At 45.7% G+C, this 72,089-nt stretch overlaps 2 protein-coding genes, 2 long non-coding RNA genes and 1 pseudogene across 8 annotated transcripts; 3 read left to right on the top strand and 2 right to left on the bottom strand.

The window, feature by feature from the left end:
* Positions 1-14,133: 14,133 nt before the first annotated feature.
* Positions 14,134-15,326, top strand: LOC136495650 (cation/H(+) antiporter 15-like). Its single transcript, XM_066491528.1, has 4 exons — positions 14,134-14,146; positions 14,267-14,507; positions 14,693-14,852; positions 14,919-15,326. The coding sequence occupies exons 1-4, from the start codon at positions 14,134-14,136 to the stop codon at positions 15,324-15,326; spliced, it is 822 nt and encodes a 273-aa protein (XP_066347625.1).
* Positions 15,327-17,294: 1,968 nt separating this feature from the next.
* On the top strand, positions 17,295-39,539 carry LOC136498035 (uncharacterized). The gene is made up of 4 exons (XM_066493970.1): positions 17,295-17,637; positions 17,745-17,858; positions 37,498-37,602; positions 39,076-39,539. Exons 1-4 carry the CDS (start codon positions 17,397-17,399, stop codon positions 39,330-39,332), a joined length of 717 nt encoding a protein of 238 aa, XP_066350067.1. The 5' UTR covers positions 17,295-17,396; the 3' UTR covers positions 39,333-39,539.
* Positions 31,478-34,398, bottom strand: LOC136498397 (uncharacterized mitochondrial protein AtMg00810-like; annotated as a pseudogene).
* Positions 39,540-43,683: 4,144 nt separating the features above from the next.
* LOC136495356 (uncharacterized) lies at positions 43,684-60,706 on the top strand. 2 transcript variants are annotated; one of them, XR_010768977.1, is made up of 3 exons: positions 43,684-43,822; positions 44,271-44,352; positions 60,622-60,706. It is a non-coding gene; the product is annotated as an uncharacterized lncRNA (long non-coding RNA). The 2 variants fall into 2 exon arrangements; XR_010768978.1 differs by lacking the exon at positions 60,622-60,706 and adding an exon at positions 45,408-45,423.
* Positions 60,707-63,384: 2,678 nt separating this feature from the next.
* Positions 63,385-66,371, bottom strand: LOC136495184 (uncharacterized). Of its 4 annotated transcripts, none has more exons than XR_010768915.1 (6): positions 65,918-66,371; positions 64,785-64,846; positions 64,653-64,721; positions 63,961-64,068; positions 63,705-63,867; positions 63,385-63,597 (listed from the first exon to the last, which is right to left on the bottom strand). It is a non-coding gene; the product is annotated as an uncharacterized lncRNA (long non-coding RNA). The 4 variants fall into 4 exon arrangements; XR_010768912.1 differs by having other exon boundaries at positions 63,708-63,867; XR_010768913.1 differs by having other exon boundaries at positions 63,708-63,867; positions 64,653-64,712.
* Between the last annotated feature and the right edge of the window lie 5,718 nt (positions 66,372-72,089).

The raw sequence follows: 72,089 nt of genomic DNA, 5'->3' as shown, positions 1-72,089 counted from the left end.
CTTCCCTAGGTGTTGCCACTTCTTGTAGATGTAGCATTTGCAACCAAACACCCTAAAGAAGGAGACGTCCGGCTTCTTCCCATTGAGCAACTCATAAGGTGTCTTGCCAAGGAACTTTTGAAGGAATAGGCGGTTGGATGCATAACATGCGGTGTTGATTGCTTTCGCCCATAGAGCTTTGGGGGTGTTGTATTCATCAAGCATAGTTCTTGCAAGAGTGATCAAAGTCCGATTCTTCCTCTCAACTACACCATTTTGTTGAGGAGTATAAGTTGCGGAGACTTCATGCTTGATCCCAACTTCATCACAATAAGCTTCAATGTTTGTGTTGTCAAATTCTTTTCCATTGTCACTTCTTATCTTCTTGAGCTTCACTTCAAATTCATTTTGAGCTCTCTTGGCAAACTTCTTGAAACAAGATGCAACTTCGGATTTGTCATGAAGGAAGAATACCCATGTATACCTTGAATAGTCATCAACAATCACAAAACAATAAAGATTTCCTCCCAAACTCTTGTATGTTGTTGGTCCAAATAAATCCATGTGAAGGAGTTTTAGCACTCTTGTGGTTGACATGAAAGCTTTGGTTGGATGAGTATTTGCAACTTGCTTGCCGGCTTGACATGCACTACAAAGCTTGTCCTTTTCAAACTTCACATCCTTCAACCCTCTCACCAAATTATTCTTCATAAGCTTCTTGAGTGAGCTCATCCCAACATGAGCAAGTCTTCTATGCCATAGCCACCCAAGTGTTGTTTTGGTGAATAGCCAAGTCTTCAAATTTGCATCTTTAGAGGTAAAGTCCACTAGATATAAGTTGTTGTATCTAAATCCATTGAATATCACTTGATTATCATCTACCTTGGATACAACAACCTCCTTCTCGGTGAACAAGCATTGGAAGCCAAGATCACACAATTGTCCAACGGATAGCAAGTTGAAGCTCAATGAAGCAACATATAACACATTGGAGATGGAATGATCATTTGATATTGCCACTTTGCCCAATCCTTTAACCTTGCCCTTTGAATTATCTCCAAATGTTATTTTCTCTTGTCCATCTACCTCTTCATCTAGTGAGGTGAACATACAAGGATCACTGGTCATATGTTGAGTGCAACCACTATCAATAACCCAATGACTTCCACCGGTCTTGTAGTTCACCTACACACAAGAGATTCAAGCTTTAGGAATCCAAACTTGTTGAGGGCCCTTCACCTTCTCAACAAGTGACTTAGCCACCCAAATCTTCTTAGGCCTATTCTTGTTAGGGGGTCCTAAGAACATGACTTTTATCTTCCCACTAGAGTCCTTTTTAAGCATGTAGTGAGCATTGAAGGCAAAGGGTCTAGCATGCTTGGGCAAGGGTTGTGGCGGTGGAGTTTGGCACTCATGAGCAAAGTGGCCTTCTTGTCCACACTCAAAACATCTCTTTGGCTTTGGCTTTGGCTTTGATTGTTGTTGTTGAACTTGAGCCTTCTTCTTCTCTACACTTGCAACATATCCAATGCCACTTCTATCTATCTTCATGATGGTGTTCATGAGTAGCTCACTTTGGAGGTGCTTGCCTCTAGCAAACTTGCTCAACCCAATCTTGAGATGCTATTTCTCCAACTTGAGCTTATTATTTTCTTCCTTTAGAGCATCATCTTTCTTCTCTTCCTTGAGCTTCTTGTTTTCTTCTCTGAGCTTCTCATTCTCAAGGATCAACTCTTTGTCATGATCAAGAGTTTCTAGCACAATGGTGTTGTGGCTTTTCATTTCTTCAAGATCTTTCATGAGCTTTTCATTTGTGCTCTTGAGCTTGACATATTCATCATAGTCATTGCACTCAACCACTTGCTTGCTGTCGATGAAATATGATCGGTAGTCCACCGAGGGGGGTGCCCGTGGTGGTAGATTATCGGTAGACGGTGCGTGTAATCAGGAACCAGATGGTGACACAAGGCGTAGAGACAGCGATTTAGACAGGTTCGGGCCATCTGGTCGACGTAATACCCTACGTCCTGTGTCTTTGGTGTATTGTATTGAGATGTATACTGTATGATCTGTCCCTGAGGGGGACCCCTGCCTCTCCTTATATACTCTGGAGGAGGAGGGTTACAAGTAAAGTATCATATTTGGTACTATTACAATATCTAGCACAACTTGTAATCTTGCCATGTACGCCTTGATCTCATGGGCTGGGCCACCTCGGATGGTGCGGCCCATGTACCATCTTGTGGTACCTGGGGGTATATCCCCCACAGCTAGTCCCTGAGCGCCATGTATTCTGATGCGACATGCCGTTTCAACCTTCTCCGAATAGTGAGGCTTGAGTTCTTGACATCTCCGACCACCATTGTCACCGGAGAAGTAGGTTGTCCGAAGAATGTATGGTGCTCTTAAGAAGAAAGAAAAAGATTTCCGTCCCAGGAAGTGTGCCCACTTGTATTTCTGAAAAGAAATGTAAGTGCGTCTTGAAGCGTAGCATCTTTGATCATCAGAGGCGTAGTGGTCGAAAAACAAGCACATTCACCGCAAGGTGAAGTGTGCCCACTTAGTCCCCGAGCCTGGTAGTAGGTGACTTAGGCACGTGGTGCTAGGGTCTAAAAAGAATTCCCAGTTAAATTGAGAACCCAATCGTCGTACATGTGATACGAGATGCACCGACAGGTGCATCGTATCGATGTAGTCCCCGAGCTTGCTGGAAGGCGAGGTATGAGCCTTGTAGCAAGGTCCAAGAAAAAATATCCCAACTGTATGCGAGTTGCCAGTCACATGTAGTCGAGACGTAAAGTCTCCGAGCCGTGGTCGGAGAGTGGTCGAGGCAGTCCCCGAGCACAGGTCGAGGAGCGAGCGACGAAGTCCCCGAGCCATGGTCGGAGAGTGGTCGAGGCAGTCCCCGAGCACAGGTCGAGGAGCGAGCGACGAAGTCCCCGAGCCATGGTCGGAGAGTGATCGAGGCAGTCCTCGAGCATAGGTCGAGGAGCGAGCGATGAAGTCCCCAAGCCGTGGTCAGAGAGTGATCGAGGCAGTCCCCGAGCGTAGGTCGAAATTCTTATCTTTGGATAGAAATCTGGTCGATGGCGATGAAGTTGTCCAGTCCTCGAGCTTTTCGGCATGTCGTCATGACTATGGTCGCGATTGTCGTAGCGCCGTTCTTCGTGGCGATCATCATTGCGACGTGGTCTGGTGGTCGATGTGGTCGGAGCTCAGCGGAGCCGCTCGGGACGTGGTCGGCGTGGTCGCGGTCGATGTGGTCGGAGCTCGGTGGAGCTGCTCAGGACGTGGTCGACGTGATCCGTGGTCGACGTGAGCTCGGACGGCTTGCTCAATTGGTGATGGTGTAGGAGCAGTAGGAGCAGCCTTTGCCGCTGCTGGAGTACTCGTCGTCGTCGTTGGCTTGTTTGTTGATCAAGCTTGGCTCTTGGAAATTGACGTAGAGCTACATGGCACGCATATATGCATGCATACTTGGCCTTGCTTGCTTGCGTCGGCTTCATGGTGATGTTGTCGTACATCCTTGCCTGCTTTGCCTCATGTTGATCTGATGCCGTAGTCCACGAGCGCAAGAGGTTGCCGAGCATCGCTACGAGTGAGCAAGAGGCGTGGCCGACTATGCAACGTATATGCATGAACATGAATACGTGTAGCCCCTGATTGCTTGCATGGCCATGACGTTTGCATGCATATATCCATATATGATACATGCATATATCCATATATGCCTTGTCCCTGCTTGCTTCCTGTTTGCTTGCATGGCCATATGACGTTCACATGCATATACCCGTATACGATGCACGTATATATCCCGAGCACGGAGTGGTCTGGCGATATATCCCGAGCACGGAGTGGTCTGGCGAGAAGTCCCAGAGCACGAGTGTGGTCTAGCCAGAGTCCCCGAGCACGAGCATGGTCTGGCCAAAGTCCTCTAGCACCATAGTGGTCTTGGCGAACCCCGAAGCATGAGCTCGCTGACCGAACTGTGTTCCTGAAAAATAAACACAAAGAGCAGTAGTACATGATGATGTACGAAATATATTGACCTCTCTATAGGAGGTGAAGTAAACACTTGGTGTTCGATTGGCGATGAATTATACTTGGTGTAATATTCGAAAAATAACATTAGCTGTTTTTAGCCCTTTTGTTATGTAGTGGTGTAGCGCGATGTATTAACTTGTCCTGAAGAATGCGCCAGCCCTGGGCTGACCAACATCTCGTAGTGCGAGGTACGGAACGCTGCCGCGCGTAGAGTGCCAGTGTTACCAGGGAGCGACTGCCGACTACCCGTAGCACAGAGGGCGGACTCTCATGCACGCGTGGGGTGGAGCCGGAGACAGTGCCGGCTCTAGGATTCTCAAGCAGGAAGGAAAACGTATCGGCGAACCGTTGTAAAAACTTATACATGTTTTGGATTGTATGTATGGAGAAAATTCGACGCGGAGCGCACCCCAAGGGTGGTCGGCGGAGGTGTACGATGATCGAAGAAATTTTCAATTAAAAATAATACTTAGCTTTATTGACGACTGGTGGGTGTAGTCGGCGTGTTGCGATGTTGAGAGATGGCTTGACGCGGCTCGCTTGTGGCTCGGCGCGGCTCGCTCAACAGCTCGACGCGGCTCAACGTGACTTGCTAGACAACTCAGACGGCTTGTTTGTATGATCCATGGTCTTCGTATGCATGGTGCTGTAGATGCACGTACATGCAAGCGTTCATGTATGAATACATACAACTCCTGATTGCTTGCATGCCGGATTGGGTCATGTCGTGTAGACGTCGGACTCTTGTCGTAGCAGATGCAATCAGCGCGGAAGCCGAAGCTCCCGTCGGATCTTGGCGATGTCAATCCATGTGGTGCTATCGTAGAGGTACATAGAGCGTCGCTTGTATATGGACTCTTCACTGCTTTCTTGTTAACCGATGGAAACGTACGCATCCTGGGACGTGTACATCTTGGATTTGGATTGCTCAATAGCTTGCTGCCTGCTGAAGGTAGACTGATGCGGCAGTGCCCGTGCAGAGGCAAGCAAGCCGCCGCATGGCGCCGTACGTGCCTCACATACCCATGAAGTCGACCTCAATGAAGTTGTGCTTTAGATCTTCCAGCGTTTTTACCGCCGTTTGTGGATGGATTCCGTCACCAGGAGTTTCTCAGAACGACGACCGGATCGACATGTCGGTCCGCAACGGAAGTTGCCGAGTTGCCGTCGTAGCAGATTGATTCCATAGCCGGTTGGATCTTGTAGATGCGCATGTGCTCTTGATTGCTAGCTGGTTGATTAATCGTCTTGCCTGTATGGTGCATGCATACGTGCAAATTGGCTTGCATGCATGGTCTTGTACGAAGCATCAGATCGATGCTATGCAAGAAAACGGTGACATATACATGTATACGCACTCCATTGATGCATGGCCCTGTATACCACGTATATGCTTCCTTGGTTGCATGGGCATGGTTCGATCGTTGATGTGGCCTCTGATCCTTCTGGTGATGATGCACGTAATGACCAGCACCGTCCGCGATGTCCGATCAAGGCCTATCACGTGGCAGCGGTTCCGTCGCTAGATTCGTTGAAGTGCAGGCGCCGCTCTTCGTCGCGATGCTGATCGTCAAGGCCACCTGTTGATCCCACGACAAGTTGCCTAGAGACGCCACAGTCCCACGACAGGAAGAGCGCCGCCGTCGGATATCGTCGTGGGACGACGCTCGCAGGTCGTCGATGGTTGTTGCCACGATCTGACGAATTCTCGCGGACTATGTTGATGATCTTGAGGTCCATCTGGTTCGCCACAGATCAGCGCGCACACCCCCTACCTGGCGTGCCACTGTCGACGAAATATGATCGGCAGTCCACCGAGGGGGGTGCTCGTGGTGGTAGATTATTGGTAGACAGTGCGCGTAATCAGGAACCAGATGGTGACACAAGGCGCAGAGACAGCGATTTAGACAGGTTCGGGCCGTCTGGTCGACATAATACCCTACATCTTGTGTCTTTGGTGTATTGTATTGAGATGTATACTATATGATCTGTCCCTGAGGGGGACCCCTGCCTCTCCTTATATACTCTGGAGGAGGAGGGTTACAAGTAAAGTATCATATTTGGTACTATTACAATATCTAGCACAACTTGTAATCTTGCCATGTACGCCTTGATCTCACAGGCCGGGCCACCTCGGATGGTGCGGCCCATGTACCATCTTGTGGTACCTAGGGGTATATCCCCCACACTTGCCTTTGCCACTAGATCCTTGCTCAATGCTCTCATCAATCAAATCATCACATGATGTAGCTATATCAATCTTAACAACATGGTTAGTAGCATCATGTGGCTCATTTGGTAAAAATTCTTGAGCAATAACAAGAGTATCATGATTGATCTTAAGAGTGGTATATTCATCTTTTAGCTTATGGCTAGTGATGAGCTCATTGTGCACCCACTCAAGTTTATCATGTTTATCTTTAAGCTCTTTCTTAGAAGATTTGAGCTCCTTGAGTTTGGATGATATAGCATTATTAGTTTCTCTAAGCTCATCATTAGCCTTTTCCAATGTATCGCACTTTGCTAAGAGTGAATCATTTTTAGCATCAAGCTTTTCATTTTTAGCTCTACTCTTCCTAATTATCTTAGTGTATTTTCTTAGTATTTTAACAAGATCATCATATGAAGGTGAATCATCATCATCACTATCGCTATCACTATCATCATCACTAGCATGTTCATCATCACTACTATCACCATCATTTGATACCTTGCGTTCACCCTTGGCCATAAGGCATAGGTGTGTAGAGGATGATAGCGATGGTGGCAGTGAAGATGAAAGATCAATAGCAATGGCGGCCACCTTCTCATTGTCACTATCATCATCGGATGGTCCACTTGATGAATCAATGTCCGTGAGTCAATCACCGATGATGTAGGCCTTTCCACTCTTCTTCTTCTTGTGGAAGTCTCTCTTTTTGCCATCTCTCTTCTTGTATGGCTTGTTTTTCTTCTTCTTCTCATCTTCATCTTCATTGCTTGAGTCATCTTTCTTGCCCTTGTTCTTGTTCTTGAACTTGTCTTTCTTGGGCTTTGTGCATTGATGAGCGAGATGGCCAAGTTCGCCACAATTATAGCAATCCATCTCGGAGATTGGCTTTCTTCTTGAGCTTGTGAAGAACTTCTTCTTCTTGCCATCAAACTTGATGCCACTCTTGTTGAGCTTCTTTAGCATCTTGGCGGTCTTCTTCACCATGAGAGCAAGGCTTTCATCATCAACTTCATCTTCACTTGAGCTTTTATACTCAAGTCTTGCCTTGCCCTTCTCTTGGCTAGCTTTGAATGCTAAGTCTTTGTCTTTCTTCTTGTTGGAGGATGAGCCATCTTGTGGCGTGATGTGCATGTACATCTCATGAGCATTGATCTTTCCTAAGATTTGTGTCGGTGTAGCGGCGAAAAGATCACCTTGATGTAGCACGGTCATAATATGCCCATATTTGTCAATGGGGAGGACACTCAAGATCTTTCTCACAACGTCAGATGGTGACATTTGAGTAAGTCCAAGCCCATTAACTTCCTCTACAAGAACATTTAAACGTGAATACATCTCATTAGCACATTCTTTGGGAAGCATCTCAAATGAATTTAACTTTTTAATTACAAGATGATAGCATTCCTCACGCTCACTCTTGGTTCCCTCATGGAGCGCACAAACGTCTGACCATAATGCATGGGCGTCTTTGTGGTTCCTTACGCGGTTGAATACATCTTTGCAAAGGCCTCTAAAGATGGTGTTTCGAGCCTTTGTATTCCATTTTTCATAATTAACCTCATCGCCTTGTAAGTTAGTAGCATCCTGAGGTTTTGGGAAGCCTTGTGAGGCGGCTCTAAGAATGCCAACGTCTAAAGCTTCTAAGTACGCCTTCATACGAATTTTTCAATATGGAAAGTCATCTCCCTCAAAGATAGGAGGAGGTCCATCCCCATGAGACATCTTGCTCTAAGCAGTTAAGCTTAAAAACATGAGCACGAGGCTCTGATACCAATTGAAAGGATCAAGATGCCCAAGAGGGGGGTGAATTGGGCTAATTCTAAATTTTCTTGCAATAATCAAATTCTACGGTTAGCCTAATTAACCCCTTGTGCCTAGAAGAGTGTTTCTATTAATCTAACGCACAACGGACTTGCAACCTATGTTCTAAACTTACTCTAGCATGGCAATTCTATGAATGTAAAGACAAATATTGAATTGCTCAAAGTAAATGCTCAAAGTAAATAGAGAGAGAGAGGAACACGGCGATGTTTTGCTGAGGTATCGGAGAGTCGCCACTCCCCACTAGTCCTCGTTGGAGCACCCGCGCAAGGGTGTAGCTCCCCCTTGATCCGCGCAAGGATCAAGTGCTCTCTACGGGTTGATTCTTCAACACTCTGTCACGGCGAATCACCCAAAACCGCTCACAACTTGAGTTGGGTCACCCACAAGCTCCGCCGGGTGATCACCAAGCTCCCAATCACCACCAAGCCGTCTAGGTGATGGTGATCACCAAGAGTAACAAGCACAAACTCTCACTTGACCACGCGAAGCCTAATGAGAACGGTGAATGCACACTTTGCTACTCTTGATTCACTAATGAGGCTACTCTCTTGGATTCATGAATCTCAATTACCTCACTAGGACCTTGCTCTTCTTGGCACTCACAAATGTGTTTCTCAGCTATTGGAATGAGCAAAAGTGACTCCATACACGAGTGGAGCTTCTATTTATAAGGCAGCCTGAAAAACAAACCGTTATGAGCTTCTGCGGGGTGACCGGATGCTCCGGTCATGTTGACCCGACGCTCCAGTCAGTTCAACCCACACACCAGTGTTTAAGTGTTGACCAGATGCTAGCAGGGTCCGATCACCACTGACCGGACGCGTCCGGTCGCATTAAACCCTCACTGGAACCTTACTGTACTCGACCGGATGCTGAACCCCCAGGGTCCGGTCAGCACTGACCGGACGCGTTCGGACGCAGATTCCATTCTTTGGAACCTTACTAGAGTCAACCGGATGCTACCTCTCAGCATCCGGTCACTTGACCACTCCAGTGTCCGGTCACACCGAACGTAGTCTCTTGATCAAATGAACTGACCGGACCCTGCAGCCAGCGTCCGATCGCACCGGAGCCAGCATCCGGTCAGCATTTGACCCTCCATTCACTTCCAACTCTCGAACATATGTGAATGAAGATTGCTCCATAGGATCATAGGGCTGTTGTGGAGCTACCTAGTGCTAGTTTTAACAAGTGTGCACCACACCTAACTCACTAGACTCACCTAGGTCAAGCTACCCGTCCATACCCCCCTTAATAGTACGGCCAAAGAAAAAACAAAGTCCTAAGCTACTCTAAGTGTCTCTCCAACTCCAATCGACACTTAGAACTAGTCATCCTTAACCTTGTCGTCCATCCTTTGAAAACCAAAACGATTTCCATCGTAGGGGCATCACCGCCTCGATTGCCCAATTGATCTCCATTACCATGACCTAACTTAATTGCCTCTACAAAACACACGTTAGTCATAATAATCTTGTATTTTCATTAATCACCGAAACCCAACAAAGGGGCCTAGATGCTTTTAGGCGCATTTCACCGCTCCCCTCAAGGGTTCGGCCAGGATTCGGGTCGCCTGCCGCCGTACGGTGGATGTCATGATCGTGTCGGGCCTGATGCCGGTTGCTAACGAAGCTACGAGCGTCCTAGTGTGGATCGGGCCGCTCGGGTAAAGGCGGTCTATGTGGGGCAGGCGCCAGGCCGGACCATGGCGGGGCTATCGCCCCCCGAGCCGCGCCTAACGGCTATAGCGGTGAGCGAATGGAGCGATCGATCTCATGCGTCCCTGTTCCCCTAGTGGGGAGAGAGGGTACAGGTCGGAGTCGCGACGGCGGCGGCTTCCACTAAAACCCAAAGGTTCCGATGGACTGCGCGCTCTCAAGGGTCGACGGGCTCAGGAACGCCGCGCAGAAGCATTATCGCAGCCGCGATGTTCTGACCTGCCTGAGCGAATTGAGGGAGATCGTTCCCCTCGTTCATAATGTCATGTTGGACCTGACGGGCGCGACCACGAACGCCACCCGCCAGGCCACGCGCAAGGGGTGCAACATGTTGTACCGACTGCGTTGGTGCAGGCGGCGGCTGGCTCTACCGCTGTTGTCGTAATTCCTCGGCGTGTGCTTACGCAGATGCGAGGGCCCTCGCACATGGGTCTGGAGGGGTGTGAGTCTGCGCGGACTCCATAACCACCGACGGCTATCCCGGAGCGTCCACCATAGCACACTCCTAGGACAGATGGTGGTGGGGTGCCACGTCGCCGATGTTGGAACCATCGCTCTCGCCCTCGCCATCTGAGAGTTTGGTAGGAGTGTAGCCTGCCATTCCTACAAATTCAGATGCGAGGGGGGATGACGCCAGCATCCCTCGAAGCCCCCGAGCGTACGCATCCATGGAGGACGCGAGGCCATAGGGGAATCGATCGTATAGTGTTTGTGGTGTGGGTGATACAGTCCCTCTGGGTGATCGGTGGGAGATAGTAAGCTAAGAGTAAATAACAGTACGCATATTGCTTACAGCGGGGTTTGAGCAGAGAGTTTGCTCAGGAAAGAAGTGTAGATGCTATATCGTCGAAGTTGGGCGTCCTGGAGTCGATGGAGGGCACCCCTCCGACGGGTGCCGAGACTGTGAGCCTCCTCACAGAGGTGTAGCACAGCCGAGCCGGTCAGGTGACGAAGTCCAGGCTTCCAAAGAGGAAGGCCTGGGATGGCTCAAAGATGGGTGGAACCCGCATCCCAGCGGGTGAGAGTGCGGAAAACTCTAGTGAGCCAAAGCGAATCGTATCGCCGGAGCCCGCCATGGCGAGGGTGACGGAAAAGTGGGCCATCCGATGACTAAAAAGTGTTGAATGTACAGCGTCTTCCCTACGGACGGCGCCAACTGTCGGTGCAGAAAGTGACCAACTAGTGAATATTTGTAGTTTTGCCGTACGTTATGGTCGGAGGTGGCCTAGCACTCAATGACACAGGATTTATATTGGCTCAGACAACGTACCCTACGTCCAGTTTGGGTCGGTCAGTGACTTTATTCCTGAGCCTAGGTGCTCGAAGTTTGCAGTGGGGTTACAAATGAGAAGGAAGAAGAAGGGGTGTATAGGAGGTCCGGTCGGAAGGGCCAAGAGCGACAGGAGCTAGGCTATGAGCTAAGTGTTCAAGTGTGTGCTTGGAGTCCGAACTCGGTGGTTCTGTGGTCATGAGCTAGTGAACTTGATCGGTGCCTTGTTGTCTTCAAGAAGGGCTCTCCCTTCGTTGGAGGGGGCGTGTCCCCTTTTATAGATAAAGGGGATGGCTTTACAAGTGAGAGGGTGAGGGTACGTATGCTACCAAGCCTTGTTGCCCACGCCTACCGAGCCTTGTTGCCCACGCCGATGGGTACAAGATAATTGTAGGCGCCTACAACACTGTTGATGTCACTGTTGAATGTCAGATGCATACGGGAGGTCGTGCTGCCTTTTTCAGGGATGGTAGGTCGTCGGTACCTGCAAATACTATTTGATGCCTAGAGGCATATGAGGAGTCTCGCTATGTTCACCCGGTACGGTAAATCCTGGCGCCCATACCGCTATCGATGCCTAGAGGCACGTGGGGGGCCTTACCATATAGGAGTTTTAGCGGCCCCTATAATACTAGTAGGGAGAGATATTGGCGCCTATAATACTGTTTGTGTCAGGGTGGCTGCAGAGTACTGTTCCGTGCAGGGTATGGTCCTTGGTATAGTGATTTTGACTTTGTGAGCCTTGCCTTGCTTTTCTCCGCATGTCTTCTGGTTCCCACCAAACGGGCAGTCCCCGGTCAGGATGGCTCCAGTCGGCTCTGAGTGTGCTGGTCGGAGAAGAAGCGATGAGCAGGGTTCCTGCGAACCCGAGTCGGAAGACGCGAGGTCGGAGTCGGGAAGTGGTGTTTTGGGCCAGGCCTTCCGATCGGAGGGGCCATTCGGAGGCGGCTAGAGTTCGAAGCGAACGCTCCGGTCGGAGAGGTGGGCCGAAATAGCCGATGAGCGGGCACTGTTCCTTTTCGGCCAGACCTTCCGGTCGGTGACTGGGCCGCCTTTCCGGCCTGTCGCTTTAGACTCTTGGGTTGAGCCTTAGCGTAGAAGCCAGGTTCTCGAGGGACCCCAGGTTTATGAACCCGACACATTTAGAGACATAAATACTAATAATATTTACTATGAACTTGGCCAACCTTAAGTTAGTTTGACCTGACATAAATTTTATAATTGTATTATTTTATCCACCGACGAAGTATATACATAACCAATCTTTATTACATATTTAACTTTTGACTATAAAAGCATACTCTTAAAAAGCAACACTAACAAGTGAGATGTAGGGATTAGAGAGTTTGACTCTTCAAAAAACTGAGATATGTATTTATTTTATGACTGGAGGGAGTAGACAGTAATTCTATTAGGTGACTAACCATCCATACTTGATGAGTCAAAGCCCGCCGTTTCCAACGATCCATACTTGACGAATCAAGCCGGCATCTCTAAAGTATGGTATTCTTATTTTAAGCTTGATATACACTTTTTTTAGAGTATGGTCCAGAATCGCATCCAATACGTAGCTCTGAAAATAACCTGAAATAAGAATATATTCTTTTTCTTTTTCAAAGACCACATTATTTCTGTTCAACGAGATAGACAAATAATTGCACTTGCTCTTATACAAATCTAAGAACATAGTTTGGTGTCTTCTTGTTGAAGCCAAACTCGTAAGAAATCTGCCATTCTGGTCGGTGAACGTAAACCAAAAGCTACTTCAACGACTCTCCAAATAAATCTTGAGTGATGGCAATCAATAAATAAAGAGTTAAACGTACCTAGAGGTCCATTAATTTATGAGGAAGGTTTCGGTTAGGTCCATCAACTTTTAAAGTGGCTTTTTTGGGTCCATAAACTTTGTATGCCGTATCACTTAGGTCCATATCTCGTCCACGCGGGCTTCTCATGCTAACGTGGCCTACTGATATGTCCTTCTGAAGCAGCTCTTGGCAATGCATTTTATCAAACAGCTTGTGGGCGACGGCGACAGCGTCCCCAGCGAGCCGAGCAGCGAGCCCGACAGTGCGTTGCCGCTCACGTCGAGGTGGACCAGTGAGCGCATTGCGCCTAGCCTCAGCAGGGGTCCGGCGCTGCGTCGGCACAGCCCGTGTCCTCGCTGGGAGGGTTCGACACGTGCTTCAACACCACCGCCGTGGCGTGGCCACCCCTGTGACGCTGCTGTTCGGTGGCATGCAGGTGACGCTGCCGGAGGAGAACGTGGTTATCCATAGCACGTACGGGATCATCAGCTGCCTGGCCATGGCCGCGGCTGTCCTGATGGAGCTCTGGCTGCGGCCCACTGGACGCCATGGATGTCGGGTCGCGGCCTCGACGCCCGCCCTCCCTACGTAGCTGCTCGACGCCATGGAGCTCCGGCTGCGGCCGCTGGACGCCGTGGAGGTCCGGTCGTGGCCTCGACCTGCGTGGTGCTAGGATGCTGTCGATGCTTCTGCTGCTGGTGGTCGCGGGCGGCGCGGCCGCGTCTCACTCGAGCTCGAGCTCGTCGTGCCCTGCGACGCCGCCGAACACCAGGAACACGCTGCAGGTGTCGCACGCGTTCGGTCCCTGCTCGCCACTGGGCCCTGAGACGGCGGCGCCATCGTGGGAGGGGTTCCTGGCGGACCAGGCGACGTGTGGCCATGCCCGCGCGTACGCGCCCATCGCGTCGGAGCGATAGTTGCTGCAGACGCCCATGTACGTGGTGGGCGCCCACCTTGGCACGCCGCCGCGGTAGCTGCTCCTGACCGTCGACACCAGCAACGACGTCGCAGGGGCTGCTGGGGCTCGGCCGTGGCCTGCTGTCGTTCCTATCGTAGACCAGGGACATGTACCAGGCCACCTTCTCGTACTGCCTCCCCAGCGACGCGAGGAAGGGGAGCGAGGACAGAAGGGTTGCGGGGAGCGCGCCAGAGTAACCCGCGGGGTCGAGCGTGATGGCGGTGACGCGGAGGTAGGAGGAGTTGGTGGCGCCGGCGGACCGCGTAGCAGCAGGAGACCGCATGGGAATGCCACGCAGGGGTCGCGGGCGAAGTCCCACGATGCGAGGCAGGAGTAGGGCGGCATCGAGGACGCGGCCACCATAGACCTGAGCGCCTCGTGCTGCTACTAGAGCTTGTCATCCCACCGCCACGTGGCCTTCAACACCGACCTCTGGTCGCATTGCGCTCACAGCGTTGCTCATCACCGACGTCAGCTCGTGGTTCATCCGCGCCTGCACCGCCACGGTCATCCTCATCGGTGATGCTAGGTCGCCAGCCTTCACGGCCAAGATCCTGGCTTCCTTCGTCGCGTTTGTGCTCTTCGCCGGCTTCGTCGCGCGACCCGTCGGCCGGTACATCACGTACAAGCGCAACCCGCCAACGGGGGCGCTCCTCTCCGAGGGCTCCTTCAGTGGTGGTGATCATCGCCGCTGGTGACGGACGCCATCGGGTTCAAGTACATGATCGGGCCCATGATGCTGGGGCTGGTGCTCCCCTAGCGACAGGACCCATCGGCGCCACCATGACAGAGCGCCTCGACTCCTTCTTCATCGCTCTCTTCCTGCCCGTCTACATGGCGCTCTCCGGCTACCGCATCTGACCTCGCCGAGTTCACTAGGTCCGAGGCGTCGGAGAAGTGGTGCGTGCTGGAGCTGTTCGTGGCGCTCTGCATGTCGGGCAAGCTCGTCGGCTACGTCGCCGCGGGGCTCTTCTTCACCATGCCGTTCCGGGACGCCATCGTGCTGGCGCTCATGCTCAACATCCGGGGCATCGTGGAGGTGGCCACCATCAACAACCGGGGTGACACCATGAAGGCGACGGCGGAGCACTAACCGTCGGGGCAGTTCGCGCGGGCGAAGCGGCGGACGCTGGAGCACGCGCGGCTCAGCGCCGACCTCCGCGTGCTCACCTGCCTCTACAGCGAGGACCACGCGGCACCGCTGATCGACCTGCTGGAGGCGTCGGGCTCCTCCCGCGACTCGCCCATGTCGCTCATCGTGCTCCACCTCACGGAGCTTGTCGGCCACGCCGCGTCCGTGCTGAAGCCCCACCGGAAGAGCATGAGGTCGTCCAATAGCAGCGGGAACCCGACGCTGTCGGACCGCATCGTGAACGCATTCCGGTACTTCGAGCAGCAGGCGCGCGGTGACCCCGTGTGCATCCGATGTTCGGCGCCGAGGCAGTGGCGCTCGCCCACAAGCTGTTTGACAAAATGCATTGCCAAGAGCTGCTTCAGAAGAACATGTCAGTAGGCCACGTCAGCATGAGAAGCCCGCGTGACGGGATATGGACCTAAGTGATACGACATACAAAGTTTATGGACCTAAGTGATACGGCATACAAAGTTTATGGACCTAAAAAGTCACTTTGGAAGTTGATGGATCTAACCGAAACCTCCTCACAAGTTAATGGACCTCTGGTGCATTTAACTCATAAATAAATATTGGATAGTCTCTTCGTTGTAGAAAAACAACTCCTACCATCCCTCTTTCAATTTCTCTTTATGAACCAAACAAAAAATCTTAATTTTCATGGATAATTTTAACTTTCAAATAAATTTATTTAGAGGCAGAGCTGTTTGGTTTACTAAATGTATGTACATTGACTGAACCGTGAAAGCGCCTTCATTGGTAAGGGAACCGTTTGATACAGTCATGTTGGTTATCTAATTGCATTGCAATTTTCGCAACCAAATCATCCCACTGAAATAACTTGTCCCCACTAATGTCCTTGGAAAGCTAATGTTGGTTGGTGTATTACCAAATGCATGAGCAACTGAAATGTATTTTTCCTCACAATATTGTATAAGGAAGGGTATCGTCTTTTAAGAGTAAAGTTCCCTAACCACTTGTCCTTCCAAAAGCTAATTTGTTGTCAACTACGAAGATTAAAACTTGAAAGTTCCAGGAAACGATCTATAACCTTCATAAGGCCCGATCAAATGAATCTCCTGGTTTTCGATAGACATCATCAATGATTTTATTTTTTAGGTACTTCTTTATAAGTTCTTGCCATACACTACTCATTCCCTAAAACACTTTTACCACCGGATTTATTAACACCAGTGGTGATGCTTATCACCGACGGTTCGTAAATAGAGTCAACAGTAATGGGGTTATCACCGCCTGTTCATGTTACCAACCGGTGGTGATGATGGACTCCTCATAACTACCGGCTCGACATATGAACACGAGTGGAATGGATATGCCCTTTAGAGCTGGTTTGGAAGAGCTCCACCAGCTCCGGATTTACCAAAACTCGATCTAGATTCACTTTCTTGTTGCCAAACGTTTTTGGATCCAATAGCTACACCATGGATCTAATCCACCAAAATGGTGGATCTACCCCCCAAATTCATCAAATTGGTGGAGCACCTCAAAGGGTGCTACACCAAATCCAAAATTTGAGGAGTTAGAGAAAATTACCCACCATGGCACTGGTTATACGGGAAAAATAGTTCGTTCTTATTTCATCCCTTCTCCACAGGCACGGGAGCTCGGCCGTTCTCTCTTCCTCGCGAGGTCTGGCCCTACCTTGTGTCGTCGCCGCGCAAGAGCGGCCCTGATGCACACCCTACCTCAAGGGCCCGATGCGAGGCCAGCCCCTACCTCGCACGTGACTGCGCGAGCACGGCGGCGGCCACGGGAACCATCACACCCCGCACACGAGATGGAGGACAGCCGTGCCCCACGCTGCCCTGCCTGTACCAGTGCCGTCGAGGCCGCCAGGGCTGCTCCCGCCGTGGCCGTGAGCTCCCGTGCACCAGACGTCGGGAGGAACAAGAAGAGTCTGTCTTCTTTTCTATTCTTTCATAACCCACGTATGGGGACCAAGTGTCGGTGAGATAGAAAGAAACATTGGAGCTGTACCAAACACCTCAGGTCCATGGTTGATCTAGATGAATCTCAGATCCAGATTCACTTTTTATAATGGTGGAGCTCTACCAAATAAGTCGTTAGACTCACATGTGACTTCAGGGTGCAACGGTGAGAGGAGGTACCCGTCGCTTCTCAAGAAATATTTTTTTTCTATTTTTTATCTAATTTTTGGATTTTTGGAATTCTTAATTACCGAAGGTTGGTACCATGAATCATAGGCTGGAGTAATGTCGTCCATCACACTCCTCGTCGTACCCTTCTACAACATCGGTAACCATCCGTGGCAACATTCGTCATTCCTATCTTTCCCCCTTTGAGCTCCGCCCATCTCTCATCCTCTATCCTATTTATTTAATACATCCAAGAGCAGTGTGTGGGCTTGCCTCCACCTTGTCTCTCCATGTGCCTCCTCGCTCGCTCGAGCAAAGCCTCCTTGCCCAGCCAATGAGCCATGGCCCATCGCAGTTCACAGATCAGCGGGCCGAATCACGCAAGTTTGTAGCCCGAATCTCCAACACTCAACCCGTGCTCCGTCACCGCGAGTCAAAAACCGCCGGCGCCGGTGCCGCCGTCACGAGGATGGCTGCTCCCACCGATGAGGCCGCCGGCTCAGGGACGCCGGAAACTACCGATCCGTTCCTCGCCGACTGGAGGGAACGGATCATCATTCCGGCCGTCGCGGCTGGTGAGCCGTCCCCCATTCCCATGCCTCGTTTGCGTTTCTCGGGTCAGGTCCTGCCCTGGGTAGGCGTTCCTGATCCCATGGGTTTTGTCGATTCGGTTGCTGTGCAGGGATGGTTGGAGCCGCGTTCGGGCTGCTGTCGCGGCACCGGGCGCGCCTTGGCGCCGCCCGTGCCGCCGTCACCTACGCCGCGAACCTCGCCATCGTCGCCGGGTGCTACGGAGGTGAGGTCTCTGTTCCATGGACATCCGGTTGATGGATTGCAAACTTTGGCTTTGAGATGGACCGAACCTACTTTGTTGTTTAACTGGTTCTGTTGTTAATAAAGCTAACCATACCATTCTAAGTTAGGTTCTACACTGAGTAGAATTTCTTTGCATAATTTGATGCTTCCTGGCGTGGGAGGGGAGCAATGTTTTCAAGTGGTCCAGTCAAACCTAGTCGCCATGGGACTGACCAGAAGACTAATCGCGATTAGTCGTCGACCAGGACGATTAGTCGAACCTAGTCGACCCCTGGTCATCCTATATATCAAGATATATATACCTACTATATATATACCTATATATACTATATAGTATACACAATAAAGCAAGCATCAAGAGCATCTCTGTCTCCTACTGAGTTTAGGTGGTGACTTACTTGTGGGAGTTGTTTTCTTCTCTTCTCTGCCATGTCCAGAGGTCCATATTCTCGTCCCAAACTCCATTTCTTTGCTGACTTGCTGCTGGAAGCCTAAAATATCAAAGAAGACCATAATTAGCAACACTAATGTAGTCTTGATCTTGACACAGCTCAACAGCAGCACTGCTGCATTAGCAAGCACTGCTACAGTAGCAAATAACTAGCATTTAGGAAACAAGTTCAGTACACATAAGCTAAAGTGTTCAAGTTCAGTACACATAAGCTAAACTGCTAAAGTGTTCAACACAGTCACAAACATTGACATCTAATTTAACAGTCTAACAAAAGTAGGCAACTAGCCATCTAATTAAGCAAATCAACATTAAAAGTGAAGCCTCCATCTCCATCTCTAGTTTCAGTTGGTGCAGATTCTTCATCCTCCTCCATTGCTATTGCTGAATCTACATGCTGATCTTGGTCTTCATCATCAACTTCATCAATATCTTGAGTCAGAGTCACTGTGTTCCTTGGACGCTTCCTGTTCGTAGCATAAGTACGCCTCACAGGGGCAGCAACAGCAGCATGAGTAGCAGCAGCCCTAGGCAAGTTACGTCCCTCTAGACCCTGAGTTGCACCAATAGCCTCATCCACAACAGCCCAAGTCATAACATCGCCACCACCTTCCTGAACTGGTTCTGGTTCACAATTTTCATTGACCCATTCATTTTCCCAATGAAATTCATCAAGCAAGAGTGGATTGCATATCTTTCCTTTGGAACCCAGCTCTCTAATTTTTTAAAATCTGTTTTCCATCTTGCGGTTGTAACTGACATATACCAACTTATTTAACCTTTGATGCTCTAATCGGTTTCTCTTTTTTGTATGGACCTACACAAAATATAATGTAGAATCACATATCAATATTACTAGTTTACTACCATACTTAATTACTCAGCAGTAGTACACTAGCACTTACAGCAGAAAATTCACTCCAACTACGCTCACATCCAGATGCAGCGCAACAAAGGCTAACAATCCTTTTTGCTAAACATTGGAGCTCATATGTGAGGCCACCATACGCACCCCACCAAAGCACTGTAATTTCCATAATTCCATTTCAAACATAGAATTCCATTATTAGTTCATTGCTGATTGCTTTTAGAAAAAGAGAAGGAAATAGTTATTAGAGAACTTACTAGGATTTTTTCTATCTCTGTCTCTTATTGCTCCTGGCTGTGAGAAGGATTCGCTTTCAGCCCTCTCATCGTCTTCTGCCTGCTTGCTTATCTTGTTCTGCTCCTACTCATCAGTCACCATCTTTCACATAACTTGATTAAACATGATTCTTAGCCTTCCTACTTGTCTCCTATCCTTTTCCTTTAGGACAAAGAACTTGCTTGGATTCAAGTATAGGGCTGCTCCATACAGCTGCTGCTCCATTTGGTTTTCCCATCTGTTGTCATAGTATTTTAGTACCTCTTTGAGTAAATCTGGTTTGCGTTGCAAAGAATCCTTGATTGCGGCCTTGCCAACATCCATGGCTGCCATAATCTCAGGAGCTGCTGGTGTCTCATCTCCATCTGCTATCCTTAGAGCTACAAGAAGTGGTTGTGAAGCTCTTAGGCATAATTCCACTTTATTCCAAAATGGCATTGAAAGGATAATGTTCTCAACTTGCCGGCCTTCTTGAGTGGTAGAGAAACTGGTAGCATGTCATTCATCACTAACCACTAAATTCCTCAATCCACTCCTGTTCTTATGCAGGCTTGCCAATGTGAGAAATGAAGTGGCAAAGCGAGTTATAGCTGGCCTCACAAGATCTCCTCCAAATCTTATTTCGCATTAGATCTAGAACCTTCCCATGCTTGTACATGAATCTGGTCACCTTCTATGCCATGTTGATGCAAGTGTGGAATTCCTTGATCTTCCCAATATCCTCCAACAACAAATCCAAGCAATGGGCTGCACATGGTGTCCAAAATAGATGCGGGATCCTCTCCATTAAAAGCCTCCCTACTGCCTTGAAGTTGGCTCCATTGTCAATGACAATCTGCACCACATGTTCCTTCCCAACCTTATCAATTTGCTTCTCCAACAAGTCAGCCAACATATTCGCATTTGCTATCTCACTTGAAGCATCAATAGACCCTAGAAAGAAAGTCCCTGCTGGACTGTTAGCAAGGAAATTGATGAGATGGCGGTGGCTTGTGTCAGTCCACCCATCGGACATTATGGTGCAACCATATTCCTTCCAAGCCTCCTCATGCTTCTTCCTCAACTCCGCTGTTCTGTTCACAACTCTTTCAAGCAGCGGAGTCCTAACATCATGATATGATGGTGAGCGGTACCCAGGACCATATTGTCCAATTGACTCAAGCAAAACTTCCCAACTTCTTGAATTAATGACGTTCAATGGAATGCGATTCTCATAAAAGAAATCGGCAACATGATCATCAACAATTACTTTGGCTTCCTTATTTTTCTTTGTGCACTGCTCAAGTGTAGGTTGACTTTGCTTGGATTTGTGCCTCTCTGCAACTACTTCTTCTGGTGACTTGCAAAGCATGGAACTCACTGACCTGGACTGTTTTTGAGTTGCTGGTTTTGCTGCAGCAGATATAGTGAAAGAAGTGATGGCAGCCTGAGCAATCTTCTTCTTGGCTTGCTTAACTTTTGTTCCAGAACTTGGTACTGGTACAACTGCAGGTTCTTCTGCACCAGCAGCATCTTGTTCATCTTCATCTTTTGCAGGTACCTCCACAAGAACAGTCCTTGAACTCTTTTTCAGGTAAACAACTATCTCCTTCCTAACTATTGCTAGAGTATTAGGACATTTTATTGCATCTCCATACCCCCCCCCAGCAAGGTGCTGCTTGAATCTGCATATTCCGTCTGGGACTACCTTCCTGCAAAATATGCACTGCACAAAGTCCTTCTTGGAAGGATCTGGCCACCACCCATACTTCCATCCTAGGTCTTGAGATCTTGCCTTTCTCTTTTTGTCAACAGCTTGGGCAGCAAGATCTGGAGGTAGTTTTGCTATAGCCCTCTCAATTAGGGAAGGAATATCTTCCAGAGTAGATGAGGAAGCCGTGGCAGCAGGATCTGACCCAACTGATGAATCTAGAACACCTCCTTCAAGGTCAGGCGGGGGCATGTACGCTTCCACATTTGCACATCGTCGGTCCACATCTGCAGAAGAACAACTTCTTAGGATGGACGATGGAGAGCCAGAGAATAGCAGAGGGACAGCAGTACATCACAGCAAGCAACCTAGCAGTTTAGCAGAGAGCCAGAGAGGCTGCAGAGTGAGGGATGGGGGAGGAGGGAAGAAGATGGAGAGGGGAAAGGCACATACCGTCGTCGGAGCAGCTCATCACGAAGATCGGCGACTGGAGGCGCACGGGGAAGACTGGAGGCGCGTGGAGCAGCAGCCGTCACACACAGGAGAGGAGAAGAGAGAAAGAGCAAAGCAGCAGCAGCCGTCATGCACAGGAGAGGAGAAGAGAGAAAGAGCAGAGCAGCAACCTCCTGTATATATATTATAGACCCTAGTGGGCCAAATTGGCAGCCCAACTACTCACCTGGAAGCCCAGTTAGGCAAGCCCAGAGAAGGCAGTGCCCAGCCTGGTCGTGCAGCCCCCCGACTAGTCGGACGACCAGGTTTCTAGTCGAGCTAATCGAGTCGAAGTCTCTAATCGAGGTCATGGTACCGACCAGACCGACTAATCGTGATTAATCGGACGACTTGTAAACATTGGAGGGGAGAACCCTGAAGTGTTTGCTGTTGTACTTCATTTTTTTGTTAGAGAAATCTGTAACGTAACCGCTAACTAGAGCACGAAGGCTCCAAGAGATTGGAATCAGAGGTACAGGATTGGAAGGGTTGGGAACAGCAAGAACAACATTCACGGAGAAGTTCAGACAGAATTGTTGGGGTTTCAGTTACAGATTCTGTTCGATGGATTCCTCATTCAGTTACAGGGTAATATATACCTGCTGTCGGCACACAGGCCCAAGACAAGCTATACGGCCCAGCTATCCAGTCGGTTCGACGGCCCAAGAGCTTAACCTGCCACCTTCTTATTCCTGTTCCACTTCCGGCACATGACAGTACCCACCCCTTCAAGTCCAGCTTGTCCCCAAGCTGGAGCATCTGGGAACCTCCGGCGCAAATCAAAAGCTTCCTCTCAAGATGACAACTGCTTTGGCAATCCTGCCCAGCGAACTAACAGTTAAGTGTGAGTAGCAGAGCCAGTTCTTACCAACCTGGAAGTCCATGATTTGATCAGGCAACAATTTCACCGCAGCAACAGAGTCAGACTCTTCAGAGCCTTCAGATACGTCAATGGCAGGTGGTAGATATTCAGAAACTTCCACAGCTGGTGATACCTGCTTCTTTAGTTGTGAGACATGAATCACTGGTTGAATTTTAGCCGTAGCAGGAAGGTCCAACTTATAGGCTACTGAGCCAACCCTTGCCAACTGAAGTTTGTACATGGGGTTGTAGCTTCAGATAGACCATGTCTCCCACTGCAAACTCCCTCTCCGACCTATGCTTATCTGCTTGATGCTTCATTCTTTGACTTGCTCGAACTAATTGCTGCTGAATAACCTGATTCAGTAGCTGTCTTTCATTGAGCCAGTCCTCTAATTCAGATGGATGGCAGGCATCAGTATTAGAGATCCCAAAATGCCTTGGAGTGTACCCATAAAGTACTTTAAACGGTGTCCTGCCCAAGGCTGTATGATGATTAGTGTTATACCAGAACTCTGCTAATGGCAGCCACTTACTCCATTGCCTTGGACAAGATTGGACAGTACATCGAAGGTAAGCTTCCAAGCACTGATTAAGTCTTTCAGTCTGGCCATCAGACTGTGGGTGATAAGAGGAGCTCATGTGCAATTGTGTGTCTGACAACTTGAACAGATTCTGCCACAATGCACTAGTAAATATCCTATCCCTGTCTGAAATGATCACCTGGGGAAGGCCATGAAGACGATATATATGATCCATATATAACTGAGCTACTTGCAGGGCTGTGAAAGGATGAGCTAATGGTACAAAATGTCCACATTTCGTGAATTTATCAATCACTACCAGAATAGCATTGAAACGGTTGGATTGAGGAAGCCCTTCAACAAAATCCATTGTGATAACCGACCAAGCCTGCTCAGGAACCGGCAGAGGTGTTAACAGCCTAGGTAGCCTTACTCTCTCAGTTTTGGCCTGCTGACACACTTCACAACTCTGAACATAACTTCTGATGGCTTCTTTCATCTTAGGCCAAGCAAACAGTTGTTTGACACGCTGAAGAGTTGCATGGTAGCCTGAATGGCCTCCAACACCACTGCTGTGTAGTGACTGAATAACATGTTGTTGAGCCAAGGCATTGTTGCCAATCCAAATTCTGCCCTGGTAACGAATTACACCATCAGTGAGAGCATAACCTTTGTCATTAGTATTGGAAATAGCCAACTGCTCCAATAGCTTCAGAGCTTCTGGGTCTGAATTATATCCTTCAATGAGATTAGAGAGCCAAGATGGTGTACAGGCTGACAAGGCACAAACACCTTGTTTGTATTGAATGGTGTAATTCAGATCCATTAATTTCAACAGAGCTTTGTGCTGTAATTTTGTATGAACTCTCTGTTCTGTCAAAAATAACAGACTTCTATGATCAGTCTTTATCACAAATTCCTGATGTTGTAAATAAGACCTCCACTTGTCTACTGCCATCACAATTGCCATGCACTCTTTTTCATAAGTAGAGAGCCTTTGGTTTTTAGCACATACAGGTTTACTGAGATATGCAACAGTGTGCCCCTCCTGCATCAGCGTACCCAGCGCAGAGAGCTCCCGCTCTGTGAGGGGTCTGGGGAAGGGTGTTAGTGGCAAGCCTTACCCTCGCCTGTGCAATGCGAGGAGACCGCGACTCGAACCCGGGACCTTCCGGTCACAGGTGGTAAGACTCTACCGCTTGCACCAGGCCCGCCTGCATCAGCACAGCCCCAAAATCAGTGTCACTAGCATCTGTTTCCAGAATGAATGGCTTTGCAAAGTTTGGTATTGCTAGGACAAGTGCCTGAACCAAAGCTAGCTTAAGAACAGCAAAAGCCTCCCGAGTGGAAGGAGTCCAGACAAAGGGTACACCTTTCTTGAGTAGTTCAGTTAATGGTCTGCTCAACATCCCATAATGCCTAATGAACTTCCTGTAATAACCTGTGAGACCTAGAAATCCCCTCAATTCTTTGATATTCTTAGGCACAGGCCATTCTTGTACTGCCTTGATCTTAGTTGGTTCTGTTGCTACCCCCTCAGCAGATATACAATGACCAAGGTACTCTATGTGCTGCTGTGCAAAAGAGCATTTACTGAGCTTGACAAAGAACTGATGTTTTATAATAATATCAAATACTTGCTTCAGCAATGAGTAATGCTCCTCCAATGTTTGAGAGTATATCAAAGTATCATCCATAAAGACAAGTACTCCTTTCCTCAATAATGAAGCAAACAAATTGTTCATGACGCTTTGAAAAGTTGCAGGTGCACCAAATGGCATCACCAAGAATTCATACAAACCACTGTGTGTCTTGAAGGCTGTCTTGTGTGTATCTTGATCAGCAATACAAATCTGATGATAGCCTGATCTAAGATCCAACTTTGAAAACCATCTAGCACCAGTGAGCTCACAATTAATTCATCTACCACTGGTAAAGGGTGTTTATTCTTTACAGTAACAGCATTCAAGTGTCTATAATCCACACAAAACCTCCAACTTCCACCTTTCTTCTTAACTAGAAGTACTGGTGATGCATAGGGGCTAGTGATGATTCCATTTCTTAACATTTCAGACAGCTGCCTTTCTATTTCACTCTTCTGAATGGGTGCATATCTGTAAGGCCTGACATTCACAGGCTGAGCTCCTGGAACCAAAGTAATGTGATGATCACATGGTCTCTTTGGTGGTAGTGTGGTTGGCTCTTGAAAAATATCCTGATACTGTGAAACCAATTGCTGAACATCCTCTAGAGGCACCAGTGCATTGTGGAGTTCTAAGCCAAGCTAATAATGGCCCTGTTTGGATACTCTAGCACAGCTAAAGGTTAGAGTTAGTTTCTAGCTCAGGAGTAGCCCTGAACTAACTCTAGCCTAAGAGATGTTTGGATACAAGGGTTAAAATAATAATAAATGTATTTTCCAAATCATTGGTGCGGGTGAAAGTAGAGAGAAAACAGTGGACCCCATCTCAAATAGCCTCAACTAGCCCAAATAATCACCTCTTTGGGGGATAGTTTTTTAGGGTGGGCTAGTTGCAAATAACCCACTCTAGCCCTCCTGTTTGGCTACTTTAGTGCTAGTTGAGCTCCAACTAGCCTAAAATAGCTCTAACCCATGGATCCAAACAGGGCCAATATGAGAGATAGAGAAGACCGAAATTGACATGGGGGGAGGTAATAAAAAGATATTTGAAAGCTTGGGATATACCTAGAGATCTAGGTTTGAATAGAAGTGCTTGGAAAGCAGCTATTGAAGTGCCTGAACCGTGACTTGGGGCTCTTGGTGGGTTTCAACTCTAATCTACCCCAACTTGCTTGGGACTGAAAGGCTATGTTGTTGTTGTATGTTGGGCTCTTTGGTTTCAGACTGAGATATACTGCACACTTACTGTGAAACCAATTCTGGAACAAGGGATGAGCAACATTAGGCAAGAGCTGTACACAATGGGTAATAGCCTGCCTTCTGATGAGGCCTTTCAACCTGCCAGCACTGATAGCTGAGCATTTGGTAACCTCAGGTTTGATTCCCCTCAGAGTGACTCTGGTACCCTTATGCATGAATCTCATTATCTTCTTGGTCCAATGCACCCACATGGGACTACACTGCTCAAGCCAATCCTCTCCTAATATCATATCATAGCATTTCAATGACAGAATCCCAACATCTGTTTGAAAAGTCTGTCCTTGAGTACTCCAAGCCAATTGTGGTATGTGCTGGGAGCAAGTCATTGGTGTACCATCAGCAGTAATGTACTGAGCAGCAGGGCAGTCCTGTAACTGAGTCTTGAGTTTAGCAGCAACTTCAGGGCTGATGAAGGAACCCACACTACCTGAGTCAACAAGTATCAAGACTTCCATATTGCCAATGAATCCACTCAACCTCAGTCTTTCTTTTGTCCTTGAGCTTTACTGGACTGTCACCAATGGCCATAACAGCTTCAGGTTCCACAGAATCTTCCATAGTACTCATCTCAGTTTCCTCACCATCTTCCAAAGCATCCAATAGTTCCTCCACAACATGAATAGGAACCTGAGTTGGGCATTTATGTCCTGGCCCCCATTTCTCTCCACATCTGAAACACAACCCATGTTGTCTTCTATATGCTTTCAGGGAACCCAACTTATCCTCAGTCACTTTCCCCTTAGCTTTCTTAGGCTCAGCTTGCCTTGCTTTGTCTGCTGCAATATATGGCTTGAATGCAGGTTTACTTGCTTCCTTGGGACTGGATTTCTTCTTTGAATTTTCCAATTCCTCTTCCTGTAACTGAGCCAAGGCGCTCGCTGTGTCCACATCTTTCGGGCGATGCAAGGTGATAGCCACTTGAATCTCTTCCTTCAGTCCCCCCAGAAACTGAGTCACCAGATAAGTATCATCAGAAGAAGGGTTATACAGCAAGATTCCATGAGCCAACTCCTCAAAGCACCGCTGATAATCCAGGACCGAGTCATTCTGCTTCAGCGCATCAAACTGCTTCAACAGCAAGGGATACTGATCTTTATCAAACTTGGCAAAGACCAACTCACAGAGCTTCTCCCAATCACCATTTCACCCTTTGCGCTCAATCGTCTGCAGCCATGTAGTCGCTGGTCCAGTGAAATTGAGTGCAGCGAATCTTGTCTTCAGAGCCGGATGAACCGCATAGACTTCGAAATACATCTCGCACTGATCACGCCACCACCTCGGGTTCTTGCCGGAAAATTTGGGAAACTCAAGTTTAGGATACGGCGCAGAACGCGGCAAGGCAGGCACAGAATCATCATGCATATGGCAAGAAGATTGGGGAGAGTCATGCGACATACCCTGAGGTAACGGTGGTGGGAAGGTTCCAAGGAGGCTCCCGGACCCCCCCCCCCCCCCCCCCCAATCTCGTAGTGCCCGCTGGGCCGCTCCCCGCTCGACACAGATAGGCGCGTCGGCTCTGGAGCAGTGTTCAAATCCGGCACGGTGTGTGCTAGATGAACTCGTTGGGGAAGCGTCACTGCTGGTTGCGGCAGTAGCGATGTCGGTGGCGGTGGCAGAGGTGGCCATGCCTCCAATCGCTCCAATCCGCGCCGCCCCCAATCCCAAGTCGATGGAGGTGGCCGAAGTCCGTTGGAGCAGAGTTCCGAACGACTTGTCGGCATCACCGCGTCATGTCTCGATCCCCCTAAGCTTGTCGAGCATGTCTGCCATCATCGATTGGAAGCTCTCGAGTTGCTTCGTTAGCTTCTCAATCTTGGAATCCACCCCTTCAATGGTAGTCGCCATCTGCTGGTGAAATTTTCAAACCTTCGGCATCAGATCGTCAAGAACACAGCGAAACAAAAATCTGCTCTGCCGCAACCTTGCTCCGAGTACCAATTGTAACGTAACCGATAACTAGAGCACCAAGGCTCCAAGAGATTGAAATTAGAGGTACAGGATTGGAAGGGTTGGGAACAGCAAGAACAACATTCAGGGAGAAGTCCAGACAGAATTGTTGGGGTTTCAGTTCCAGATTCTGTTCGATGGATTCCTTCACTTATAGGGTAATATATACCCGCTGTCGGCACACAGGCCCAAGACAAGCTATACGGCCCAGCTATTGTCGGTTCGACGGCCCAAGAGCTTAACCTGCCACCTTATTCCTGTTCCACTTCCGGCACATGACAAAATCCTGCTGGCTACTAGATGTTATTTGTGGATACTTTGTCAGAGCTAGATTTGTGAAAGTTAAATTGATTGGTGTTCGTTTACTCTGTTAGCCCACAGGATCACCGGCTCAGGTGAGTCGACCACTCACCAGTCTTGCCGACCACGACAAACGTTGTCCGACCACACACTATGGCTAGAGGTAGAAGAATGGAGGGAGAACAGAGTATACACACACAGCAGAGACACCTGCGTTGGCCGGAGCTCTGTATAGGAGATGACAAATCTGAACTCTCTTTACTGAGTTACAGTGACAAACTATATATACAACTCTACTCATCTAATTCTAATACAGCTGCCATCAGGATAATGGCCTCATCGTCATCATCAGCTTGCGCTAGATGAGTCTCAGCTTTCTTCTCCTGCTTACAATTTGCGCACTCCCTTACACAATGGCCCGTCTTCCCGCAGCGCCGGCAGGCGTTGGGGTCGACCTGCTTCTTCTCCGAAGAAGCCTTGCCGCGGTGCTTGCCATCGCCACCGCGGCTGGAGGAGGCTACCCTGGAGTTCCTCCGAGCAGCCCACTCCTCTGTTAGCAGCAGTTTGCTGCTGTTCTTCGTTGTTGTCGCATGCTCCAAGCGCTCGTCCACCGCCCGCAGACGGCCTGTCACATCTTCAATGGTGGACAAGTCCAGCATCGTCTCTATGGAGAGAGCAATCTGGATGTACTTTGTCGGCACGGAGTGGAGGTACTTGGAGACCGTCTCCTCTTCGTCGATGGTGACGTCGTGGCTCTTCAGCTTGCTGATGAGCATCTGTAGGCGGAGGGAGAAATCCTCCACTGATTCACCATCCTTGAACTTGAGGTTAGCGTACTCCTGCTTCAGAAGCTGGGCCGTTATCTTCTTTGCGCGGTCGGAACCGACGTGCATCGCCGCAATAGCCTCCCATGCCTCCTTAGCAGAGCTTTTCACCCCTAACGGCTGCCTGTACTCCGCCGGTACAGCAGCGAGGATAGCCTCCAACGCTGACATGTCATCTTCTTCATTGTCGGTGCCCTTGTCAACAGCATTCTAGAGCTGTTGGGCTCTGAGCTTGACTTACATGGTCACCGACCACTCTCCATAGTTAGTGCGAGTCAGCGTCGGCCAACTGGTGCCGCTGACCTCCCGTACCGTGCGAACAACGACCTCCTGTCGTGGCTGGGCAACCACAGTAGTGCCACTACTGTCGCCCATCTCCGAACCATGCGTCATCGCCAGCGGTTAGTCCGGTGACGGCGTTTGTACGGCTCTGATACCACATGTTAACCCACAGGATCATCGGCTTATGTGAGTCGACCACTCACCAGTCTTGCCGACTACGACAAACGTTGTCCGACCACACACTATAACTAGAGGTAGAAGAAGGGAGGGAGAACAGAGCATACACACACAGCAGAGACACCAACGTTGGCCGGAGCTCTGTATAGGAGATGACAAGTCTGAACTCTCTTTACTGAGTTGCAGTAACCAATGTTTTCAAGGCGTCGCTTTGTCGTCGCTTAATCGCCAAGGCGCTCCACGCGGGACGCCACAACAGACAACTCGCCTTAGATTCGTATGGCGTCCGCCTTACAACCGTGACGTCCAGAAATCGTTGCTTTGGCGTCCGATTCACACCAAATCGTGCGTGGCGGGCGCCATACACAGGTCTAATTCTAGGCGGCAAACAGGAGTGCGCAAAGAGAGCTGGCACGCAGGAGAAATTGGCACGCGCGCAGAGAGAGACGCGCGGAGAAATACACTGCAGAGAGAGGAGCACGCGGGAGATCTTGAAGGGGAGACAGCGGCGGCTGTCGATCTGAGAGCACTGACCAGAGAGGAAGGGGAAGCAGAGGAGAGAGAGGAAGGGGAAGCAAAGGGGCAGAGGGAAGAGCAGAGCAGCGCATCAGGAGGAGAGGGAAGCAGAGCAGGGCATCCGGAGAGGGGCGGAGGGAAGCAGAGCAGCCACTCGTGCGGTCGTGCCGTCGTGTGGAGGCGGAATAGCAGTGGGGAGTGGCGGCGCTGATGGGGGTCGGGAACTCGGGATAGGGACTTCGATGAAGCCACACGCCAGGAGGGGAAGGAGCACATGGTCTGTCTAGTGGGCTGGGCGAGCCCACTTCTTACTCGGCTCCTTTCTTTTTCTTTTTTTTCTTTCCTTTTTTCTTCATCTACTGCTCTAAGCTGCTGTTTTCATTTTTTAATTAATTTTTTAAGGCGTCGCCTCGCCTCACGCTTTAGTCGCTTTAGTCTAAGGCGGTAGTTGGTCGCCTCGCCTCGCTTTACCGCCTTAAAAACCATGGCAGTGACAAACTATATATATAACTCTATCCATCTAGTCCTATTAGAGCTGTCATGCTGCCACAGTTAATAGATATGACAACAGGGCTGACTTTGGCGCCTGCCCCTGCTGTGGCTACAGTGCGACAGATGCAAGGAGCCCTTTTCGGCGCCACCTTCACCTGCTGCGCATTCACACAAGGGATGCAGAAGATTATCTAACATACTCAAATGACCAAAGAAGCCCTGAAATTGCTGGTGACTTGTTAAATCTATGAGGTAGCTATTGTTTTTCGGGATTGCTAAATGCTATTTAAGTATTTCTCTGCCCATACGACACCTGAATTTTTCCCTTTTGCATTTCTCGCGAGATCATCCCTTGCAAGATCTTCGGGCAGGCTAGGGTTTCGAATTTGGAGATTTTGGAGGTTAAGGGTGGTGGATATCAGGATTTAGAAGGTGATCCGTGGAATCCACTTGGGTGGTGGAGTATGGCTAGTGAGAAGCATTGAGATGTTGGAAACTCACTTCGACGGGTTACCGTGTCGATGGGGAGCAGCAGGAGCTACCAGAGATGACAGGGAGGAGTCTGTGGCGGGGCCGACCACGTGTTGTTCAGGAGGTGGTGGTGTGGAAGACGGGCTGAGCTGCTGCAGGAAGAAGACGATCAGAATTCAGAGGAACTAGAACGGAGAGCCGCCAGATCAAATCTTGATGAAGATTCATCAACAGTCCAAAATTTGGGTGTGTTGTTTGGGGGTTGGGGGGGGAGCATACCTAGGTGCAATAGCTAGGCCCTAGTTTTATATTTATTATTTAACTAGCAAGCATGTCCTTGTGTTGCAACTGAATATACAACTTGTTGCACTGTCACTTGGACGACTTGCGACTTGGGGATTTATGCAACGATCGCGTCATCCGTTCCAATACATCTTGGAAATCGTACTACTCTGTAACGTGGCTAGACGCGTGTTGTTCCAACTCGTACGAGCATGGATCACGAGTCTGCCTCATGGACGGGAAAGAGAGGTGCGCGAGGGCATTGTGGGAAATAACATATGACAAACGGAGGAATCCACTTTGACTTTAATATTAGCAATAGATAGTCAATGGTTTGTGAGAGCGAATAGGTCTCGAAAAATTGTAATAGATTGATATGGGTACAGGGAGTACATCATATTGACAAGGATCAAGAAGGGTTTATAGAAACACCCAATCAATGGTGATCCTTACCTAATCAATAATCATCTACCATATTCCCTAGAGGCAGCCCAGCCGATAGGCTTAGGCGCCAGGCCCATGGCCAACCCATAGGCGCCTATTCTAACACGCCCCCGCAGTCGAATCGTCAGTCACTCTGCACGTTTAGACCGGACCTGAACTCCGTGAACACTGAAGAAGGCAGCCTTTTGGTGAAGATATCCACATATTGTGAAGAAGTGGGAACATGCAGAACACGAAGATCACCAATGGCGACTCGCTCCCGGACGAAGTGAAGATCAATCTCAATGTGCTTAGTTCGCTGATGCTATATCGGGTTGGAGGTCATGTAGACGGCACTGATGTTGTCGCAATACACCAGTGTGGCGCGCCGAAGAGGGGCATGCAACTCTAGAAGAAGCTGGCGCAGCTAGGTGGCCTCAGCAACTCCATTGGCCACCGCGCGGTACTCGGCTTCAGCACTGGATCTTGACACCGTCTTCTGGCGCTTGGAGGACCAGGAGACAAGGTTGTCGTCAAGAAACACAGCGTAGCCCGAGGTGGATTTGCGGGTGTCTGGACAACTAGCCCAATCAGCGTCGGTGTAGATGACAAGATCAGCCGAAGTAGACGGTCGCAGCAGGAGACCAAGGTGGAGGGTGCCTCGAACATAGCGCAGAATCCGCTTCAGAGCTGCAAGGTGAGGCTCACGAGGGTCGTGCATATGAAGACAGATTTGCTGCACAGCATATGCAATATCTGTCCGGGTGAACGTTAGGTACTATAAGGCTCCAGCGAGGCTGCAAAAGTCTGAAGGGTCAGAGACAGGGGTGCCATCTGCTGCAACAATCTTCGGATTGGTGTCAACTGGAGTGGAACACGGCTTACACTCTGCCATCCCGGCACGATCAAGAATGTCCAGCATATATTGTCGCTGAGAAAGAAGAAGGCCATCACCACTGCGCTGAACATGCATATCGAGGAAGTAATGCAGTTCACCAAGGTCCTTCATAGCGAACTCCCGCTGAAGGGCTGAGATGATCCGCCAAAGAAGGCCGGTTGAGGAGGCTGTGAGGACGATGTCATCAACATAGAGCAACAGGTATGCTGTGTCTGATCCGCGCCGGTAAACGAAGAGCGAGGTGTCTGACTTGGCTTCAGCAAACCCAAGGGACAACAAGTGTGTGGCCATGCGACTGTACCAAGCACGAGGGGTCTGCTTGAGGCCATATAGTGACTTCTTCAGGTGACAAACATAGTCCGGATGAGCTGGATCTTCGAACCAGACGACTGCTGACAATAAACTGTCTCTGTCAGGTTGCCATGAAGAAAGGCGTTCTTCACATCAAGCTGGTGGATGGGCCAGCGGTGAGAGAGAGCCAGGGAGAGCACCGTGCGAACAGTAGCAGGCTTCACCATGGGACTGAATGTCTCATCAAAGTCCACACCAGGCCGCTGGGTAAAGCCACGGAGAACCCAGCGCGCCTTGTGCCTTTCGAAGGTGCCATCAGACTGAAACTTGTGCTTGAAGATCCACTTGCCGGTGACGACGTTGGCCCGAGGGGGGCAAGGCACGAGATCCCAAGTGTGATTCTTCAGCAGAGCACTGTGTTCCTCTTCCATTGCAGCTCGCCACATGGGGTTGGCAAGAGCGCTACGGAAGGTCTTCGGTATCGGTGACATAGACGTAGCGTGGTACGCAGCAGGTATCCGAAAACCGCTCTTCGAACGTGTGCCCATGGTGTGCTGGTTGGTCACAGGAGGGACAACAACAGCCCCTTTGGGCAGTGGGAGCGGCGCGGCTGGTGCAGGTGCAGCCGGGGCGGCGGTGACAGGAGCAGTTGGAGCAGGTTGTGGTCGAGGCCGACACGTGTAGTGGTAGACGAAGGCATGGTCTGGATGAAGAGGCGGGAACCCGGGCGGGGGCCCGCGGGGTGCCTGAGGAGGTGACACCGGCGCTGTGGAGCCCGCAGTCGGTGCTGGAGACTGCGAGCTCGCGCGAAGCGTTGGCGGGATGTACAGCTGGCGAGGTGGAGCGCCTCCAGTCGTACTGGACGCGTCCTAAGCCGCGCGTGGCGCGGGAGGGGTCCCTGTCGTCCGCAGCGCTGGCGGGATGTAGAGCGCGGGCGTCGAGGGATCAGCAGTGTCCGCTGGGGGATCAGTAGCAGCCATCGGAGGCGTCGAGGGCACCCCAGGCACAGTCTCAGAGGGACCGGTAGGGGCGCTGGTGTCGTCAGAGGTGCTGGATTGTGTTCTTGCAGACAAAAACTTGTACAACGGTCCAATAGGAGCGGGCACAACATCAGTAGCATCAAGAAACTCAAAGTTCGCCGGAATACTAGGACCATTGCGCTCAGCAAAGGGGAAGGACGTTTCATCGAAGATGACATGCCGGGAAATGATGACTCTATTGGTGGAGAGGTCAAGGCAGCGGTATCCTTTGTGGTGAGCGGAATAGCCTAGGAAGACGCACAAGGCAGACCTAGGAGCGAGTTTATGAGGAGCGGTGGCGGACATGTTTGGATAACACTTGCAGCTAAAGACTCGTAGGTGATCATACGCCGGCGGCGTGCCGTACAAGGCAAGGTGGGGCGTGGAGAACTATAGAGTCTTGGTGGGCAGTATGTTAAGCAGAAGGGTCGTTGTGGAGAGGGCCTCCGCCCAGTAGGAGGGAGGCATAGACGCCTGAAAGAGCAGTGAGCGAACGACATTATTGATGGAGCGAATAATGCGTTCGGCTTTACCAATTTGAGGCGAGGTGTAGGGGCGGGACATACGAAGATGGATGCCCTGGGTGAGGAAAAAGTGACGGGTGCTAGAGTTGTCAAACTCTTTCCCGTTGTCGCACTGGATAGCCTTGACGTGGGCACCAAATTGGGTGGAGGCGTGGGCGATGAAGTGGGCAAGCGTACTGTAAGTGTCAGATTTGAGTCGCAAAGGAAAAGTCCACAAGTAGTGAGTGCAATCATCAAGTATGACCAAATAGTATTTGTAACCAGAAACACTGACAACTGGAGATGTCCACAAGTCACAATGAATAAGATCAAACTTGCTAGACGCACGAGAGGTGGACGAATGAAAGGACAGACGAACATGACGCCCTAACTGATAAGCATGACATAGATCTGAACAGTCCTGAATGTGACAGGAAACACTAGACGCAAGCTTCGACAATGCCTCATGACTGGGGTGACCGAGACGCCGATGCCACAGTGGGGAGGGAGCCTGAGCGACAAAGGAGTGTACTGGAGGTAGGCGCGGTGGATATAGCGGCCCGGAGCTATTGCACCTGACGATCTCGGTCCGAGATGGAAGAACCTTCACAGAACAACCAGCGGGGTCAAACTCAACAAAACAGTTGTTGTCGATAGTGAATTGGCGCACAGAGATGAGATTCTTAATAAGTTGTGGCGACACAAGAACATTATTAAGACGTAAAGTAGGGGACAACTCTGTGGAGTCAGTGGTAGTAACAGGAAGCATGGAACCATTACCGACAACAATAGATGAAGGAGTAGGATACCGCGGGAATAGAACATGTGAAAGGGAGGAAGACTGAGATGTCATGTGTGAAGTAGCACCTGTGTTGAAGTACCACTAGTTGGACGAACGAGGAGTCAGCGAAGTCGTGCTGAAGGCGGAGGCGAGGGCCGTCTGGTCCCAAGAAGGGAGGCCGGCCACAGGATTGTAGTACCCCGAGGCGACCCACTGTCCTGAGCCATCAGGGGCAGCGATGACAGCAGGCTGCTGCTAGGCGAGGAGAGCCTGCTGTTGTGCCTGCAGATGAAGAGGTACCGGGATGGGTGCCAGCGGAGGACGAGGACCCCCTGGCCACATCTGAATGGAACCCATCCATGGGTTGTAGACACTGGGCCAAGGACGACCACCGGTGGTAGGCTGCTGGGCGCCAGAGGGAGGGCGGTGGCCTCCAGTGCTTTTGTTGCCACCAGGGCCCCCCTTTCCACCGCCGCCGCGCCTGTTGCGGCGATTGCCGTTGGAGGACTTAGGGCCGCCAGCGCCCTCGGAGCCCGTGTTGGACGTGGGTGAGGCAGCACTGGAGGAGCCTGTTGCTGCGGTGCAGGCAACGAGAGCAGTGGCAGGGGACTCTTTGTTTTCCAATGTGAATTCCTCGAGGATGAGGTCATCATGAGCCTCCAGGAAGATGGGGAAGGGCCGGCTGCGGCGTAGGAGGCCCCCGACGTGGCTGAAACGCTCGTTGAGGACACGGATCATGTTAAGGACGAGGGTGCGGTCGGTGATCACTTCGCCAAGAGCCGTGAGGTCGTCAGCCATCTTCTTCAGCCGACGGCAGTAGTCGGTGATGGAGAGGTCGCCCTGGACAAAGTTGCGAAACCGCGTCTCAAGGTGGATGGAGCGAGCCTCCCGGTTGCCGAGGAACTGGGACTCGACGGCGAGCAGGCATGCCGGGCAGTGGAGCCCTGGGCGGAGATGATCTCAGCAAGGTTCTTGGTGAGTGTGGCGACGATCCAGGACTTGACGATGTAGTCCATCCGAGCCCAGTCAGGGGAGATCGGGGCCGTAGGTTCCTCGTGGACGTGGTCCTGAAGAGAGAACTTGCCGAGGATGAGCAAGAACTGATCGCGCCAGCGGTTGAAGTTGCCGGAGTTGACGGTGGTGACGTGGTTCCGGATGTTGTTGGCGGCGACGTCTTGGGCGTGCAGTTGCAGCAGGGCCATGGCCTCATGGAGGAGCATGGCTGAGGCGAGGTCGGGATGAGACGTTGAAGATGTGCTGGAGGAGGCGCCGCCAGGTGCACTGGGGGCGGCGGCGGCGGCAGCGGCCGCGCGCTCCTTGGCTGCGCGCGCCAGGGCTTCACTGGCGCGGGCAGCAGCAGCGACGTCGCGATCTCTAACGGCGGCTGCAGCCTCCTCCTCGGCCTGGGCAGCGCGAGCTAGGGCCGCTTGGCACTCCTTGTCGAGAAGTTGGGCGGCGGCGGCGGCGTCGTTCGCCTTCTCCTTGGCCTGTCATGCCGCGATCTCGTCAGCGGTAACATCCCCAGACCTGGGAGAGGGCGGGGGAGTGGGAGGCATGGCGCTGCACGGCAGAGGCCGACGCGCAGGGGTGTGCAGTGGAAGGGAAGACCTAAACCTAGACGGCTGATACCATGAGAGCGAATAGGTCTTGGGAAATTGTGATAGATTGATATGGGTACATGGAGTACATTATATAGGCAAGGATCAGGAAGGGTTTATAGAAACACCCAATCAACGGTGATCCTTGCCTAATCAATATCATCTACCATATTCCCTAGAGGCAGCCCAGCTGATAGGCTTGGGCGCTAGGCCCATGGCCAGCCCATAGGCACCTATTCTAACAGTTTGCATTCACAGGCTTATCTCAATCTATGTTTTTTGTATGTCATGGTTAAAATTGGAATGTTTAAGCTATCATTTATATTGCATTTGTCAACTGTAATTTGATAATGTGATAAGGAAATTTCATTGAGATTTTGTCACTGTCAAGATGGTTCCAGTGAAGAACAACCTTTCATCTATCATCGTGTTTTGTTACAATGGCATGGAAAATGCAGTTAAGCCCTCATAACCAAACTTTTCCTTTATCTTGTTGAAGAAGAGAATGAAAGCCCCTGGTAGAAAAAAAAGAACAAGATATTTAAGGCCTAGACACATTTATATTGTGGGTTCACTATCAGGAAATGGATGTGGACATGTAGTTAACAGTCAACTCACTTTCAGAACTTGCATAAAAAAACAGTCAACTCACTTTTGGAATGTTTGTTGTCTAATTCAAAGTGATCAAGATAACTGAGCATTGTGCAGTTGTATTTTTATGTCTAGATGTGACATTAGTTCTGCTATACAGGTGCACGTGAACTTGCAAGAGATGCTCGAGCCACAACACCTAGTGATCCCATGAATTCTGTTGTTGGTGGGCTAGCGAGTGGAGCTGTACTTGGTCGAATACAAGGTTGGTTACTAGATTGATCACCATCCTTCATACTTGAAAGTTTGGTAGGCCAATTTATACAGTGAGTAGTATTTATAGCATTGCTCGGTTCATGTTCAAAATGTGGTCTCAACCCATTGTTATTGTTGTGTAGTTTGTTTGTGTACTAGAAGAAACTGTACAGTCTAAACCACTTATCGTTGTCATGAAGATTGTGGTCAGGTTTGTTCATCTGGGTGTAACTAAACAATATTCAAAGCTTGATTGTGCATACTTCAGAAATATCCGAAACAAACTTCTGGCAATGATTTCTCTAGTCTAAGTGAGATTGTAGAAATACGATGTATGCTCATATCAATCATCGTGGTCAATAACATAGACCGGTTTCATTAGACTTAAAGGGTGAGGTGTGTTGCAGCTATTACCAAATTTAAGTGCCCTCTGCACACACAAATAACTAATTTAGTAGTTGGACACTGCATGTAGATTATAGTTGATTTCCAGATTTTATGTTTATTTCTCATGTTTAAACTTTCAGATTGATTAGAATGTTGCTGCTTTCTAATGTGATTCAAATACTAGTGTAGGCATGGTTTTGTATGGGATGGGCTTTGAGATCAATCAGTATTTGTTTTGCTAGATTGAGCCAGTGTGAATTCGCTAGTTTTAGTTAAATGTTAATTTATGACAATAATGCTACTATAGTGGATCACCTTTATTAGTAAGAGTGAATCTTTTTACTTTAAATTAGTAATTGTTACTCCCTCCATTCCAAATTGTAAGTTGTTCTGACTTTTCTAGGTACATAGCTTTTGCTAGGCACCTAAATATATATTATTTTTAGATACATAGTAAAAGCTTGTATCTAGAAAAGGCATGACAACTTACAATTTCGAATAGGAGTACTTGTTAGTGTCCTGGTTCTGAACTTGCCAAAATTTAGGGCTTGTTTGGAGGGGCTGCTTGTGGATACGGCTCTGGTACTGTAGCAGTGATGTATCACTATATTGGAGCTGCCGGAGCCCAAAAAAACACTGGCTCTACTCTAGCGGCTTCTCCACGTTTGTATATTTTGCTGGAGACGGAGTTGTTTTGATGCGGAGCCGGAGCCAGAGCCGCTCGGAGTGGAACCAAACCAAACGAGACCTTAATCTGCTGACTTTTTAAAAATCAGCTGAACTTTAATGTTCTTGCCTGTTTTCATCTGTGTACTGGATGTAGCTATGCAACTGAATGCGCTCTTGTGTGTTGGTATTTAGTCAATGCTAATCGTCTTCAGTGTCAGATGATTGGATCTCTATGGAGCTTGCTGTGAATGTGCTTAGAACTGCGGTCATTTTTGGAATCTGTGTGTTCTGAGTGTTAGATTTTCAAATGTTCCACCAGAGGCAAAAAAAGAAACTGTGCTATCTTGAATTGCTGATGGAGAAATACACTGGCTCATTTGAATTCAATTTTCTAAATGTGACCCCTCGCCATTACTTGATGTTATAGGTGGACACTTCGGAGCAGTGAAATATGCAGCCACCTTTGCAGCAGCCGGTACCGCATTGGACTACGCTGCACTGAAGTTGGCCCCAGAATGGCATGCCCTAAAAGAACATTTGTCTGGAAAGAAAGACTGGTTTACGCTACCCGAGTGGTCACCTATCCAAGTGTTGGATGAGGAAGCTTTGGCTAAGAAAAAAGCTCGAGAGGAGAAGTTGTTTGCCCAACGAGCACTAGGTAAACTTGACAAGGAGGATTCCTAGCTATACGGCCTTTTGGAGGACTGCACAGGTGCTCATAGGGATAGGGTTTGCTTACGTGTGTTCATCGGGGTGAGTGTGTGTGCGTGCTATGAGCATCTATGTTGTACTGTATAATTCTAAAAAAAAAGGATAAGATGATTTTATCAAGGTGCTATATCCGTGCGTCTCTGAAACCATAGTGATAGAAAACATCGAGATGTTGCATTCTTTTTTTTTTCTGTACTTCGGGGAATTCCCATGAAGAGGGAACCTAGCTGATTGCACTTCAAGTTTTGATGGCCAAAAATGTTTCCACTTTTTGTATTGAACTTGCACTTCGGGTAGTTGTAGTAAAATGTTTGTATCTCGGATTAGAATATGTATTATGCCAATTTTTAGTGGACTTGTGCTTCGTTGTGAAAGTCTTTTTTTGGTCAGTACACTGTCACTATCATCTTTTAATCCTTGGTCCGTGGAATTTATGGATCGTCATCTTTAGACAATTACGGGTAGATAACTTCATAAGCTCGTAATTTAAATATGATAACTTAGATAACATGTAAAAGGTTGGTTAATCTATGTTGATTAACCCTATCAAAAGATACCCTCTTAATAACTGACTACCCATTTTTATTTGCTACCGTGCCACTGTCCAAAACTACATGAACAAACAAAAGGAAAAGAATACCTGTTTTCCTGATTTTCCTCGCTGAACTAAAAAACCGGATATCTTACCTCCTGACATCTTCGAATCATTTACATTATCTCCAACCTTGTTAGAAGTGGTTTTTGTTGTGAAACAGGTGGCTCTTCGAGTTGACATCTTATCATGATTAGAGTACGTGTTAGTAACTATATTAGACAATTAACATGGCCATTCAAAGGGGTATATCCTTTGGCACAGAGAGTAGGAATTGTTGTCTTGTCCTTCGATGATAAGACACTCTTTCACCGCACTACTTCACCTTGTATATATATTCGGTCCTTGGATCAATGCAAAACACAAGTTCTTCCTTTCTATTATTCCATTTACATTTCATAATTTAACATGTTATCAGCACTGCTTCGCTCTATCTGCATTCACTTGAAAGGGAGAGGCAGAGGCATTCCATAGAAGAAGATGAAGTCCACAAGACGACGGAAGGACTCTAATGAAGTCAACTTCACCAACAATGGAATAGGCAATCGTTCATCGCTGCCATTAATTAAATTTCATGGTGTAAGTATCAATGGTTCGCACTCTATAGCGGATCCATAACATGTAAATCCATCAACTATATCACGAGGTACGCAATTTGGCTTCTTAATTCATTAATTAATTGATGCCAATTTGATCTCTGTGATGTGTCACCATTGCATTTCCTACCATTGACGTTTGTGGCATGAGTCTTCATGCGCTCACTGGTCGCACCTCCACTAGCGTTTTCATGTCCCGAACAACGACACCCATGTCATGGTGCAGACCTCTACTAATCAAACCCACATGTTCCCTAACATCGCGAGCTCCATTGGCATGCCAAAATGCCCATGATATCGACCTTTTGGAGGTGTAGCGTTACTAACTGGACACCGACTGTGACCTCCATGGTCAACATCCAAGATCAAGGGCGAGCGATGTATTTCCCCCTAGGTGAAATAATCCCGCAGTGTAAGGTTATGAAATAGTCCAAACATTGGTACCATATTTTAGTCCTTTATGTTTTTAGTCCCAAATATCCTATAAATTTATTGCAAAAAATGCAAAATATATAACAGAGATCATCCTTGGGCTAAAAACAACCTATAAATTGTACTAGATACATCCAGATCACAAAATATGTGTATCTCAATGGATATAAATTGATGCACTATATGGCTAGCTCTCAGAGAGTGATATGAACAACATATGGCAATAATTTTGTCCAAATACCAACCAGGATTGGCCACAAAATTATCTCTAGAACTTTATGTCCACTTGAAAATAGAATTATGTTGTTCCTCAAATATCCTCCATATTGTGTTTTTAATTGCTCCCAACTTACCATATGTATTCTGGATTAATTCCCACAATACTTTAGGTCCAAGTGTATGATACTCTTGTTGAGGAATCATCATTAGCGTCATAGAGATGCTTTATTACCTAAAGTATAGTTGAAATTTTAGAATCATAACAAGTTCGATGCCATGTAATAATATCATCCATAGAACTTTAATGGTAAGATTCGACGCAACAAGAAGAAGTAGCCCCATGAATTACATAGGATCAAGGCATTTCCCAAACATGACAAAATCATATTTTGTCCAAGTTATAGATGTTACAGCCACACAACTTAAAAATAACATGCATTGTGACATTTAGTTGATCAGTATTAGAAATCCATTGGAAATAAATATCCGGCTCAATAATAAAGATATGAAAATACTTCAATCTTCAATCTGACACCACCAAGAAGGCTAACAAGTTTCATGAAGGAACCAAGTAGCAATCAAACACTTAGTTAACTAGACGATACCCCGCGCGTTGCTGCGGGAATTTTCTAACATTTTCCATGGAAACTATAAGTAGAATAGCCCCTGCAAGATTTTGTGTTAGAAAATGAAGTTATAATATGGATGTATAATGCTGCTAAACTGGTAGAGAAGATTAATAGTTTAAAGGATGTTTGAGCACATAAATTAATTGGAAATCATGGTTGTATTTATACCTCAAAACTACTAATTAATACTAATTTACATCAAGATGTTAAACAAAGTAGTTTTGTGCTGCCACAACAACAATATGAATGAAAATCAGAAATAAAAATATTAGGAGCGCACGGGGATATATGTGCATTGTCCTCCTTCACATATGCGCATAGAAACCTGCTGACCCTGCGCGTCGGCAGGCATGCATGGCTGCCCAAACCAACCTGCTGGTGCAGATAGAGCCGCCACTTGCCTGCATGCCATTTTTCATAGTCCATGACCCACAGCACGAAGCCTCGTAGAAGTAGAGAGCCTCCGTTCATGAATCTAGGCACCAGCGACTTCTCTGGCCCGTAGTATGACCTCAACTTCTGCACTGTATGTAGCTGCGGTTTGGCCAGACACCAGCACGACCCCGGTGGCCGGTGCCCAGCCGCCATGGCACTGCCGCACCATCACCTTCAAGCAGCCACACCAAGCACAGATGCAGTCACCAATTTCAGGTCGACGATGCCCACCTGTGCACATGTCACAACCACAATGCGACGAATCCCACCAGCGTGCACGCGGCCACGCTAATATAATCGCCCCCTCCGGTCCTGTTTGTTCGCACATGTCGCCGGCGCTGCACCGCCGTTCCCACCCTGACCATCGCATGGCTGCAGCCTGCACTAATGTTGAACCGCTTTCACGATCGCCGTGCGTGGGCCATGGCCATAAACTTCGATGCCGCATCCCCGTCTCGTCCGATGGGGCAGCACTATCGCCGCCTTGATGTGCCCACGGCCGGAGACATGGGGAGGGGAGACGGCTCGGGCCACGTAAAGCCTTGTTTGACGTGAATATATTCGTTTCAATCCATATATGTTGAGGTCTTGTTTGTATGCGTATATATTCATCTCAATCCATATGTGTTGGAGTCGATTTGAGTGGAATTAAAACTAAGTTTCATTCCATTCCACTCCAACATATGTGGATTGAAGTGAATACACATGCATCCAAACAAGGTCTGAACTGGATTGAAGTGAAATTAAACTAAGTTCCATTTCATTCCACTCCAACATATATGAATTGAAGTGGATACACATACATCCAAATAAAGCCTAAATTGCGAGTTTGTGACCAACAGATGCCTAGAGGAAGTCAATATATACTATCATCAGTCGACCATTCATTTGCCTAACAGTTTCCTGATGCATGCATCAATTGCCCGGAGTGGGAGCCTATTGGTGTCTCTTGATCTTCTCCGTGATATTTGGTGGGACTTTAGTAACCGACTCGACAGAGGAGGATGCTAGCAGACTTGGATGACGTGGCTGTAGGAAATTATAGGAAAATATGTAGTAGGGTTCTCCTATCTCCTACAACTAAAAAGAAAGAAAGTAAGACCATCGTTTCCTACGACAATCGTCGCTCCGTCGGTCCGCCTCCCTCCTTGCGATACCGCACGTCTCCCTTGCAAGGAAAGAAACCTCGCTTCGCGCCATCGCCGTCAAAACCAAAAACACATCGCCTCGCTGCTTCCACCTGCGACTGCCCCACGTTGCCTCCGCCTGCGCCCCTCGCTTCCTCGCTTCTCTCCTCTCTCCTTGGCCAGCGACGCTTCCTCTCCCCAGGGGCCAATGCGGTGCCTGCCCCTGCATGTGACTGCGTGGACAAATCGCGTCGTCTCCTCTTCCTTCCCCTGACGGATACGGGAGTAGGTGCGGTGGCCGGACCTGCCGGCGCCGGCGGCTGCGTAGAATGATGGGCCTCGCCGGCGGCTGTCCGCACAGATCAGGACCCACACCCGTAGTCGAGTACCTCACCGCTGTCATCCAGTGCCTCCACGACCTCCTAACGGTGTTGTGCGTATAGCCTCTATCACCTCCCTAAAATCGATTCGGTTCTTATGTTCCCACATCAATTTTGTTCTCCATGTAGGGTTCCACAGTGATTTGGTTCTTTTCTTATGTGCCCATATCGATTGCATTCTTCATGTAGGGTTCCAGATCGATTTGGTTCTTCATTTATAGTTCTGGCTACTATGGCTCCAAACTTTAATTCTTGCCTCCGGTTAGTTTGTTTGGAGGTGACACAAGCAGAGGTTCCATATTTGTAATTTTGTGTTGTTTCAGATAGATTTTATAGTTGCCGCCTCTCAATACAGCTTCACTTTTTGGTGGAATTCATGTGATAAGGTTACCTGTAATTCTGCAGAAATGTTGCCAAATCTGTACGACCAAGTTTAATTGTATAGATTTCATTTGTATGCGAGCGCGGTGATACATGTTTCTGTTTGTTCGTACCCTGTAGGGCTGTAGGTGAGGCACTTATGCATTTGACAGTCCATAGCCTTTACAGACATGAGGGAAGTATTTCTCTACGAGCTCGTCAGGTTTGTAGCTTTTGCATCAATCTAAAAATGCTACTTTAGTGACGAAGAAATCTATTTTGTTTGGCTTCCTTTCATCCTTGAACCTAACATATCTAGATGAAGTAATTGGTGTGACAGGAAAATAGTTTCTTCTCTTGCCTTGTCGTCAATGTCAAATCTTTAGTTAGTCTTCTAATTAATGTGAACATAGGATTATAGTATACAAATCTTTAGTTAGTCTTCTAATTAATGTGAACATAGGATTACAATATCAGGTTCATATATCAAGCACATGTGATGTGGGGTTTTGCAGATATGAGCCCATGTCTTCATCTAAAAAAAGATCCTGATGCCACTTATCTTCTTGCAGTTATGAGGCAGATGGCATGCAGCTAAATAGATTTAGTGGTCACTGTGTTTATTGTTTGAATGAGTCGCAAGTTTGTTTGATCCGTCCACCTTTATCCCAGTTTTACTTTTGTGGAGAACGCAAGCACATCCCGTGAACACAAAAGTGTGCTTCAATATGTGAATACTGAAAGCTAGTTGTGCCACATCATTTACCTTGCAGTTGTAGCCTACTTATTGCATATCCTATTATCCTACACTATATCATATAAGATCTTTAGTTTTTGAGCCCTGGTTACTAAGTCTTTGAGAAAAATTAGATATGCTAATTTGGGCTGCAACTAAGTGCTATTATTATAATGCATGCATCTATCTCCGAATTCACATTGCTATATGCTACCTCAGTGCTCGGTGCATGTAAAAACTGTTTTTGCTCATGCACCATCTATTGATGTTCCACTGTCAGCTGACAGCGGTGCAAATGATGAAAATATTTGCTTTTCTATAGCCTGTGATGAAAATGGCATGATGTTACTTGAGAATATAGACTGATGATATTGCTCAGCGATTAGCATAGTTAACATTAGGATTTGTTCCTCAGACTTTGTGTTTATATGTTTCTTGATTTTTTTGATTTGCAGGTTCTAATTTCTATGATTGCTATTGTTATATAATATATTATCACTACAGATGAAAGACCTTACCTGTTTCTATGATATTTTGAATAGGGACTCGCAATCTATCTGGTTGTACATGATTATCAGGACCACACCATCCAACAAGAGGTCAGGTAACTATTTTTCAGCATGCCTTGCGAATGTTGAAACACTTCTCAGCTTTCAGGCATAGGGATGTTATAAAGCCTGAAACCACATCATCACAGTTCTGAAACACAAGTTTTTGCTAACTAAAACCTAGGCTGGACCTGCACTTGATCTGTTCTAATAGGTGTGGCACATATCCTACTGAGAACTCCTACCATCTTTTTTCCTGCACGTTAGTCCTGCCTATATAGCACATAGTTATCGCTGAACCAAGTGAACAATGGTGTGCTCTGGTCTCCTATTTTGTGGCAATTATCGCCTCTACAGATGCTACATATCTTACCCTGACGCATATGTACTTATGTGTCTGATTATCATCCTTCTACTTCCTAATTTTTTATTTTTATGTTATTGCCATCCTTTTAGGTGGCTTGCAATAGAAATAGTAAGTTCTTTTTTATTCGTCACACATTTGTTTCATAGCTGATTCATTAGTAATGATTTTACCTGTGCAGTTTTTTTATTCATCACACTATGTCGGTGCGGGACCCACGGGATACCCCGCAAGGAAGGGAGAAGATCTAGTCTAACTAGGATTCTTCCCCTGCAATCTTAGTAGTAGTATTATTCTGTAATCCTACTAGGAACTCTCATTGTAAACCGACTAGGATTCTGACCTCTTGACTATATAAAGGAGGGCAGGGTTCCTAGAGAACAGATAACGCAACACAACACTTTACAATCAAGCCAACGCAAAGGCTAAGGCCGACTGGACGTAGGGCTATTACTCGATCACGGTCGAGGGCCCGAACCAGGATAAATCGACTGTCTCTTGCGTTTACCATCGAGTTCTGCATACGCTAAAGCCCGAACAAACTACCCCGGGTACCCCCATGGCAGGCTATCGGTGGTGAAACATCGACAGCTGGTGCGCCAGGTAGGGGCTTTCGGCGACTTTGCATCCGAGAGCTCGATGGACCTCGACAACATGATCTTCTCGACGGGATCAACCTTCATCTTCGGCTCATGGATCTGCGAGGTGGACGACAATGGCAAGCTCCAAAGCCATCTCCTTGAAGATTCGAATCACCATGAAGTCCATCCTATTTCGATGACTACGACAGGTCAACTCACTAGAAGATTCATGCAACTCGCGATGTCCGATTTGATCCAGATCTCGTGACTTTGCGCATCCAACTCAAACTCAGGTTCCACATCCAAAATGGAGTCTTATCCGAGTTCTTCTGAGAAACCGAGTTCTTTTCCGATGGGGCTTAAGAACGCGGCCTTGGTCTATCAAGGCTACAACTTGGGGCGCACTCAAAGTCTTTTCAAGAAGTCAGGTCCTCTTCCGTTCGGACTCCATAACATGGCAACGTCTTATCAAACACGGCCCAAAGGATTCCTCGATCCGGTGCTTAGAATGCCACTGAAAGGAGCCCAAGATGGTCTCATGTTAACTATAACATCTCAAGACTGCATCGTCCACTAGCTAGGTTCCGTTCCTGAGGATAGCGGCACCCAACTAGTCAACAATACGACAACAACAATTCTACCCTACCAAGAAGGAGACTCAATCTGCGACCTTGAAGCCTCTACTAAAGTTATCAACTACTCCAACAGTGTGGAAACCAACGTCGATAGCGGAGCAATTCATGCACGAGAAGTATTCATGATTCACCGCCCTCGATCACCATTGGTCCCCCCAGAAGCGCCCGACGTCAGGTCATCGGATGAATCTGAGTCCAACATATCACCCTTTACCCAAGGGCACGATGGTGAGACCGAGAGTCAGAGGCAAGCCAGAGAGAGAAAGAACAAATTGAAACAAGGACGTCAACATCGTGCTAGGCAGCGCAAGGAAGCTTGGATCAGATATGAGTCAGATCTAGCCGAGTACAATAGAAGAAAATCAGAGCAAGAGGTCGAAGAAGGACGAGCGGCGAATACACCCTACGATAAGATCCGAGAAGCACTAGAAGAACTCAGGGCGACTTCACATCCCAGTGAAAAACAAGAACAGCTCCGGGACTTTCTCCGATCAACAGTCCTAAGGACGCACGATGGAAGGGCCCACTCAAGACTACCTGATAGGTCAATGTCTCATGAACAGGAAGATCAAAATCAAAGGAAGTCCACTTTCGAGAGACTTGGACCAAGTGGAAGTCACAATAGAGAAAATGGAAGAAACCATAGTCAAAACAACCGAGTCGAACAACCAAGAAAAGCCAGAAGCAAAGCACCTACTCAGACAGCCACACAAAACTACTCTCACCAAGACAACAGTTGGCAAGAAGGGGGCGCTGAATCAGAATACACAGAAGCCAGAACGCACAATAGATTCCCCTGTTTTGCAAACAGACTTGCTTCAATACGACTGCCTCACAAGTTCAAGCCATCCAACCACTCCAAGTATGATGGCAAGACCGAACCAAGACAGTGGCTTAGGATTTACTTGCAATAGGTCAATGTCTCATGAACAGGAAGATCAAAATCAAAGGAAGTCCACTTTCGAGAGACTTGGACCAAGTGGAAGTCACAATAGAGAAAATGGAAGAAACCATAGTCAAAACAACCGAGTCGAACAACCAAGAAAAGCCAGAAGCAAAGCACCTACTCGGACAGCCACACAAAACTACTCTCACCAAGACAACAGTGGCAAGAAGGGGGCGCTGAATCAGAATACACAGAAGCCAGAACGCACAATAGATTCCCCTGTTTTGCAAACAGACTTGCTTCAATACGACTGCCTCACAAGTTCAAGCCGTCCAACCACTCCAAGTATGATGGCAAGACCGAACCAAGACAGTGGCTTAGGATTTACTTGCAATTGATTGAATTGGCTGGAGGAGACGATGACATCAAGACCTTGTTCTTTCCCATGGCCCTAGAAACCATGCCCCTTCAAAAGTTTGACAAATTGAATCCAGGATCAATCATAAATTGGGAGGACTTACAAAGAGCTTTCTGTGAAAATTTCACGGGTATCATTATACACCCAATCACCCACGTAGAGTTAAAAGGACTTAAGTAGAAAGGAGGTGAAAGTCTCAAAAATTACTATCGACGATTTGGCAAACTATGAGCTCAAGTACATGACATCACCCAACGAGAAGTAATCGAAGCTTTCTCTCATGAAATCATGGCTAGGTGGCAATTTCAAGACTTCTGCAAAGAAAACCCAAGAAACAATGAAGAATTCAGGCGAACAGTGGAAAAGATGATTACTGCAGAGGAAAAAACACGAGAAAGGTTCCCAGATAGAAACAACCGAGACAACCCGAACAAGCAAAATCATCGAAACAACAGACATCAGGAAAGAAAACGTGGACCAGACAACATCGTAGCAGTGACTGATAAATTAAGGAAGTTTTCCAAGCCCAGAAGGTATGACGACATTGAAAACATGTGTTGCATCTTGCACCCCAATGGAAATCACACCATCGGAGATTGCTACACCTTCAAAGATCGATACACAAGAAAAGATAGTAAGGAGAATACCAAAGAAGGCAATCAGAAAAAAGAAGAAGACAACCACGAAGACAAGGGATTCCAAAAATCCAGGGGGACAGTAGCAGTAATCTTTGCTAGGGTTCTAGATTCCAGAAGCAAACATCAAGAAAAGCTAGCGTTACGAACCATCATGGCAGCAGAACCGGCTACACCAAGATATCTCAATTGGTCACAGTATCCAATCCAATTTTTAAGAGAAGACCAATGGACTAGCGTAGGAAACGCAGGCCATGACCCATTGGTTCTAGATCCAACTATTGCCGGTATGACGGTCACAAAAGTACTAATCGATGGGGGAGCCAGACTCAACATCATTTTTTCAGAAACTCTAAGGAAGATGGGACTACAACTCGCTGGGATGATTACACCAACAAGCACGCCTTTTTATGGCATAGTACCCGGCAAGGTAGCAATGTCACTTGGACAAATCACTCTACCGGTTACTTTTGGGACTCCCTCGAACTACCATACAGAGTTCATCAAGTTCGAAGTTGCAGACTTCGATTCATCATATCACGCAATCCTCGGGCGCCCAGCACTAGCAAAATTCATGGCGATACCGCATTATCTGTACCTGTTGCTTAAGATGCTAGGGCCTAACGGTGTCCTTTCTCTTCGGAGTGATTTGAAGCACGCTTTTGACTATGATGTTCAGGCAATCCAAATTGTAGCAAAAGCACAGGCCGCCGATGGAAGAAAAGAAATAGCCACTGTTGCAGCAGAAATAAGCCCAGAAGAGCTAGAGATACTGGCTAAAAAACCCAGCATCCTAGCACCACCAAAAGGAGCCGACATCAAGCAAATCGACCTGGGAACCAGTGATCCCTCCAAAACGGCAACCATCAGCGCACACCTCTCGGCAAAATAGGAACTCGCGCTCACCAACTTTCTTCGAGACAACAAAGATATCTTCGCTTGGAAGCCGGCCGATATGCCAGGTGTCCCAAGAGAGTTGGCTGAGCACAGAATTGATATCAATGAAGGCTCCAAGCCTGTGAAGCAACAACTACGATGATTCTCACCTGACAAGAAGGCTGTAATTAAAAAAATCACAAAGCTAATGGCAGCCGGATTCATCAGAGAAATCCTCCATCGAGATTGGCTAGCAAACCTAGTTCTAGTATAGAAAAAGAATATGGACGAGTGGCGCATGTGCGTCGACTACACTGATCTCAACAAACACTGCCCGAAAGATCCGTTTGGGCTACCATGCATTGATCAGATAGTTGATTCAACAGCAGGATCTGCCCTATTATCCTTCCTTGATTGCTATTCAGGATATCACTAGATCACATTAAAGGAACAAGACCAGAGCAAGACATCTTTCATTACTCCATTCGTTGCCTACTGCTACAAAACCATGTCATTTGGACTCAAGAATGCAGGTGCCACTTACCAAAGAGCTATCCAAATGTGCCTTGGTGATCAGATCGGTGAAAATGTAGAGGCATACGTGGATGACGTAGTAGTAAAGACAAAGAGCCTGGATACACTAATTAAAGACTTAAAGCAAACCTTCGAAAACCTGAAAAGATGGAGGTGGAAATTGAACCCAAACAAGTGTGTATTCGGAGTTCCTTCAGGACAACTACTCGGATTCTTGGTCAGTCATCGCGGAATCGAAGCACGCGCCAAGCAAATTCGAGCCATAACAGAGATGGGCCCTCCTCAAAATGTCAAAGATGTGCAGAAGCTAACAGGCAGCATGGCGGCCCTAAATCGTTTCATATCAAGACTCAGCGAAAAAGGGTTACCTTTCTTTAAACTGCTAAAGAAGACAGACAAGTTCGAGTGGATAGAAGAAGCGAATGAAGCTTTCAAGAAGCTCAAGGCATACCTCACTTCCTTGCCTGTTCTCACACCTCCAAAGAAATATGAAGACATGATGCTGTACATTGCGACAACTTCTACTATGATCAGCACAGCGATTGTCGTAGAAAGAGAAGAAGGGCGTGTATATAAAGTACAACGCCCCATATACTACATCAGCGAAGTACTGTCAGAATAAAAAATCCGGTACCCGCATGTGCAAAAACTACTCTACGCCCTCCTGATCACTTCACGCAAGCTTCGCCACTATTTTGAAAGCCACAAGATTACCATGGTGATAGATTTCCCACTCGGAGACATCCTACACAACAGAGACGCAACAGGGCGCATACCTAAGTGGGTAGTTGAACTTGGTGCCCTCAATATCGATTTCACCCCACGAAAGGCAATTAAATCTCAAGCCCGGGCCGATTTTGTTACCGAGTGGATAGAAATTCAACAACCTATGTCAAATACCATCCTTGATCATTGGAAGATGTACTTTGATGGATCACTCAAGCTAGGCAAAGCCGGTGCAGGCGTTCTCCTCATTTCTCGAGACAGAAAATAACTCAAGTACGTCCTTCAGATATTATGGCAAGCTACAAACAATGAAGCAGAATACGAAGCCCTCATCCACGGGCTACGAGTGGCAATTACCCTCGGAATCAAGCGTTTACTCATATACGGCAATTCGGCAGTAGTCATCAATCAAGTCAACAAAGATTAGGACTGCACCAAAGAAAACATGGGCACTTACTGTGCAGAAATACGAAAGCTCGAAAAATATTTTCAAGGATTAGAAATTCTACATGTCCTACGTGATTCTAATATTGCGGTAGACATCCTCACCAAGCTCGGATCGGACAGGGCAAAGGTCCCACCTGGTGTTTTCATAGAGGAGTTATCAGCTCCCTCTATTAGAGAACCCGGTGAGATAACCCCTGAAATCTCAGCTGAAGGCACCTAGATTTTGGTAATCACCACTTCATGGACCCAGGTTTTTATTGATTACATCAAAGAGAATAAGTTGCCAGCGGAAAAAGAGGATGCTACCCGAGTTGTTCGCAGAAGCAAGAACTACGTCCTAGTGGGAGACAAGATCTACAGAAGAGCCGCATCATCAGGAGTACTCCTAAAATGTGTCTCATTTGAAGAGGGCAAAGAGATCTTAGACGAAATACACTCAGGTTGCTGTGGAAATCATGCCACCTCAAGAACACTGGTCGGCAAGGCATTCCGCACCGGGTTCTACTGGCCAACCACTTTGAAAGACGCAGAAAAACTTGTCAGAAAATGCAAAGGTTGTCAAATGTTCGTAAGACAAGCTCATGTGCCAGCACACAATCTCATCTGCATCCCACTCGCTTGGCCCTTCTCTTGCTGGGGGTTGGATCAAGTAGGACCTCTCAAGAAAGCAAAAGGCGGTTTCGAGTATATCTTTGTAGCAATTGACAAGTTCACCAAGTGGATTGAATACAAACCACTCGCAAAATACAGCGCAGCCAAAGTAGTCGAGTTCATACAAGATATTATGCACCGTTTCGACATGCCCAATCGAATCATCACATATTTGGGTTCTCCCTTTATAGCCACAGAATTCCAAAGTTGGGCACAGGACTGTGGCTTCAGCATAGATTACGCATCAGTTGCACATCCAAAGGCCAATGGACAGGTAGAAAGGGCTAATGGACTCATACTAGCCAGATTAAAACCAAGATTGTATGAAGAACTAGTGGACTATGGATCAAAATGGATTGAAGAATTACCCAAGGTCGTATGGGGGCTACGAACTCAAATAAGCAAAGCCATCGGATACTCACCTTTCTTCCTAGTTTATGGATCAGAAGTCGTACTACCTACCGACTTGATCTGGATGTCACCAAGGATACAACAATATGACGAAGGAGAAGCAGAACACACCCGAAGATTAGAACTCGATAGTACAAAAGAAGTCAGAGTGAACGCTACCCTTCAATCAGCAAGATACCTCCAAGGATTAAGACGCCACTACAACAAGAATGCCTAGCCTCGATCACTACAAGTCGGAGACCTAGTACTAAGAAGAATACAAAAAACTGATGGACGCCATAAACTACTCAGTCCATAGGAAGGTCCTTTTATCGTCACAAAAGTCACTGGACCAGGCACATACAAGTTGATAACTAAAGACAGAAAAGAAGTCAACAATACATGGCATATCAGCCAGCTAAGAAGATTCTACGCATGAAAACAACTCAAGGAAGAATATATATACAAGCCACTGAGAGATCAATGTTCTTGATCAATAAAGATGGTTCTTTCTCAACAACATATGTCTTATTATGGACTTTTCCCCGAGTTGTTTCCAATGAGCGTACGGGCCGAGAGCAAAAGAGCTAAAAAGATGCTTGAGCCCGCTGATGAGGGTAGCTAACAAGCTAACACCTAAACCAAAAAGCAAAATGGCTGAAAATACGCCTAAGCATACCGACCGAGAGCAAAAGAGCTGAAAAGATGCTTGAGCCCGCCGATGAGGGTAGCTAACAAGCTAACACCCAAACCAAAATGCAAAATGGCTGAAAATACGCCTGAGCATATCGGCCGAGAGCAAAAGAGCTGAAAAGATGCTTGAGCCCACCGATGAGGGTAGCTAACAAGCTAACACCTTAACCAAAAAGAAAAATGGCTGAAAATACGCCTGAGCATACCAGCCGAGAGCAAAAGAGATGAAAAGATGCTTGAGCCCGTCGTTGAGGGTAGCTAACAAGCTAACACCCGAACCAAAAAGTAAAATGGCTGAAAATACGCCTGAGCATACCGGCCAAGAGCAAAAGAGCTGAAAAGATGCTTGAGCCCGCCGATGAGGGTAGCTAACAAGCTAACACCCAAACCAAAAAGTAAGACGACTGAAGCTAAGCCTGAGCATAAATCAGAGCAATTTCAAGACAAGACTCTCCAGCTCCTTGTTCCAAATAGCAAGAGGCTCGGGGGCTACACTACCTACTCGGTAGGACCTGAAGGAACAAGACGAGGCTTCCAGAACTCAACCATGAAGTGCTCGGGAGCTTGTCGATCCTAGGATGTTTTTGCAACCAGGGAAAGGACAGGATGCTGACCACATCCCGAGTTAAGCCAAAAAGAAGAAGCTAAAGATACTTGAGATCGCCAGGTCCTAAGTCTTTTCAACACTAACAAGAACACAAAGTTTGTCAAGACAATGATCTACATATACCGAGTTGTTTACACGACACAAATGAAAGCCAGAAAAGCACTCATCAAGTCAAGAAAGTCTGTCAAGACAACGATCTATACCGAGTTGCTTACAAGTCATAGACGAAAGCCAGACAAGCACTCGTCAAGTCAAGAAAGTCTATCAAGACAACAATCTACATATACCGAGTTGTTTACATGGCACAAACAAAAGCTAGAAAAGCACTCGACATATCAAGAAAGTTTGTCAAGACAACGATCTACCTAAACCAGGTTGTTTACAAGACATAGAAATACAGGCAAAGAAGACATCAACAAAAAGTATCATTCAATCTTCATTCAAAAAGGAGTTTAGTGTTCTATTACAGAAGCTAGAGTACAAAGGTCAATTGCATCAAGCATTGTCATCAGGAGAAGAAATATCAGTGTTAAGATTATCAATAATCCTCCTAGCTAAATCTTCGACCTCAGGCTCCACCTTCTCAACAACATCCAGATATTCTTGACTCTCGGCTTCATCAACAACCTTGGACAAAGGAAACTCTAGAGAAAGAACTCGGACCTGGGCAAGAACATTTCTGGTACAAAGTTGGGCACACCTCTTCACGAACTCCTGGAAATGGGCTGACACTTGGGGAATAAACTGAGCCCAAGATTAACCATCATCTGTTGAAGTGCGGAAAAGACCGGCTACTGACCGAAAGGATTTCCACAAAGCATTCCAATTCTCAATAGCTATCGCCAACTTGCCAGTCAAGTCTTCGATAGTTTTTTGGGCCTACACAAGATCCCTAGTCAGCTCCACGCCTAATCAACTTAGCAAGCATGAGTTCTTCTTCAGCTCGAGTAATTACCTCCTCAGCCCTATTGTGGTTAGTACGAACAAGTGTCTTCATCTCCTCGATACCCTCCGAAAGCTTCTGCTTTTCAACTCGGAGAGCTAGACCTAGGCAACAAAAAACAAGTCAGCAGAAAGGCAAGTTTGAATACAAAAGGAAATGAAAAAGAACTTCGCAATACCAGTGCACTCTTTCTTCATGGCCTCCACATTTTTCAAGGCCTCCTAGGCAGCTGCATCCCTCTGCTTTTCTGCCTCAACCACCCAGGGCGCGGAGAGCCTGCTCCTCCTTCTGAATGCGTCTGACGCTCGATCTCCAACTCGGCCCGATAGAGGTCAAGCTCTGCCTTTAGGGTACTCACCTTAGAAGATAACTTTTTCTCGGTTTCAGACGAGAAAAAGAAGCCGGTATGATCACGAGAGAAAGACTAAGCAAAGAGAGAGAGAGAAAAACAAGACATAAGGATAGAAGAAAAACGAACATCCAAAGAAAGAACTTCAGAAAAACTTACCTGGAGCTTTTCTCCAAAAGAAGTCGCAAAGGTCGACAAGTTTCCCTAGGCGGCGGTCAGCTCTAACAACCGATGAGTAGTATCAAATTGATGCAACACATCATCGTCCAAACGCGGAAGCACCGGTACCAAGAGAGGCAGGAAGGAGAAGCTGGCGCAAGCAAAGAAGGCAAGACTAGGGCCATATCCTAGGAAGCCCCGGGCTACCTCCTCTGATGGATCCATCCCCACAGGCCTACGGTCACCCCTAGGGTTAATAGATCCTGAAGCAGCATGATCACTAGGGGGGCCCCATCTCCCTCACTAGCCACCTCACCTGATTGTACTTTCCTGAGTCCTTTGACTCAGTACTGTGGGGGCTGCACCAGAGGACTGACAAGAGGGTGGCTGAGGAGCAAGAGAAGACGAGGGTCTGCAAGATGATAAGAAAACTCAACTGATAAGAATATGAGTCAGGAAAAAGAAAACAGAAGCAAAGAAGCAAAACAAGGAATCACTCACTCAGCTACCCTCTTCTTCAGAAAACCAACAGAGGACCTAAGAGGGGGAACTATAGCAGGCAAAAACATCACCGCCACCTTGTGACAGGAGCGGCGCATGGCCAGGTACTAGAGCCCCTAGAAGAACTCGAACCCGATGACCGCTTACTACAAGAGAACAAGACCAAAGTCAAAACAAAAGGAGGGGTTCAGCAATAGGAAAACAAGAAAACAACTCACCGACGAGTAACAAGGGCGGCATCATCATCCTCTTCTTCCTCACTCTCGACCAAGGCCACCATGGCACCAGCTGAAAAAGGACAAAGGTACTCGGCCAAAGATAAAAACAAACAACAAAAGAACAGAGTGTATTAATATACTCACCTAAGAGCATGCTAGCTACAACTAGAGTACCTAGGACGAGTACTCGACTAGCGAGACTTCTTGGTAGCAGATGGAGCAGAAGAAGAACTATCCACTCGCCCCCTCTTTCTGAAAGTACAAGGAGCTCAAGGAACTAGACAAGGAACATACTTCTACATATACATCAAGGTTTGTGGAAGAAACGCCAGGAAATATTGTGGTGGTATGAAACTTACTAGTCAAGGATGCCCCAGCAAGACTACCCCCAAGCCTCCACATTTGTAGGGAAATCATCAAGGGGAATTGGATCAGCGAAATTACGCCCCAATTCCTATAAAAGAGTAAAACAACAAGACAAGGAAGATTAAGCAAAAAGTGGATACAACAAAAGACACACAAAAGTACCCGCATAAGAAAAGAACAACTCACAGCAGGGGGCGGGTTGTTAGCACTGTACTCAAGGACAGTAAGCGGGACAATGCTTACTCCTTTTAGCATCTTCTGAAGACGCTCGAGCACCTCCTCATCAATCAACTCAAGGGCAAGGACCATACGAGAAGGGTCCTCCGCCCCATAGTACTCAAAGCCATAATTTTCTCGCTCCTTCAGAGGTTGAACTCGGCGGCGAAGAAAACTAGAAATAATCCTAAGCCGGTCAAGCCTTGCTGTTTCAGAGTACAAATCCTCTTAAGAAACGGCTTGATTGCCTAGACTTCAGCCATCGTCACAGGATTCTTTTCCCATCGGTCATTAACCAAGGGACCAGATCCAAAATGAACGGAAAGAGGAGGAATCAAATTGGCGGCATAAAACCAGTCGGCACGCTAATCCCTCATAGAATCAACTAGGTCATAGTCAAAGAATTTACTCTTAAGACCTTGGCGAAACTAAATCCCGCAGCCACCAAGAACATTGGTGTCATCACGGCGGGGTTGTGGCTTCAGATGAAAGAAGTAACAGAAGAGAGAAAGAGAAGGAGGAATTTCAAGAAAAGTTTCATAAAGAAGAACGAAAATAGAAAGATGAAGGATAGCATTGGGAGCAAGATGGTTAAGGCTAATCCCAAAATAGCTGAGAAATCAGTGAAGAAAAGCAGAAGCAGGAAGGCAGAGTCCTGGCACAGGATAAAGGAGACGAAAAGAATAATCTCACCAGGACCTGGAGTAGGGACCCGATGCTCGCCTGGAGCTCTCCAATCAGCAATATCCTTGCTCTAAATCAGACCATCGCTAACAAGCTCACGAAAGCTGATCTTCAGTCATTGTTGGAGCCGGCCAAATCTTCTGAGCAGCCCTCATGGCCATAAACTCTTGATTCTCAATCACAGGAAAGTGATGCCTCCTTGTCTACAAAGTCCGCTTGTGACTTGCTCGTTGATTTCTTCCTACCCATATACTAGTGGGAGCAATAAGGAACTAGGAGGCAATGATGATTTGGACGGCGGCACTCAGATGACGGCAACAATGGCGGTGGTGGAAGTTTGAAGACTAGGGTTTCAAGGGAAAATTAGAGCAGTAAAGAAAAAGAAGAGGAAAGGCCCTTAAATAGATTTTACACTAGTAAAAATGCGGCCCACCAGGCTCGTTTTAACATGGCATGAGGATGCAACAGTCCATTTACTGACACAGCTAAAATGATGGATGGCACAAATCCACACAACGGTACAGTTCAATGGGTAGATTTTAGACTTATCCATCCAGCACCACGGTGGAGTTATCATATTACTACAAAAAGAACTCATCAACAATGAAGCAAAGAAGGGTTACCTCACAAGGAACGCAACAACCCGGTCCTTACAGAAAGAACTTAGGAATCTCATCAACAACCAGGACATCAGGAGAATAAAGAATGACAACTCAGAAGACAAGATTCTTTCCATTATAAATGGTTTGAAAAAATAGAAGATTACACATCTTACAAGACCCAACGAATTCGGTATTATGACAAGCAAGGTAGCAAAGAGGAACTCGGACACGGCTAGGCTCTAGAACGACTACATGTTCCAAATTGCTACTCGATAGAACAAACCGCCCTCGGCTACACTGTTTTCTTCAAAGGACAGATGCAGTGCATCCAAGGCAGAAATCAGTAGCACGGTGGGACAACATGGAGCAGAGAAGGCCTGGTAGGCATCTGTCTACCCAAGTCCAATGTGATGCTAGATATGGTGTTGATCTGCACCTGACAGTCTTAGGGCAGGCGACGAGGATCAAGCCCTAGAACTACCAGATGAAGGAACTGCATCCCACATCACAAGACTCCCTCTGACTACCACCACTGTACTTCCAAGTACAATGCTGCTATGGGATTAGCCTATCTCTAATCCCTATCACAAGACTCCCTCCAGCTACGGCAACATACACAAGAAATGCAAAATACGCCCGGAGGCTGCTCTACTTCACAAACTACCATATTCATGACTACGGAGACTTTAGACCACACAACAAAATACTCGATGAATCAAAATAGCACACAAGGAGGATATTTATAGGCCAAAGAAGCGGTGCACCTAGACCAGGAGCACCAATGGAACAAACCTAACAAAGGACACAGTGAAAAGACATAATTCAATGAAAGATGACTCAGGCGTGAAGGAGCAGTACTCAAGAACGAGTATATTCGGAAGAATATAACAACACTATACAACTTGTGAACAAACAGCATTTACTATCACCCACCACCATACAACTACATCTGACAATAGCAGACTACCAGAGAACATGCCAAGAACCTGTATCCAAGTTCTTTTTGGATAAAAGAACCCAGCAAGAGGCTCAGGGGCTACACTCAGAGAGTGCATTTTTTCCTTAAAAAAACGCACATCACACAGAAGACTTCCTCAAGACAATAGTTTTTCAAACAACATAAGATTCAAGACCCTCCAACTTTTTGTTCCAAATAGCAAGAGGCTCGGGGGCTACACTCAGTGAGTGCACTTTTTTCTTTAAAAAAGCGCACATCACTCAGAAGACTTCTTCCAGACAGACCACTCCAAGGCCACATGACAAAAAGAACCCAGACATAGCTATATCTGAGCTCTTTTTGACAAAGAACCCGGGTATATGCTCAGGAGCCCTTCGACGAAGAATCAGAGCAATTTCAAGAGAAGACCCTCCAGCTCCTTGTGCCAAACAGCAAGAGGTTCGGGGGCTACACCCAAATGGGAGTATTTTTTTTTCAAAAAGGTACACACCACGCGAAGATCTCACGAAGCGCTACACGGTTTCGCTCAAGAAAGCACTCGGACGACGCTTGTTCCTGCTCGACAAGACCTGAAGGAACAAGACAAGGCTTCCAGAGCTCAACCATGAAGTGCTCGGGGGCTTGTCAGTGCGGGACCCACGGGATACCTCGCAAGGAAGGGAGAAGATCTAGTCTAACTAGGATTCTTCCCCTGCAATCTTAGTAGTAGTATTATTCTGTAATCCTACTAGGAACTCTCATTGTAAACCGACTAGGATTCTGACATCCTGACTATATAAAGGAGGGCATGGTTCCTTAGAGAACAGATAACGCAACACAACACTTTACAATCAATCTAACGCAAAGGCTAAGGCCGACTGGACGTAGGGCTATTACTCGATCACGGTCGAGGGCCCGAACCAGGATAAATCGACTATCTCTTGCGTTTACTGTCGAGTTCTGCATACGCTGAAGCCCGAACAAACTGCCCCGGGTACCCCTATGGCAGGCTATCGGTGGTGAAACATCGACACACTGTAGATGAGATCAGGGAGGTATTTGCGATACTGCCTCATGATTTTATTTTATTGATTTGATTGATCATGTTGTTAGGAGAATGTTTTAGAGTACAGCCAAAATAAATTTTGTAGACAAAAGATTTTGATTTCCAGTAAATCGAGTAAGCAATTGTGAACTTAAAAAAGGTTTAATTATGCATGCTTTCAGTTCATATCATTTGGATCAACCGTATCAAGGTTTTTGTACTAAAGTAACTGTTCTGATAATTGATGTTACCTGAATGAGAGACTAGGGCAAAAACTCTGAAACATAGTGAAATTTTTAGTAGTCACTTGATAGGTCCTGATGATTTTTTAGTAGCTTGGCCCTACAGTTGCAGGCACTTTACTATTCTTCTTGAGTGCTTAGCATATATTGTAAATAAATTGGTGGATGCATAGGCTGATAGTATGCTTTTCTTAGCAATGTGCCATTCCACATTTTCTGAATTTATACATGACGTGTACTATGAAAATGTGAACATGCTATCTTGCAAGGATAATTGTGAATGCAGTTTGAAATCAAGATTCATTTTTCATATGTGCACTTTGAATACAGTGATGGCAATCTATGTGGCCTATTGGTCTTGGTGATCCATTCATGACCATCTTTTTCATTGTGCATACTCCAGCTTTATTCATAGTGTTATTCAATTCATTCAGGTTGCATATTATCGACCTATTTAACTTTTTTTGGCAATAATGAGATTTATTGGACATATTATTTCACAGGCACAACATTGCTAAAAGTGACAGGTAGTGTTATAGACATGCCAAGGCCAACCGGTGATCGGGTACCTTTGGGGGACCTTACAAATGCAACACATGGAGGTAAAATACAACATATGATGGCCATTCTGTTTCATGTGACATTTTTACATTATTACTGGACTTTAAGGATTGCAAATAAAATATGATTGAAGCCTGTTTTGCTGATTCATATGATTATTTGCAGAACATGTGATTAATGAAATGTTTGGACAAGAGCAAATGACCATTAACCAAAGATGTATGTATAATTTCTTAGTTTTATTGTAGAAAACTTGTGGCCATCATATACTCATGGTTGTAATTTGGAAGCTATGTCTTAGCGAAAGGCAAAGCATTGATACTTCTTCGTTTGGTTGTTTCCTACTTAGATCTTCATCAATTGGTTGAAGATTTAGGAGTTCTAAGAACTATTTGATGGAGTGTCATAACAAGATTTACTTATATTTTTTTTGACACTGCTGTATAGGCGGGCATGCTATGTGGGGCTGCGCTTAAGACACTAAGTTTGCTCATGGTCATTTGGAAAAGCTGATTGGGAGGCTGAAGTAAGTGGACCACTCTAGAATGAACACTTATAGGAAACTTCATAGGAAGCTGAGTTGAGTCGATATTGATTGTTTCCAAGTAAAATCGTCTGTAGAATGAGCTTGTGAGGGACATCTACAATCACCCAACTATATTATTTTCTTGCTTATCCGCCAGTTCACAGGATGACATCCGGTTATTCCACATGCTAAAGTTAATAGTGGTGTTCATGACTTATTTTATGTATACGAACGGATGCCCTAAAATATACGGAGAGGAATCGTCAACACGGCGGTTTCACATGCTCGTTCATGCATCGCTCGGCCGGCGTTTCCCTCACTCGCACGTGCGTGCGGTGGACCTGGCCCGCGCGACAATCACTGTGCGCCCTCCACCGTGCCAGAATGCATACAAGAGCAAGGAAACTGCTCTATCAATCAATTAAATATTATAAAAAGCGAAATTGTTTTCATCAAGCGGTTGTGATTGTCCTTGCAGGTAAAAGAACTGAACATGATTATCTACCACATTGGTTGAGATTTTCTTTTTTTCCCTTCTATTTTATGCAAAAGAAGTGAACAGTGATTATGTACCTTGCATGCGTGTGAGCCAATCTTGCATGCAAGAGCAAGAAGGAAACTACGTATCCATGATTAGTTGATTACCCCTTCATTGCTGTTGTTATTAGAAGGCAGTGCCTGTGTAGTGCGTCAGTTGTGGCCGGCTTGCCACAGATCACGTCCGCAGTCCACAAATAAGGGCAGTAACGAGGAATCAGGTCTTCCGTGTGGTGCCGCGCTGCCGTGCCCATTCGTCATCTCGCACGTGCGATCGGAACTTGGACGACGCCGCGACGGCAGGAGCGCTGCGGCGGCGGGCACGGCCACCGGCGTCTGCGACTTGTGAGCTGCCACCAGCGACCAGTGTTTGCTACCTGCGAGTGGCCGAGCACTAAGCCGCCGAGCAGCAGCGGAATAGGCTAGCGGGCAGGTACGTTTATTTCATCGTCTCCAACTGCAGTTAGTAAAATAATAAGCTAATCAAAATCAAGCAATCACTCAATCAACCTGCTGCCCTTAATCACTGGTTCCTTTCTTCAGCTTCTTCACTGTGATCTTAATCTGTTTCTCATTAAGCAAATTAGATTCAAGCATAGGCAATAGATTAGACGCTGCTAGCGGCCTGGTGATCGCCAATAGAAACATACAGCAAAAGTGCACAAGTCACAGGGATATGTAAATTGAACTGATTTAGGTTCTAGACATCTAGAACAACATTGGGTTATTGGAAAAAAATTGTGTGCAACGCTGGATTATTTTATTTTAAGTGTACTATTTTTTTGCAGCATTGTATTATTGGTATGGTATATTATCTTTTAATTTTACATTAAACAAGCTAGGCTTGTCTATTTTATATTATGATGTTTGCATGTCCTATTTACCTTAATCTATTCGTGCATGGAGTTGTGTACCAACGTATTTTATTTATAGAGGTTTAAAAAATTAAACAATGAACCACCCTACTTATAAATCCTGTTACAGTAATCTGTGACCTAAGGCACTGTAGGCTAGATGGCAGAGATGCTTGAGCTTCACCTTCAGGTTCGATAACTTTCACTACTACAACACGGGGATATAGTAACACCAACTTGTGTTACTATAGGCTGAAAAAAGTGTTACTAGCCCTCTTAGTAACATATTTTTTTATGTGTTCCAATTGGCCATGTTACTATAGACTGATCTATTGTAACATGGAATATGTGCTCTTTTATATATAGAAAAGTGTTACTACTTTGTAACACATTTATATATCTATTGGAACATTTGTCTAGTGTTACAGTGATTCTCTGTTGTAACACTTTTTTAAGCTATAATAACACTTCCATAATGTGATGGAGTACATAGTTTGTAACACATATCTACTGTAACATTGTCTAGTGTTACAATGATTTTCTTTTGTAACAATTTTTAGTGTTCTAGTAACACTTCCACATTGTAGTAGAGTATATAGTGTGGAATGGAGTAACACATGGTTTACAACACATGTTTTACCTATTGTAACACATTCAACTTTTTAAATAAAATATTTATATTACCCTTATATATGGGCTACACATTGCAGAATCACACAAATATGACACATTATAGAATCTCATGAGCCGTAAATTTCAATAACCATAGCAAGATCCACAAATTATTTGAAGATTTCAACGTAATACTTGTTCAAATCAAGTGACAGTGCAGGTACATAATGATGTGGCTCTAGCTTGAGAGCAACTACATATAGTATTGAAGAGTACAAGCCCATACTACTAGAAATGAAAGTGTGATATCTAGTGTTCTTAAATTTCATTGCTTCTTCATCCATTTTTGCACACATCAATATAAGAATTCAGCCATTAATCATTTCAACCTGCAAAGAGAAAGTTATAACATTAAATATTATTCTATCTATGTTAGTTGATGTAAACTTAAAAGCTAGTACGAACATACAAATGTCAAAGTCCGAACAATTGTTACCACCTTTGGCAAGGGCATCACCAATGTTATTGTACCCAGGATGATTGATATCCACTTTGTAGAATTGATTTTGTCTCAACTCCACCAAAACATGTTTTTGGATTAGTGCTCAAAAGACCTTATTTGGATATTTTGTAGTCATGAGTACCACTGTGGACCGAACCTATATTAATTTGACATATCACTTAGCGACCAACAAACATCATTTGTTTATCAAGATAATGTTGTTAAGATAAGTGATATTTTGTTCACCTACCATCATTGGAGGAGGTTGCTCATATTTCGGACTCTTGTGGCATGTAGCCTTGTCATGAGCTACCTCTTATTGTGCAATGGTAGTCTCTCCAAGCACTCCATGATGATCCTTACATATGAAACAATATAAAACAAACATTTTACTATAATAAATATAAAAATATGGTTCTTAAATTTTGTACCTTTATTATTCTACCTCTATAGAATTCCTTGGGCAAGAATTAAACTGAAAGGAAGAGAATGGTAATTGCAATTATACAGTGTTATAATGTTATTTATCTTTAATAAATTGATATTATAAGTCTAATATATCATATTCAATGGTTCAATGAAAAGATGTACCACTATTTGTCTAGAGTCATTAGCAGAGCATTATTTGGACATTGTTTCTACTTCTAGAATTAGTAATTCCTTGTCATTAGTGTCACCTTAGCATTAGTTCCAATACAAATTATTGTAAATCATAATCACTAGGCAAAAATATTGACATATAAACAAACTAAGAGTATATTATTCTTAAATACAACAAACCAGTTGATAACTTTTTTATTAGAAAAATAGATTATCATCGTCACTATATGTAGACTCACATGGTTCTTTGTTCTAGTAAAGAAGAGAAATGAAAATAGCATGAATTATTATAAAAAAAAGCCTTTGTAGATAAAGAAGTATTTCACGAACAAGAGATTTTACCAATTGATCATTCTGTTTAAGGAATCCATCTTTCTGATTTGGTGCAACACATTGAACTCTCTAAAAAATCTAAACAATATTAAAGCCAATAGGAACTAAATTATGTGAGAATATGCTAAATAAAGCAAATACCTTTTTTATAAGTATTGCTTGCTTCTTTAAATTACCATGACCACTTCTGCTACACAATTCTCCTAGAAAAGATAGAGAGTAACATTTCAATATAGAGTTACAACACAAAAGAGAAATACTACTACATCAAACTGACACTTAATAGTTCCTAGATCTCTACCAGATGACCATTATTAGGATTCTAATATTTATATATTTTTTCGTGATTCCCTAGCTCTAGGATAGATGGTGGTCAATTAAATGTTAAGAAGTGTAAATCTAAATTAATTCATATAAAGCACATTGCATCCAAAGTACTGACAGTACTTCCATGGTGTTGGTTGCTAAAAATCTATTTCACTAATTGACAAGTTGGTCATGAGAATGGAAACTTCATAAAATGGCACTTGAGTGACAGAAAAACTTATTCACATAACTTTGAATAAAAGAACATATGAATAGAAATTGAACATATATGCCCAATATACATAGAGCAAACTACTGTTGTTTTGTTTGGTCATCTAGTGGGATTGTTTTAGTCATGAATCACATTGCCCTACTGATTCTGATTTCTGAATGAAGTAAGATGTTAGTTGACTGATTACAAGGAAAAATATGAGAGCAATGGCATTGCTACGAATAAGAAACATCACAATTTCATCGGTCTAATCGGGTTAAAAAAGATGTGGTTGCAGTTATACAGTAGTTTCACAGATGAACACATGCACGTAGTCGAACTTTATCTCTAGGCAACAGATGCAAATGCATGGGAGCAAATCTGAGACAACAATTGGCAAATGGTAGACCGTGTAATTTTTTTCTATAAGATACACAATCATCGTGAACGTGAACGCATTCACAGGTTCATATGTACATTTGTCAGGTTCTAAAAATTGCACAATCAGGACACCGCAAATTCAATATGTAAGTAGTAGAGCATCACAGGAAATGATTCAGAAGGAAATGACAAATCCAAAATAAACCAAGGCTGACAAATCCACAGCACATCAATGTTGAGATTACCAAATCATATCAAGGCATCAAGAGGAATTCTATTCCATGTTAAAAACTAAACCTAGGTTTCCACAAATTTTAATCAGAGAGGTGGTGATCATGACAGAGGGAGAAAGTGAGATGTTAGACGGGCATCATACTTTCTATGTTGGAAGATTTTGGAGCCGTTGTCGAGTTAAAACTTGTTGATGTCCTTGGCGTTGAGTGGTTGCTTGTTCTCAACCGAGCCGCAAATCGCTGTGACCAACGCGTAGGTGCTCGTCCCGTCCCAATCACAAGATGCACGCGTACGGCATGTCCAGCTCCTGCATTCCACAGAGAACAGGCGTATCAAACTTCAAATGGTGGGTGACAAATCCATCATGCTTTAGCGATGATGTTGCAGGAGACGAGGCTGCGGATGCCGCCGCCATCGATGCTCGGCACCGTGATGAGCCTTCCCTCCGATGGCGAAGGGCCAAGCTCGGCAGAAAACACTGCAGCCAGGACGAGGCGGACTGGGCAAGCGAGCCGGCGCCGGCCTGGGAGCCTCCGGTCGATTTGCGTGCGGAGAAAATGGATCTGTTGGAGGAAATAATGGAGGAGGGAATTCAATTTTCTTTTTCCTACTCGACGATCGGATATGGACGTGAAATACGTGATAGGCAACTGCCAGCGACCTAGCGTTTCTGAATTTTGACTTTCCGTGGCAGATGGATTTTTAGTAGGGAAAATTTGGTGGGAAATATTTTCAGTCATAGTTTTAGGAGGGAAGCTAATATGGTTCCTGTGTTTAGTAGCTTGTGACACGATCGGCCAAATTCTGCAATCCCTCTTTTTTCCTTTGCAGCTCTTTTTTTTCAATCGATGTCACGCTTTAGATTGGCAAATTATAAGATAAATCCAAGAATATACGTATCAAGATTAGTAGCTTGTGACATGTACATATCATTTTTTTATAATAGCATACGTATCAAATTAGCTTGGTGTAGCAAAAAAATACAAAATAAATCCAAGAGTGTCTACGTAGTCTAGAATAATTTTAAGGAAAGTCCGAATCGATTTCCATTATGTGTTTATTATCTGGTTCCAGATCAGTACTACAGAAAATGGTTGCATATCCAATATCATCCGTATCTATGAAGAATATAGTACTAGATTAAAGTACCAATTCAAACTATTTTAAAGTAATGACTAATAGTATTGATTTTAATATTCATGATAACATATAAAGAAAAAATAATTATTTTTTATATAATGATGACATCACTTAATTAGAGCTATTATATTAATTTCAATTCATATGACTAGTAATGTATAATATAGTTTTTTTAAACACTTGCACTCAACTTTTAAAAGTTGCGTCTAAGAGTAAGTAAATAGCCAGTGTTTTGCCTTAATAATAATCATGCACACACAATTAATATACTATTAATTTGTTATTATATTATATAATTCATATGCGTAAAATATACTTTTATATACTGATATCTTAATCCCTATTTGTATATGACTTTATTGTACTAAAACAATCGATAAAGCAAATAGATACTCCTGGGAAAGTCAAAATATATAACTGCAACCACATCTTTTTTATTACAAACAGATGGGTACGTTAGAAATAATGGCATGTCATATAAGTTGAATTTTATGTGTCTTTTCTTTTTTGATCTAATGTGAGTCTTAACCTCTATTAATGTTGTATGTAGTTTTTCATGCGGTTTATTCTTAATAAACTTTATAGAGTATTGGACTGGGAACGATTTGTTAGACAAGTTCAATCAGGTAAACTACGCGTCTTACCACAAGTTATGAGTGTGCACTAGCTGTGGATTTTTAATTAATAATTAATTAGGTTCATACTATCGTGTAGGATGATATGAAAGAATTTCGATTGAAGCTTGCAGCGATCTTGCTATCGTCAGAGTTAAACAAACGAAAGGGTGCTCCATACCTTGATAGGGATGAAAATATTGGAAGCCCAAGCAACTATGCCATAATAGAGAATCCAAAGATGGCTGATCAAGTATCCACGAAAAAGAGAAAATATTATGAGGAGGCCGAATGCTTAGTGGTTCAAACGGGCACCCCTCAACACATACAAACTCAGAATAAATCCCCACAAGTCCATGCCTAACCAAGACCCTGATGAGTTTTGGGCGTTTGAGGCCATGAAAGACATGCCAATGAACAAGGAAGAGATGACTGAGTTACTTGTGTGATTACGTAATGGCAATTCAGGATGAAGCGACGTTGAAGTAAGCTACATGCTTATTTTAATTACTTTATTTACTAATAATAGTGTGCTATCTTATATGACGAAAACCATCATCTATGTCTAATGCTTTGCAGAAAGCCTTGGGTTAAAGGTTTTCATCCCTCCATGATTGTCCTAAGTGTCAAGGACCTACAAGAGTTGTTAATGAACAATCGAGACATCTCTAAGAACTGTTTCAACTTAGGATGTCCGTTTTCAGGCAGCTCAAGAGTATAATACAATGAAAAAATACAATAGTATTACGAAGCATCACATGGACCTGAGATTCTGTGTAAGCACATTTTTTAAATTCTTATCGTGCTATATTATATTGCCTTATTTGTTGTTCTCCTAATTGTATAAAGTAGGCCAAGTTATACTAATCCTGACTCTCAGAAAATATGTGTTTTAACAAAAATGCCAGAATACCGTAAAAAATACACTAAGAAAGAAATGGCTGCTGCGATTGGCGTATGTTAGGATATGAAATACAGCTTAGCACAATGCAGATATGTAAGTTGCTTGCTCCTACTTTTATTACTTGTTTCCTATATACTATTCTAAACGCTACCATGTTTGCAGTTTCTTTTGCAATGGCTGCACTCTTGCAAGAACCACCCTGAGGGGATGCTTTCACCCCAATCAATTGGGACCAGATTAGGGGAGGTAGTTGCTACTCCAACATAGGCATTGAAATATCTAAGTGTATGGTCATAGTTGTACTTTGTGTATAGCATTTTTGAACCTGAAGCACATGTTCACTAGCCTCATGCCAAGACATGTAAATCCCAAGTTTCTTCCCATTGAAAACAACATACCAAGGGTCCATTTTCGAGTGGAATGTGAAGAAAATAGCTATCAATCAAGTTCAAACTAACTCACAAACGAGTAGTAATAGTAGTAGTAGAGGTAGATGCTTCAGAAACATGTCAATCATCATTTGATAAAGAACTTGGAGCATAAAGACATCATAAACACAGTGAGCATATATACAAAACAGTGAGCATATAGAAAAAGACAGTAGGGGCGGCCGGTAATGATGCCAAGTTCCTCACAAGTTCTTAATCATCAGCTTATATTCCATATAATGTATGGACTTGGATAACTTTATCATCGGCCAAATAAAGGAGAGGAGAGGAGAGGGGGGATTTGACAAAAAAAAACAACAGCTGCTTAACAAACATAGAGCAGCAGCTGATGGCAAAAATAGCCAAAAACTAAAGCTGCAATTGCAAGCAGCCAAGCACAATCATATTACCCTTTACCATGCATACTGAAATAGAAAATGAAATAAATTACTGAAATTACAAACTGAATTAAATGACTGAAAGAAAACTGGAACTGCATAGAACAAGATATACATAGAAACTAATAATTAGAAGCTAAAAACTGGAGAAAAAAGCTTAAACTGATTTAACCATTCCCAGTTGGAAAATTGCAAGCAGCCAAGCACAATCATAATACCCTCTAATGAAAATAGAGCATGCTTAGAAGCTAATAATTATAACATCAAAACTCAAAGAAAAATGAAAGAAAACTAAAACTAAAAGCGAAAAAACTAAAAACTGAAGTGAAAAGCTGAATCTCAAAACTCATATATAAACTGAAACTGAACTGATGATGGAAAGATAACAGAGAGGTGATGTTTTTCCTTCTAATACTCATCGGATTACTTGCACAGATCAATTGCAATAGGTGGTAAGTAGTGCATGTTCACTTACTAAAATATATATGTGATATATGAACACTTATCATCTTTTCTTGTAATGCTAGCATCAAAAAATAAAATCTATCTGTTCGTTGAAATGAAGCGAGCCAGCTATTGTTATAGGTGGATGCAAAGTCTCAAATGGTGCTTGTTGCGAATACCAATAAATCAGGCTCTGATGAAGGACAAGTGACAGAACCCACAGTAGCTCAGAATGACAATGCAGCTTTAAAAATGCAAGGAGCTTCGATCCTGTTGAAGGCGATGAATTCTGTGACATACTAAGAATGCCCAGACTGGTGTATGATGGGAGTAATTCTGCCAGTGAAGAAACAAACCACAGTGCAAAAATATCACTATGGGCTATACAGCAGGCTGCTGTACTTGCACAATGCTTGCATGTGAGCCGGAGGAGTCGTAGTGATGAAATATCTGGTATGTCTGTTTTAAATGAGAGTTCTGGTTTAGTTGTTTTTCACATATATGCACGGAGAATAAAGTAGCTCCTTTAGTAATAGCATTTAGTTTATTTTGATCATGCGAAGGCATTGAAAATTCTGAATTAAAAGTGTCAGACATTTTTTTTGCATGGGGGAATTTTAGATTCCAAATGAAAAAAGTTTGTTTAGTAGATGGCATTGAAAATCAAGCTGTCATATTTTGACATGCCATTTCAGTTTTTATTTGTATGCGGACCATTTCTTTTTACTTAATATTGCATACTCCCTCAGACAAAAGTATGAAGTAGATCTTATCTTAGCACATAACCCAGAAGGCATAAAAGATTACTAGACTACCCTAATTCATTGTCTCTTACAATGTTGAATGCATGCATATGAGGATGCACAGTGATACATTAGTGTTCATTAACAGTACGTAGGAGATTACAATAATACCCTTGACTATTATAACTTAACCGGTACGTAGGAGACAGCACATCTTTTGCATTGGAAGGTGAAATAAGTCTAACATTTATGGACAAGACCATTATTCAAACTACAGACCTTGCCTTTTTGGAGAGAGGATACAATTTTTTGAAGTACTACAGTATTTTTCTATGCTATGTGTTTAACTGGATTTTAGTATATAATGTAAGAAGGGACAGCTAAGAGACTGGCTACTAGGAATACCCGCATAAAGCCTACTAGCAAACAAACCATCATCTCACTTAGAAGCGTATCTCTAAGCCGGAACACAACCAGCAGAGACTAAGCATCGAGGCTAGAAAGATCATTGCAGAAGTATAATTGCAACAGAAACAAAATAAGACTTCAGTAAAGTTGTACTTCTATATATACATAGTATACAATATACATGCAAGAATTGAAAAGCGACCAGTTTTCGTTCACCACAGCAATGGAAGGTATAAAAAAAGTGAGTGCAGACGGAGTTGTAAATGGTGATTAAAATTTATCATGTCTTAAAAGTCGGATAACCAGTGTGCCAGCCTTTTTGTCCCCCGTAATGTCTGCATCGATCAGTTACTGTATAGATTATGTTAAGCTACTAAATTCTTAAATCAATCGCTAACAAATGATAAGTGCCGCCGTACACTGCTACACCGTGCATTAACTCCTGAGAACATGTGGCAAGTGCTTACTAATAATAATTTAATTAGCTTAAAGTTAGGCGAAAAGGAATTGTCACTGTTGTCCTACACTAAATGCGCGGATGCGTACGAGCGGGACACACACACACCGCAAAAATGCAATGTTCTCTGCAAACAACCTATGATTTGTACAATTGTACTACTGAGTGTTATGAAATGAAATCCCACATGACGAAATCTTTAAACGCCAGGTTAGTGCCTCTGTACTCTACGATGTCATTTAATGACGAATGGCAGACGGAAGTTACACTTAACTACTATTCCAGAAGGATGATTTTACAGTGCTCTCCATCTTACAAATTGGAGCCCAACACAAGATAACCATACCTACAGGCTGCAGAGGGCACTAGAATAGATTACCAGTGTCAAGCGTTTCGAGTAAACACCAACGAGTAAAGTTATATTATTACGCGTTGGACTCGGATAGGTATGCTAAAAGACACAAGGTTTATACTGGTTCGGACAGAATGTCCCCTACAGTCCAGTTTGCGGCTACTGCTCGTGTTATTAGCACTGAAAGGTTCGTAGTAGGAGGTACAAACGGGCGAGAGAGGGACATGTCCCAAGTCTCTGATGGAAAGGTCGAACGGATGTTGAGAGCTTGGATGCTGCTAAGCTGTGTGTTATGTGATACGTGGTGTGTTCTATTGATCCGTCCCCTTAGTGGGGTGCCCTGTCTTCCCTTTTATAAACCAAGGAGAAGCAGGGATTACCAACGGTAGAAAGAAGAAAAACCAGAGGCCAAGAATGTCCTTCGAA

Source organism: Miscanthus floridulus, chromosome 12, assembly GCF_019320115.1.
Source record: "Miscanthus floridulus cultivar M001 chromosome 12, ASM1932011v1, whole genome shotgun sequence".
Taxonomy (NCBI): Eukaryota; Viridiplantae; Streptophyta; class Magnoliopsida; order Poales; family Poaceae; genus Miscanthus; species Miscanthus floridulus.
The sequence above is the reverse complement of the archived record's forward strand: the minus strand, read 5'-3'. Positions and strand labels throughout refer to the sequence as shown.

Coding starts and splice junctions, on each gene's coding strand:
- LOC136495650 (XM_066491528.1), top strand. Junction 14,508..14,692: donor GGTGGTGATCATCGCCGCTG/GTGACGGACGCC, acceptor CGAGTTCACTAG/GTCCGAGGCGTCGGAGAAGT. Junction 14,853..14,918: donor ACATCCGGGGCATCGTGGAG/GTGGCCACCATC, acceptor CCGTCGGGGCAG/TTCGCGCGGGCGAAGCGGCG.
- LOC136498035 (XM_066493970.1), top strand. CDS start 17,397: ATGAGCCATGGCCCATCGCAGTTCACAGATCAGCGGGCCGAATCACGC. Junction 17,859..37,497: donor CGTCGCCGGGTGCTACGGAG/GTGAGGTCTCTG, acceptor TCTGCTATACAG/GTGCACGTGAACTTGCAAGA. Junction 37,603..39,075: donor TGTACTTGGTCGAATACAAG/GTTGGTTACTAG, acceptor TTGATGTTATAG/GTGGACACTTCGGAGCAGTG.